Source organism: Argopecten irradians, chromosome 2, assembly GCF_041381155.1.
Source record: "Argopecten irradians isolate NY chromosome 2, Ai_NY, whole genome shotgun sequence".
Lineage (NCBI taxonomy): Eukaryota > Metazoa > Mollusca > Bivalvia > Pectinida > Pectinidae > Argopecten > Argopecten irradians.
This window is the reverse complement of record NC_091135.1, coordinates 14,352,202-14,424,290: the sequence shown is the minus strand read 5'-3', so window position 1 is coordinate 14,424,290 and position 72,089 is coordinate 14,352,202. Positions and strand designations below refer to the sequence as shown.

The window sequence follows — 72,089 nt, the reverse complement described above, 5'->3', positions numbered from 1 at the left end:
ACTTGCGAATGGCTGCTCTCGGAGGTTAAAGGTACACTACGGTTTCCGACCCGTCTACCAAGGATACCACTACTTTCTCTCTAGGCCCGCTACGATCTGACAAAGTCTGCTACGTTTTGCACATTTTAATCAAGCTCTTTTGACGGGCCGACAAGGCTTGTTATGGATGAAAGTCTGATGACGGGCATCTTTGGACCAGGTGTATGCCCAAAGTATTAAAGTTGAAATGAAATAATCAGAAATGAAAACAATATCTATTGCCGAAATGTACATTTAATTACAAAATGTGCTAAAAAGAAAAATCTGAACTTGACTTGGTATAAATATATCATTATTACATATTTAATGTATTATATAGCAGCTAAATAACAGGAGGCAGAAGATATACAACTGCTCAACAGTTACTATTCGAGGTACTATTCTTCCATCTTGCCCAGACTTAAGCTACCATTGTTTGGGACAATTTACCACTGTTTGTCGTTGCAGAAAAAACAACCCCTGACATATTTTCAGATAACTTTTTTATTTGAATTATTTTCTGTTGGGCCTAAACAACTACTTTTTCTGATCCTTAACATTAAAACACAAAATTATCGAGAAAGTGGATGCAGGGGCTGTTCCGTTCGATATGGGTAGTTCACAAAGTTGTTCATTGTTGAATGCTCAACAACATCAAGATGGGGAATTGCAATTAAATCGTCACTGAGAATGTCAAAAGTTTAATCAATGTTTCCACTCATTTTTATTACCCCGCTTTCTCCGGGGTATATCAATTTGGGTATGTCCGTCTGTCTTAAGTAACACTTCGTTTCCGTGCAATAACTGTAACAAATGTAAACCGATTTTCTTCAAACTTGGTAACAAGGTTGAATGCCTCAAGTGTCTGGCCAGGTTCGATCAACTCTTTTCAGCGGATGTTATTCATCAGAGTTATGGCCTTTTAATTTACTACAAATATATTTATTTCTGCAGTTTCTGTGTAATAACTAACAAATCTTAAAACTAATATTGTTAAAATTTGGTAACAAAGTTAAATGCCTTAAGGGCTTAGCAAAGTTCGATCACCACTTTTGACAGATCTTAATTAGCAGAGTTATAGTGCTTTGATTTAATAAAAAAAAATCATATTCTGCCACTTCCGTACAATAACAGTAATAAATATTAACCGATTTTCTTCAAACTTGGTAACAAAGTTAAATGTCTTACTTCTGAATAAGACTTCAGTTTATTTTTTCATGTTTCAAAAAAGTTAAAACTAACCTCAATAATGTTTACTACAATATGTCCTGAAAGAGGGGGATGGAAATTCCACGAATTTGCTTATGTAATATTTCTCACTTTTCCGGCTTTTTTGTAATAATAGCTTTGTAAAATTTGATTGTTATAATGTGTTTGATAATGACTATTTCTATAATTCAGTAATGCAAATACTCCATCCATCTGGTATCAAATATGTACCACACCAAACAATGATACTCCATCATATATTGCTTGCAACGTAAGACCGTCGGGCTTTCAGCCGCTACAAGCCTTGGTGTGCCTTGAAAGAACGCATAGAAACTGTTCCCATCCACCTTGCCTTGCCGTGAAAATAGTGACAAACCTGGACAAAACGTGATTGAACGTGGGAAAAAAACGCAACGGACCGTCTGCAAGTTCTGTTACGGCAAAAACTTAAACTGTGAGTTGCGGGGGAACGTGCTTGCTGCCCGTTCGACAATAGGCCATGGGCTAGGAGGGTCCCACATGCACCCCCCCCCCAAACCTCCGAACCAATATTTTTCTGAACCCTTATGACCAACTGATCACAAATCCAAATGTTAACATTGCATAAGTTGGGATGAACTTCCGGTTATGACGTCATCAAGATGGCCGCCATCTCGAATTTCACTAAAAATTGAAAAATAGTCATAACATTAACATTTTTCAACCGAAGTAGACAAATGAGGTATCAAAATGACCACAATAGAACAACAAATACATATCAGGACCAAAAAAACCCAATATATGTAGTGATTTCTACGCAGGAAATTAAAAAATCGGATTTAAAGCTCAAAAATGGTGATTTTTCAGCAAATTTTTCATATTTTGTTTGACGCAGCAAAAATGTTTCCCAACAGCAATCTATTATTTCTAATAGGTTTTTTGACCACTTATCAATCAGTGTAAGCAACGAAAACAACCAAAACCAATGTTAACATCGTGTAAGTTCCGGTTATGACGTCATCAAGATGGCCACCATCTCGAATTTCACTGAAAAATTGAAAAATAGTCAAAACATTGACATTTTTCAACTGAAGTAGACAAATGAGGCATCAAAATGACCACAATAGAACAACAAATACATATCAGGACCAAATAATCCAATATATGTAGTGATTTGAACGCAGGAAATGAAAAAAAATAATATTTTCAGCTCAAAAATAGTAATTTTCAGCATTTTTTCATATTTGGCTTGACGCAGCAAAATTGTTTCCCAACAACAAATTATTATTCACAATCAGTTATTTGACCTCTTATCAATCGGTTAAAACAACAACAACAAAAATATATAGAAATGCAAAAGAAAATTTTTATACCATCATTTGGTTTAGAAAACATCACCGGATGCGGCATATGATTGTTATTTTTTCCAAACCGCTAACACTACATTTTCCTGGTGTCTTGGAATTTCCTGAATATAACATTGGCTATTGACGATTTATATCTTAACAAATTTGAATTTAAAGTTGGCTGAATATCTAAGTGGGACTTCAAAATAATCCATTTTCATATTCGAAATTTTGTAGACTAGTAGCCTCTCAAACTGAATTATTATAGCAAAACGCTAACTAATAGCTATAGGGTATCAAATTAAAGTTCCGTAAATACCATGACACTTTTCTAAACATATTGTGTCTTTTAGAATGAGCACATCCATTGTTTATTTCCTGTGTATAACGCAAGGAAATATAAGATGGTTACTACAGTGTCACATATTTCTTAATGGTAATCATTTTCGTTGTGCGTGCTTTCTCGCCAGAGTGTCGTCTTCGACCTCGGTGACCTGATGTGACATTACATTACCGGGTTACCATCGTGGTTCTAACTTATCAACTATCCATGGTCAGAGTTAAGATCAGAAACATCGGCTTCAGGGATGTGGGAGCTCTTCCTTTTTCCAACGTAGTTTCACCTAGATTCACATATCGTATATGATGTTCCAGACTTCCCTGGCATGATGGAAAAGACACCAGATCAACATTCTGTGGAGGGTTGAGTTGGTTCTCCTTAATTCGTATGAAGCACAATTCCTCATTCTTGTGAACCTCAGTGACCATAAGTGGCACAGGTGGATTCTTTGAGGTCATAAATGAGGTCTGCAGTGAAGTTTCACTCTTTGCCAAGTCTGGAAAGCACTTTAGAGAACTCTCTACTGGAGAGTCTTCAATGGTCTCTTTGCGCATACACCAGATGTGACACAACCAGCACCTTCAAGGGAGTGGGAGAAGTCAGACCAATGAAAAACATTTAACATTTATGCCCTCATTAATGACCTCGATGATATCACCTGTGTCATTTATGGTTGCACGAGGGTCCACAAGATTCTTCATACGAATTATGGAGTTATGTGCTAAGGAGAACCAATCCACCATTGGAAGAATGTGCATCTGGTGTAATTTCCATTATGCCGGAGAAGTCTGAAACAGCATATACGTACGATATGTTAGAATCTGAAAGAGATCCCACATCCCTGAACCTGTTGTTCCTGATATGAACTCTGGCCGTGGATGGGTCATAAAAGGCTAGAAAAACACTGGTAATGCAGTGTCACATGAGCTCATCGACATCGAAGACGTCGATCTGGCTTTCGACGAATTGGATACTGATATCTCGAGTACTCTGATTCGGACTGCATGTACCAGCTACCAGATATGCCGTGTCTCTTCAATGGATAGGTCAGTGAGGCGAGAAAGCACGCACAATGATAATGGTTATCATTGAGAACCAGTGAAAGACATATTAGTGACATTGTAGTAACCATCTGACATTTTGCTTATGCTATGCATAGGAAATAAACATTGAATGTGCTCATTTTCGAAGACACAAACGCTTTGGGAACCGTTAATGATATTAACGGAAACACAGGCTTAGCTTAGGTTACATTTGTCAGTAGGTGTTGTGTTATTTTTGAGACGCTGCTAATCTACAAAATTGAGGGTATAACAATAATTCTTTTTTTGCATTTCTATATATTGTTGTTTTTGTTTTTACTGATTGATAGGAGTTTAAATAACTGAATACGAGTAATAATTTGTTGTTGGGAAACATTTCTGCTGCGTCAAGCCAAGTATGAAAAAATTTGCTGAAAAATCACCATTTTTGAGCTTAAAAGCTTATTTTTTTTTTTTTTTTCCGTACAAATCACTACACATATTGGATTATTTGGTCCTGATATGTATTTGTAGTTCTATTGTGGTCATTTTGATACCACATTTGTCTACTTTAGTTGAAAAATATCAGTGTTATGACTATTCTTCATTTTAAGTGAAATTCGAGATGGTGGCCATCTTGATGACGTCATAACCGGAACCTATACAATGTTAACATTGGTTTTTGTTGTTGTTGTTGTTTAAACTGATTGATAAGTGGTCAAAAAACTTTTTTGAAATAATAGATTGTTGTTGGGAAACATTTTTGCTGCGTCAAACAAAATATGAAAAATTTGCTGAAAAATCACCATTTTTGAGCTTTAAATCCGATTTTTTCATTTCCTGCGTAGAAATCACTACATATATTGGATTTTTTGGTCCTGATATGTATTTTTTTTCTATTGCGGTCATTTTGATACCTCATTTGTCTACTTCGGTTGAAAAATGTTAATGTTATGACTATTTTTCAATTTTTAGTGAAATTCGAGATGGCGGCCATCTTGATGACGTCATAACCGGAAGTTCATCCCAACTTATGCAATGTTAACATTTGGATTTGTGATCAGTGGGTCATAAGGGTTCAGAAAAATATTGGTTCGGAGGTTTGGGGGGGGGTGCATGTGGGACCCTCCTAGCCCATGGCCTACAACGGACCGTCTGCAAGTTCTGTTACGGCTCTGTACGCACTGTTACGGTTTATTGCGCAAATCCCGTCTTATTACGTCATGTTACGTTTACCATCTGTCCCATGACTGCCGTGGCAAATTTTTATAACAGTTTAAAAATCTGGCACGGCAAACACGGTAATCACGGCCGCTCACGTTTGTCCATCAAGTTTCTCCTGCGTTGTTTCACGCAGTGTCGCAGCCACCCCACCACGTTTTGTCAACGGTGGCTTGAAAAGGCGACTAAATTTAGGATTTCATCTTTTCTTTTCTTCCTAACTGACTTTATCTTTCCTAATGTCTCCCTTGGCACCGCCTCTCTTTTGGCTTTGGGTTGAGCGTTCCCCTGTGAGGAAGGCTCTGGGTTCTGTTCCCTGGCCGAGACACAGCAAAGTCTATAAAAGTGGTAGTTTCTGCTCCTGCTTAGCGCTCAGCATACAGGGAGTGGAACGACTGGTTTGCCCGTTGTCACTATAATGCGGCCGGTTGGCATGTGTTGCTTGGTGTCTTTGGCTTCAACATACACAGAGCACACCACATGCATGGGAGGCCGTCCTTACATGACCATAGCTGTTAATAGGACATTAATTAATCAAACAAACAAAGAATATACATGTACCTCAGTTTCCCAAAACACTCGCCGCACACTACATATACACTACACACAACATACATGGCCTTGGTGTTAACAGGAGGTTAATCAATGAAACAAACGAACTCGTTACAGTTATTCAAACCTATAAAGCAATCTAAAACAAACACACTCGAATAAATGTCTCACAGACAGATACTGTAGCAGTGGGGCGATGTCAAACAGTGTGGAAAGGGAGACAACGGGAATAAACTACGATTCATTGTCAGATATTTTCTATTTGAAAACAAAAATCTAAAAAAAATGGGTTTGTTCATTATTTGGGTACATGTCAGCAATGTAGATTTAAAGAGCATGCCTTGTCTAGCCCTGTGGTTCGTGTTTCATCAGATCAGTATACCCAAAATAGATCACCTCTGTAAATATCGTTTGTATACGTACATACAGGTATCAACACATTAGAATTGATTTAAAAGAGAAAAAAAACATTTCATTTATTGATTTTAATCGCATACCAGTCCTTAAACCCCCATTAAACAAAACTATTTTATTACAAGAGGCCCATGGGCGTTAATGTTCACCTGACCTCAGCCGCCATCTTGGAAACACATTTTGAACTTCTCCTTAAGTTCTACCAGTGCGATTTGGCTGAAACTTGCATGAAATGATCCTGACATGGTCCCGACAAAGTGTTCTGATTTTTCGGGTCGATCCGAAATCCAAGATGGCCGCCATCTTGAAAACACATTTTGAACTTCTTCTCAAGTTGTACCGGTGAGATTGGCTGAGACTTGCATGAAATGATCCTGACATGGTCCCGACAAAGTGTTCTTATTTTTCGGGTCGATCCGAATTCCAAGATGGCTGCCACAGCCGCCATCTTGAAAACACATTTTGAACTTCTACTCAAGTTCTACCAGTGCGATTTGGCTGAAACTTGCATGAAATGATCCTGACATGGTCCCGAGTAAGTGTTGTTATTTTTCGGGTCGATCCGAAATCCAAGATAGGCCGCCACAGCCGTCATCTTGAAAACACATTTTAAACGTCTTCTCAAGTTCTACCGGTGCTATTTGGCTGAATTTTGCATGAAAGGAGCCTGACATGGTCCCAACGAAGTGTTGTTACATCTCTGGTTGATCCCCAATCGAAGATGGCAACCATGACACTAAATCTAAGTAATTTCCTATATGATTATTGCCAAGGTACTCAGATGACCGTTAAGGCCCATGGGCCTCTTGTTCTTCCTAACGTCTCTCTTGACATCACCTGATTTGTTTGATTATTTTAACGTCCTATTAACAGCCAGGGTCATGTAAGGACCGCATCCCATGTATGCAGTGTGTAGCGTGTGGGAATTGAGAGGTGCGTATTTGGGGAGACTGTGGTGTCTTCTTGTATAGTGGAACCGTTGCCCTGTTTATAGTGCTATATCACTGAGTCATGCCACCGAACACACCATGCAACACACCCCAACCATTCACATTATACTGACAACGGGCGAACCAGTCGTCTCACTCCGTGGATGATGAGCGCTAAGCAGGAGCAGAAACTACCATTTTTATAGGCTTTGGTGTGTCTCGGCCAGGGGACAGAACCAGAGCCTTCATCACAGGGGCGAACGCTCAACTCAAGGCCAAAAGTGAGGCGGTGCCAAGGGAGGCATTAGGAAAGATAAAGTCAGTTAGGAAGAAGAGAAAAGATAAGATCTTAAATTTAAATTGAGTCACCTTTTACGATCATGCAAAAGGGGCAGCAGGTACAATTCTAACGCCCTACCTGCAGGGCTAACACTTCGAAAACACAGTAATTTGAAAAAACAATGACATAAATGTACATGTATGTACAAGTAGACTAGATCTGTTTTGGTTTGTCATTAATTTACTTTATTTGCCTGTCGGCTTTAAAAACTATGAATATTTCTGAAATGCAGTTGTAATCATCATCTACCTTAAAATGAATGATGATGCCCTAAATCTATGACACTTTGTAAATGCGATTCACTTTTTTGAAAATTCTACACTATGTAGCTAATAAAATCAGATAGGATTTTTATATTTTGTATCAAAAGAGAGTAGTAAATAAGATACGGATATCGTTTTCTCTTTTTTCTCAATTTTATGATTGGAAAGGGCCGTGGAGCGACTAAAACACGCATCTTGCACGTCACACACGCTACATGCCGCATAAATGGGAGGCCGCCGTCCTTACATGACCATAGCTGTTAATAGGACGTTAATTAATCAAACAAACAAACAAACAAACCCAAGAAAATTGTGATCTTGATTTAGCTTTTTTCGATTAATTTTACCTCGTCATCAAGGCTAAACTTGGGTTTCAAACCCCAAACAGAATCAATTTCAACTTTTCCTGAGACTCTATCGTTGAATGACGGATTTCGGGACTTCATATTTTTGAGCTGCTTTTCTGATAGACGAAAAGCCGGCTTTTACTTTCTGTACAGCGCTTGGCATTGCCAAAGTTTGATACTGCCTTTTTGTTTACTCCACAGCATATGCGATATAATTATTCATACATTGCATACTTTATTCCTTTATGTGCTATTTTTGTCAGTTTTGCAACTACTAGGATACATTCCAAGAATTCATTGCAGATGAATCAGGGCTGATTTTACAGGAGACGAATTTCTCCTATAGAAAAGATATTGGACCAGTTCGAATTCATTGATGCAGTGTCTTGATCTGCTGCCTCGAAGTCCAATTCGATTATTCGAATAGTAACTATTCCGTTACTTGTTACATGTACATGCAAAAAGTCAATTTCAACCTCTTTTATGATTGTTCATTTTACTGTTACAGAAAACCAGTATTTGATAGATTTAAAGAATGAATATACAGGATATGTTTATATAAGTCGTGATAGGATAATACCTAGTGCGATAGTTTTGGCGTTATTCTGAGAAATAACACATGTCAAGGTAACATTCTTGTGAAATAGTTTCATCTATTCATGGTGTACATGTGGATGTCATGAACCTCGCATACAGGAGAGGCCCCCCTAAAATGACGCACTAACTGTCGATAGGACGTTAAACAAAGCAAGAAACTGGGGTTTCGTTTTGGCGATAATCTTAACCACTATTGATTTTGACGTCTTACGTCAAAAATACATTTGAGTATATGTGCGTGCGCGAGTGTTTGTTTTTATTGCAGACGTATGAAACAAAAGTCGCTGTGATACAGCACTATAAAAAGGGCAACAGTTCCACTATACAATAAGACAATGCATGAATATACCGCAGTCTCCCAAGACATACAACTCACACAACATACAAGCAACACATAGAATACATGGAAGACCGTCCTTACACGACCATAGCTGTTGATAGAACGTTAATTGATCAAACAAACAAACGCACGCTGATTCTATAAGATTTTATTCTGGAATGAACTTGTGTTACAAACTTACAAAAATCACAAAACTTTGCATTTACAAATTTATAATTATGTAAACGTCCTCTTCATTGGAGCGAAAACCAATATAACATTTTTGTAGAGGACCCGTTCTCCTGTTAAACATTTTCGGGGTAGATATAGGTTTTAAGTAAAAATGTTCTTGGCCTTAATTCTCCTTGAACAGCAGGAATATAAAATTTACGTCCTCCCGTCGAAAATAATCTCTATTAAATTTCTTCTCCGCATCTGTGTATGCATCAACTGCATTTCCATTTTTAGGGTTACTAGGTTCATGATTGATGTAGAAGACTTCTCTAATATTTAATTCCCTCCCTCCCCATTGGTGCATACCGACTACATTACCGATTCAAGGATTATAAAAACACCCAAAAGTAAATCGAAACGTCTCCCTTGACACCACCTCATTTTTGGCCTTTGAGCGAGCGCTCGCCCCTGTGAAGAAGTCACAGGAGTATGTACCCTGGTCGCTTCACACCATAGTCTATAAAAGTGGTAGTATCTGCTCCCGCTTAACGCTCAGCTAAAGGGAGTGGGACGACTGGTTCGTCCGTTGTCAGTATAATGTGACAGGATATGTTTTGTTCTTTTCGGTGGCATGTTACAGTGATGTAGCACAATAATAAGGGTAGGAGTTCCACTACACAATAAGGCACAACACAAATATACCGCAGTCTTCCAAAATCCACACTGCATATATAGGAGGCCGTCCTTACATGACCCTGGCTATTTATAGCACAAACGTTCCTTCAAATGATGTGTAAATAATACAAACTAACTTATATTGTTTTAATTGTTTACAACAATATCAGATCAACTCAGTGCCCTGGTTAGTTATTTCATGCATCACTTTTTTATATTCTTTTACATGAAAAGAATGGCCCTGCAGGTAGGGCGTTAGAATTGTACCTGCTGCCCCTATTGCATGATCGTAAAAGGCGACTAAATTTAGGATCTTTATCTTTTCTATTCTTCCTAACTGACTTTATCTTTCCTAATGCCTCCCTTGGCACCGCCTCATTTTTGGCCTTGAGTTGAGCGTTCGCCCCTGTGAGGAAGGCTCTGGGTTCTGTCCCCTGGCCCAGACACACCAAAGTCTATAAAAGTGGTAGTTTCTGCTCCTGCTTAGCGCTCAGCAAAAAGGGAGTGGGACGACTGGTTCGCCCGTTGTCAGTATAATGTGACCGGGTGGGGTGTGTTGCTTGGTGTCTTTGGCGGCATGCTCCAGTGATATAGCACTATAAAAAGGGCAAAAGTTCCACTATACAAGAAGACACTACATGAATATGCCGCAGTCTCCCGAAACACGCACCTCGCACAACATACACACAACACACCGCACACACGGGAGGCCGTCCTTACATGACCATAGCTGTTAATAGGACGTTAATTAATCAAACAAACAAACAAACATGAAAAGAATGATATGACAATGTTATTTGAAGGTTTCAACGAGAAAGAAAGAAGTATATCGGAATCCTCCGAAACATTTAAATATGAATTGGTGTGGTGTATCTAAATTTTAACCATGTATTGTAAGCAACAATTACCAGTTTGCACTGTTTGGCGTGATAGCATAAATCAATGCGCCTAATGCTTCAGACGACAATCCTTGGAAATCAAGAGTTCATTAGATGAAGTTACATCTAAAGCTTAAAGATGCTCCACCGCTGAAGAATGGTATTTTTCGCTATCGAAAACACGAACACACGAATCAATAGTTTTCTTCAGTTACCTAATTTAAACAATTACCACCAGTTTCATCTTATTTTCCTGCTTAGCGCTCAGCATACAGGGAGTGGGGACGACTTGTTCGCCCGTTGTCAGTATAATGTGACCGGGTGGGGTGTGTTGCTTGGTGTCTTCGGCAGCATGCTTCAGTGATATAGCACTATTAAAAGGGCAACAGTTCCACTATGCAGTCCTCCCAAAACACGCACCTCGCACAACATAAACGCAACACACCGCATACATGGGAGGCCGTCCTTACATGACAATAGCTGTTGATGGGACGTTAATAAATCAAACAAACATCAAATCTTCTTATTATACATTAAGATAAAAATAAAAGTAAAAGTAACTTATTGCCTACAGAAGAAAACCCATGTTCAGGTACAATGTCCTATATGGAATTATTGATTGCGCATACCATAATTATAAAAGTTTTTTTGTGTATATTAAAACATATATACACAATTAACCATAAGTTATTGATCAAATGATTAGTAACGTTTATGCTTTATGTTTATTTCGGCGGTGGAAATATCTTTGAACAATACAACACATCAGCAAATCCACATCAACGGAACTAGGCACTTATACTAACTAGTACTCACATAAGTAAGGTAAACTTGTATCGCAGTAAAAATCGTTTAACATAAAGTCATCGTACAAACCCACACAACGCTCTGACGCACTGTTAGGCTCATTCGGAACCCATAACGATCTCGTAAGAGGTATGCTAACACCATTAGCCATAGTGTAGGTATTGGTAATTGTGTAGTCGAATCCATCAACCCAAATAGACGCAAATGCACCTGAAACAGAAAAAAATATATGCTTGTTCTTAGATTGATTATTTTAACGTCCACGGAATCTCACATTATATCAGTAACATGAGTATGCGTATTGAATTTTTTTCTGTGCTGCAGAATATAGAAGTCTCCCAAACACATACACGGGATGCAGTCTTTACATGACGCTGGCTGTAACTATGACGTTAAACTAACAAACGAAACCAATCAAAGTTTAACATTAAAGAGACAATTTACTCGGCCAATTCTTCTACATTTCCAAGAAGCAAAATATCGCATAAATGTATTGTTCTAGTTCTACATTTCTTATGAAACATATAACATGAAATATTGACAAATGCCACGTCATTGTTTAGTATTTTAGTTAAAAATCAATTAATTACAAATCGTTGATCAATACGATTAAGCAGGTACAATATGTAACGCTGTACCCATACCCGAGCCAAAGTCACGCACGTTTAACAAATTAACTACATAACCACTGAGGAGATGATAAAATAATTTTTTAGACAAGGCAATTGTCCTTATACATGTAAGGTAAACACACTACTGTCAGAGCGATTTCAGTACTTCTAGACAAAAGTTGCTTTACTCTACGAGCAAGGGACAGGGTTCGGCATACATGATGTTCGATCACAATGTGTAATGGCGGACAGCGAGCGAGTTTGAACATTTCACCACATTGGCTTTTCTGGTATATCACAGTAAAAGCAACCGAACTAATTTATTAGATGTTTGTTAAGAATATGTGCAAATTTTAATGTTCTCTTCAACTGAATTGGCCCTTATAGTTTTCTCCGTATAGAAAGAAACCAGGTATGCACACATACATGTACACTAATGCTATACTAATGTTATCGTCATCATGTCTCACTATAAAAAGGGCCAGTTCCACTATAGAAGAAGACAACACGAACATACCGCAGTTTCCCAGTACACTCACCTCGCACAACATACACGCAACACACCGCATACATGGGAGGCCGTCCTTACATGGACCATAGCTGTTAATAGGACGTTAATAAATCAAACAAACAAACAAATCATCATGTCTCAAGTTATGGCTAGTGCCATGTATTTACTGTCAAGACAAAAAACCCAGAGACCAACTGAAACAAATGAATATAATGAATATTTTCATTGAATTGTTGTATCATATCTACATCTAATTAACAGTCGGGGTCATTTAAGGACGCCTTCCGTGTATGTGTTGTCTCGATGATATATATGCACGTATATCACAGTTAAACTTTGCATGCTTATTTCACCGTAACGATATCTCACGCAAACATGTGATATTTGAACATAGACATGCAACTTGATGATTTAGCTCCTTAAAAGCATATATCGGCCTATGAGAGAGCCGAAACCTAGGGATCATATATTCCTGGTTTTGAATAAAGGCCTTCAATCACCGCCCTGTTCAGTGACTTTGGTAAGAGTTTACACTATGACATAAAGGGCGAAAGTTATAGACCATACAACTTTTAATAACACGCATTTGGCAACATAGATTATGACCAGAATATGGCAACGTTACTAATAAATGCATATATTTGAAAATTTTGTATCAATATTGGACATAATAAATAATGAATAAAGCCGATATGTCCATATCTGTTGCATTTTCTTATTTAAAATGTTCAAGTGCATCGTTAAAGATCTGTTAGTAAAACAACCAATACTTTTTGTGTGTTCTCTTTTTAAAACACCTTTTTAAAATACTTTTTTGAGCATAAAATACTTGTTAGAATACATTTTTTCTCCAGTACATATATTATAAATTAAAACAAAGCCTTAAAAGAGAGCAGCTAATGTGATACTACACATATCCGGTACATTACATTAGGAAATATTGGACAATACGTATGTATAATACATTGTTTGCAGACCCGTAGTGTGTTACGGTATTTTTTTTGTTAAACCTCTATTCCTCATCTAGGAGATTATTGATTCGCGCCCAGATACATTGTTTGTGAAGGTACGCTTACATATCGGAAGTTTCTAGTCCTTCATCATTTCATGTCGATTAGTGTGTTTATCACAACGTATTCTTTTTGGCATTGTAGGGAGGCCGATACCATTGTCGGGGAGGGGTGTGCGGTCTGTATACATGGGGCGGTGGCGTTTGTGTGACATGAGTGAGTCGAGGATGCAGACATTTCTTCGATATTTTTAGAAATTGATACTGATTAATACGTTCATAAAAATCACCAGAACTCAACTGTATGTAGTAAAAAATCTTTGTATTATTACTCAATGATATGTCGAGCATTTAATTACGCCCCTAATTGTTTTCTAAAAGGTATTGTTCATAGACGGCACTGATTAAGATATACACTTAATTCATTAATATTAAAATATGATACTTATAGATAATACTTGTATATATGTTATCTGTAATTTGATGTATGGATAAGCAGTAATAAAAATGCAAAGTTTGCAGAGGTATCACTATTTTAATTACTTTGATCAAATTAAGGAACATAGTTCTAAACCAGACTGACAGATGTTTGTAATGGATTTGATGATCAGATTGATTTCTTTACGCATGATGCAATTAGCGCAAGCGTGATATGGGTCTGATGAAATCCATTGTTAATCGTTGGATGTTTGTGAGTAACAAAATTGCATTCGGGTGTAATACAGATTTTTGCTGAAAGGTTTACCTGTGACCACATCAAAGGAACTCTGTGATTGGTGTTACAAAACGCCATTTATCCTTCGGAAAATATATCAAAGTTTTTCAGGGATGATCAACACGATCAATGTTTAATTGTCCTCTTCAGCTTTTAACAGTTAACACAAGTGATGACGTCAGTTTGGTTATTTCCTTCGTATCTTCTCTTGTCAATTACATCTATGCATAGTTATGGTCACTTGAAAGCCGAGATCAAGGTACATTTGTTATGATTACTTTAAATTGAAGTAAATGATCTAGAACTATGGCGTCCTTCAATCACAAATCGATATCACATGTATAAAAGGTGTTTAGACAAGACTTTAATTGGTAATGCCTTAATTCAGGTTAATTCTTCGAGTAAACGTGAATCTATGAAAGAAAATCCACACATAAAATTTCAGATTTTTTGCGAGGAGTCTCTATCGGAAATCAGTTTAAAGATATTTTTTTCATGTAGTCAAATCTCTGATGCATTGTTTGGCAAGGTAGCAAAGAATGATGTAAAATCAAATTTGACGTATTTTCTTCAGTATTCTCTTGATGTTTTCTAAGTACGACATAAACGAAAACACCTTTACACAGTTTAGTAGTCTTCAAACGGATTGTATTATTTAACATTGTAACCTAAGTGATTAAATTATGTTTACATATCTTGCAATACCGTAAACATTTCAAATGTGTACGGCTAGGAAATTTACTTTCGATTTTTAGAAAAGTATTCAAGATCATATGTCCATCTGGTAAAGCGGAACTATATTTTTTTCAGACGTGCGAAGTCGCTTCAAATTTTTAATGGATATACGAGTAGATAAATGATATTATAGATATATAATTAGCCATGCCTGAATTTTAAATGGTTATGTAATACCTTGAACAGGATGTTGTTTACCTGTACACAACGCCATTCATCGAACCACGTTTTGTAATTACCTGGCCGCGGGCAATTTGCTATTACGGTGGACTATATCGGGTATTTGCTATTGTCCTTATTTGTCAATCAGGTTAGGACATCCGTTAATTCAGTCATTTTGAATCTATTTGTAAATTATATGGAAACCCCGTACATCTATCTAGGTTTTTTATTGTCACCTCCATTTTTAAAAATGAAGATGTACAAGCTAAATGGAAAAATACAAATTAATACCTTATATATTACATAAATCATATATAATGTCGTGACAGGTAAAACAAAAATGGAAGGTTGATAACTTATTCAGAAACAAAAAAATGGTTCTAAGAATTATTTCAACTAAAGGTTTAACCTTTAGTTAATTTATTCCAGTCTAGTACTGTTATTTACCGGAGAGCCGTGGCATATTTCAATCTTCCATAATTTCTAAGGTATTAGTAAAAATTTCTAAGCATGTATTTTCACCGTTTCGAATTTCTAAATGTACATGTATAGTCAAACAAGAAGGGTTACAACAGTTATCACAAAATATACTTATTTAAGCTATATCACTTAGTAAAGTTTTTTAAAAAGGTACAAGATATTACCTTAATAATCTATTTATAATGCCTGTATACAAGTAATTTCAATTTTCATTTGAACAGTTTATGTGGTTACTTTTTGGATTAATACGATATAATTTGTTCATATACATACTATTAAATCTGTAGGGTATGATATACAAAATGTCGACAATGAAATATACTATTAAGTTTTAGTATAATGAATGTAATCTACACTTAAACTGCAATTTAGGAACATTATCAGCAAATACCATTGATGTATTTCTGCTTCTTAGTAAACGTTTATGGATAAAGTTTCAAAGGCAACAGAATTCCAGTAGATATAAATTTTATTTTCGGTATAAGTTCGGTAATAATTACTCCAATATTCACATAACTTAATCTTCAACCGTGATACATTTTAGGCTTTTTACTCAAAAACTGTGCCGTGTTTAATCGTTATAGCAAAGTTTAAATAAAAACACGACAAATTCTAGATATATTCATGCTAAATTTTGGGATTTTACTCGTAAAAAGATAGTGTTACATTATACTGAGATTTATTACACTGAAATTAGACATCATATGCTATTTATCTCAGTAGACTGATTTTGATAAACGATACATCAGTTTTGATATGCTAATCATATTGGACTGATTATCTAGAATTTTCCCAAGATGTTCTCAATGGGCTGCAGAACCTGGAATGGAAATATTAATACTGATCCAAATCGTGATTTTTATTCATTCCTATAATTCATGTACATAGTTGTGTTTCTTAAACCGTTTTCTGGAATTCAAAATAAATAAAAGGAAGTAATTATTGTGTTTGTAATGCACTAAAACAGATTTGACAATTAAAATGTTTCTGTAAACAACATGAATTTTGACACGTGTAGTTCCACAAAATTTAAATGTTATAATTATCTGCAGTTTTTGCGTGATTTCAATGTAGATCTAATGTCGATACGTATAAACCCCCACCCCCATATACAATATATGAATCAAAATTTATGATAGAATATTACATGTCTACTAAATTACAGTAAAAACTATTAAGTCTCTGGTTTAAATACTTATAGATGACTTAATTGCACATTCTAAAGATTACTATACATAACGTAAACACCCGCCAGGTAAGCTAATCCCGTACTTCGCTAAGAATTTCAACCAAATTGCAACTCATAAAGAGAAATTTTTACGTCTAAAGCAACTTTCAATGTTAATGTTCCCTTTCAATACGTTCTTTGTCTATAAAGTGTATACAATTATTGTCGGCCATTTTCTCGCTTCGTGCTCCTACTAGTGCCGCCCTAATATAAGCGCCCCGTAAGGAGCCTTAAGTCAGGGCGCATCACGAATTCCGTGAAAACCTTCTCCACCGTGTATAGGTCTAGTGTGAATTCCTGTCTAAACAGGATAATCACACTAGCAGACATGGCGAGACCTATAAGTGCTGTGTGTCCTGTAAACTCAGAGAGGGAGGAGAGAAAGAAAGAAATGAGAGGGAGAATTAAATATGTAGAAAATGTTGTTAATCGTTAAGATGAATACAAGTATGTGTTACATTTTTTACTACAGTCTTTAGAAAGAATGCTTAAATCATTGAAAAAAAAAGTAAGAAATCTACACGAAAGTTTTACCCTCATTAAATATACATAATTATCCACCAGCCTCCGCATCCAGGTGAAATTGTACAGGGTTACGTTGTTCATCGCGGTTCTCACAATTACGCTTTCGTCCCGCATTGCTTAACATTTTATAAGAAAACGAAAGCACATGACAATGCTATTTAATAATTTAAAAAAAAAAAATCAGAGAAACGTAGCAACAATCCCCAATCGCTGAAAAGACGTTTTTGAAAATCACAGGTATAGTAGTGTGTCGAGCGCCGTATGCAAGCATTGATAGTGATGAGCTGCGCTGCCTCGCAAAGGGTCGATTACGTCACGCACCAAATAAGTCTCGTTACCACAATACATGTCCTGACACCGAAATGCGGATATCTAGGTGTCCGGCAACTAATGACTCCGAGTGTCTTGAAAGGAGAACACACCTCATTTTATCGTGACACAAATTCTTTGATAGTATAGTATAGTTTTCCTTTAGCTAGATGACTCTATGTCGCGTTGGTACCATTTTTCAATAATCTTTGTTGAATATATATTTTCACTTTTCATAACGTAGACAAAACGTACAATACAGTGTATTTAATTAAATAAATGCATGTCAGTTTGCATCATGCGTATTGTAACTGTATTCAAGGGACGTGCATTTGATATTTATTTGTGTCTTCCCTGTACGATACGACATATCATATAGAATTATAGTAGATTTTGTAATGTTCATTTTGAATATATAGCACTTGTTCCAAAATATGCCTCAAATAATGTTGTGATATATATAAATCAGCCATTCAAGAAATGTACACAATTTCGTTAATCAAAACAGATTCCATAATATGCATAACTTCGACAAATAATTTTGTTAATCAGCCATACAAGAAATGTACACAATTTCGTTAATCAAAACAGATTACGTACGTTATCAGAAACATATCTATATATTATATTTATAACGTAATAATCAATAAACTTGAAATACACAATATGTTAAAAAAACATCAAATCTTTGTACAGTGTAGTTAAACTATGACCGATTCCAAGGATTTAAACGTCCTTGCCGATTCCAACACAACCCTAATATGTCAGGAATTTTCAATAAGTTTATACAGTGAATGCAAACTTTGGAGAAAAAGAACTGTAAATATAGTAACTGAAAACTATATATATTCCATGCTCAGTTGCACAGCACATGCGATACGGTAGCGATACAGTGACAGCGATACCGCCAGTCGACTATATATTGGGAGCCGTGCTCTCGTTATGGGTGAGTGGTCAACACACTAGCGAAGCTCGCCGCCGGCTCACTGCGCTGTCGCCGTAGGGGGTCAATGAGAACAATAGGCAGTGTTATTTCCACGAAAAAAATAACGCTTTCAAAAAAAATAACGTGTCCAACGATACTCGTAACGTGGTCACGTAAACAATCACATTTTCTGTTGATGCTAACAAAGTTTCACATAAAAATCACGTAACATTCTGGCAATAACATGGGGAAACAAAATCATTAACAATCATTGCTGACACTAAACACGTGAAATGAAATGAATAACAATGCAAAATAAATAATAACATCAGCCACTGAATCTAACATCATTTAAAAAAGACAAACGCATGCAAAGATAGAGATAACACAGCAGCAAAAATATAACGTGTGCTAGAAAATAATAACATGCTTTTAGTTAAAGATAACTAAAAATTTTGATAATAACAGTAAAACAGATATAACCAACATAAAATATTTAAAAAATCACAAATATGGTTAAAATAACAGTTTAAGAACGAAAATTAACAGAACAGGGCTACCCAGTGTACCGTTTTTGGCCATTATTACGTCGTGATTCACATGTGAAACCATGTAAGTTTTACTGGGCTACAGTAATTGTGTAATTGTTTATACATCGAACAAATCACTGTAAAAGTGTAAAAAATGAACCAAAATTGCAATGAAACATTTTAACGATGAAAATGATTACATATCAGATGCATATTTCATTCGTAAAATTGTTTAATTTAGGGAAAATCCGCCAGTATAAAATACGTGTTTGTTTACTAGCGAACACAATAGCGGTTTAGTAAAGTTATACATCGAAAATATCACTGTAAAAGTGTTTAAACAGGATTATAATATGTCAATGAAAATATAATAAAGATAAAAAAATAATAACCGTACCAGATACAGGTTCAATCTTATAATTTAAAATTGTTTAATTCATGGAAAATCGGCCGACTGAAGTTCATGTTTGTCGCTTACAGTCAATTTGTACAACAATGGCGGACTGATTACCGCTCCTGACGAAACTGCATTATCGTTACCAAGAATTAATTAAAACGTCAAAAACCATGGACAAATATCAAACTATAATTCATTATATTAAAGTATTATTTGAGTGAAAGAAATGTCCGCAGACAGGGAAAAAACAATTTCTGAATGACTGCTAAATATAACTTGCACACGTGTTACAACACGGTCAACATGTGTATTTCTCAAATCCTGTCGCTGTGACAACATTTCAATGAAATAATCGGCAGTCAAGTTTTATAAGTGAATTACATGTAATTAGAACTTTATAGCGATGTTAAAGTGCACCAACACATAGTGATGTATAAAACATAATTTAATCGATCTCTGCAGCGGCAAAACACGATCACATGGGTGCGCGGTGCAAGCTCAGTTGTCAGAATTTAGTTCACGGAACTGTATGCATGTTCCGGTTTAGGTGAACCAGGAATTAGGTGGGGGGGGGGAGTACAATTGGTGGAAGGGGTGGGGGGTGTTCATCGCAGGTAAGCCAATTTAACTAATTGTACTGATTAATTGTAATATTAGGGCTAATAAGTTTATTAAAAGTATGCATTTTATGTTATAATGATGAAAAATACCATGTTGTGAATATTTTTTTCTGTTAATGAAACATATTAATGGTGTTTTAGGGTCATTCAAGATTTCCGGAAATATATGTTGGTTGCACAGATTCCAGTCACGGACAAAGACATGCATCTTTTGTGCTCATTACAGGTTTGATCTTTGTTTAATTTGTTTATTTTAAACAGAAAAGGCTCTGGAACCATGTTCCTGGTAAATTTGAATATGTAAAAGGTTTGGTATATCTGGTTTTCTTCCAAAATCTTGACATTTTCTATATTATGGGGTACTTGGATATGTAATGGATTATCTCCCCTTGGCTGGGGACTTTTCCTTTTTTTTTCATTATATTCAGAAAGTTTAATGATGTAACCAATAATTAACTTAAACAACATTAATACTATTTCAATATTTAATACATAATTTGCAATTAATCAACACAGTGTGTAAGTTCAATATTTCATGTTTTCAGAATTACTCCGCGGGTGACTGTCCGAAGGTGAAGCCCTGTCCTGGACAAACCACTTGACCGATTAAGTTCATATTACAGATTTGACATACAGCCGAAATACACTTTACATCATAGGTGAGTATTGGAATTTTAATTTCTGCTATGGGGATAAACCAACTAAATAAAAAAAGACCTTCGAAATGGCCCCTGTGTATACAAGATTGAGCCCAGGATAGAATTTTAATCCGGCCGCCGATTGGCTGGCTAATTATGAAATTTCAAAAGTAAAAATGTTTTCTGACAGGTAATTATTCCTAGATAACCATGATATGAATTTGGAAATTCACATTGAGATTTAGGTTCAAAATATCAACTTTGATAATGAATAGGTAAAAACATTAGAATTTCAGTATTTTTTAGTGCAGAATGCGCCTGATTATCATAAAGTCTTACCTTGTTGGAGTTTGAGCAGAAGGGACCAACTTGCTTTTTCTGAATTTGTGTAGTGATGATATGAGAGTTCCTCCGTCATGACTTGACGCAATTATAGAACTACCATAAGCTAGATACTAATATGTGCTTTGTTTAACGCTCTCTACAGTACTAAAACTTTAACAATAAGTTTAAACAATGTTGGTTATGTAAAACTATTATTTAGTGTGATCTAGTGCTTGCAGAGAAGAACGACGAAAAAGACGATAACCGAGAGAAGTAATAAGAGTCAGTCAGACTGAGAGCGTGTAAATGATTCATAGACTAGACATTAAGGGAAGAGGACGCCATATCGCGTTTTTAGATAGAAAGTACTTGTCACTGTGACCATGCATGCAGTTTTGTGTAGAAGGGAAGTGTTGGCCAGTAAGTTAATGGTACATCGTCTATAACGTAGCATGAAGGTAATAGTGCATACGGCTATAAAAACGTGTGGCTTGGTGCGTTTCCACATCCATGATGGGTACGATGTGTACATGAGGTTGGCGCGGGTGCAATGTCTCCTCAGTTGTCAGAATTGTGTGTATCACGGAACTGTATGCATTGTTCGTGTTTAGGTGAACCAGGTAATTAGGTTGGGGTGTTAGTATACAATTGGAGGAAGGGGTGGGGCGGGCGCGTTCATTCGGCAGGTAAGCACAAGAATCGTTAACTAATTGTACTGATTAATTTTAATATTAGGGGCTTATAAAGTTTATTAGAAAACGTATGCATTTTATGTTATAATGTGATGGAAACAAAATACAATGTTGTGAATATTTTTTTTCTGTTAATGAAACATATTAATGGTGTTTTTAGGGTCCATTCATGATTTCCGGAAATATATGTTGGTTGCACAGATTCCAGTCACGGACCAAAGACATGCATCTTTTGTGCTCATTACAGGTTTGATCTTTGTTTAAATTTGTTTATTTTAAACAGAAAAGGCTCTGGAAACCATGTTCCTGGTAAATTTGAATATGTAAAAGTTTTGGTATGATCTGAGGGTTTTCCTTCCAAAATCTTGACATTTTTCTATATTATGGGGTACTTGGATATGTAAAATGGATTATCCCATCCCCCTAGTGGCTGGGGTGCTTTTCCTATTTTTTTTGCTTCATTATATTCAGAAAGTACTTTAATTGATGAAACCAATAATTAACTTAAACAACATTAAGACAATATTCTATTGATCAATATTTTAATACATAATTGTTTGTTGCAATTTAAAATCAACACCAGATGTGTAAGTGTCAATATTTCAATGTTTTCAGAATTACTCCGCGGGTGACTGTCCGAACGGTGTGGAAGCCCTGTGGTCCTGGACAAACCACTTGACCGATTATAGTTCATATTACAGATTTGACATACCCAGCCGAAATACCACTTTACCTCATAGCAGGTGAGTATTGGAATTTTATATTTCTGCTATGGGGAATAAACCACACTAAATAAAAAAAAAGACCTTTCGAAATGGGCCCCTGTGTATACAAGATTGAGCCCAGGATAGAATTTTAATCCGGCCGTCCGCCCGATTGGCCTGGCTAATTAAGGAATTTCAAAAGTAAAAAATGTTTTTCTGACAGGTAATTAATCTACTCCTAGATAACCATGAATATGAAATTTGAGAGAATTCATTGAGATTTAGGGTTCAAAATATCAACTTTGATAATGAATAGAGTGTAAAAAAGAACATATTAGTATTTTCAGTATTTTTTAGTGCAAAATTGCGCCTGATTTCTCAATAAAGCTACCTCTGGTTTGGGGGATTGAGGCAGAAGGACCCAAACTTTTTTTTTTCTATTTAGTGTTATAATGAGAACCTAAACTTTAATTATAGAACACCATAGCTAACTAATATTCCTGTTGTTTTAATAATACAGTACAAAACTTTAACAAAGTTTAACACATGTGGTCTATGTTAAAATTATTTAGTTGGTGTTGCTCTCTATAGCGAAACGCCTTAGCAACCGGAAAGTATAAGAGTCAGTCACTGGAGCCGAGTAAGTTCATAGATACAAAGGTAAGTCAGCCAAGTTTTAGAATAATACTTGTCACTGTGACCATGCTATGCAGTTTTTTAGATATTAGAATTGGCCAGGTAAGTTAAATGGTTAGAATCATAAACGTAGGAAGTGCAGGTAATTAGTAAAACGTGTGGGCGGCTATAGTTTTCTTGAGTGTTTTGGCATGTTGCGCCCTTTCACATCAGATGGGTAGTACGATGCACATGGGTGCGCGGTGGGTGCAAGAGTCTCCCTCAGTTGTCAGGAATTTAGTTTCACGGAACTGTATGCATGTTTCGGTTTAGGTGAAACCAGTGAATTTAGGGAATTTAGGTTGGAGGAAGGGGGGGGGGGGGTGGGGTGGGATAGGGGGGGCGGAGTGAGGGTGGCTAAGAGGTGGGTTGTGTTCATCGACAGGGATAGATGCCTATATTTAACTAATATGTACTGATAGTTAATTGTAATAATTACGGGTCTAAATAAGCTTTATGTTAAAGAGATGCAGTTAGATATGTGTTCGCAGTGTATATTGTATGGAAAAAAGAGAAGATTACATATCGATTTAGTGAATATAATATTTTATATCTAGGGAAGGTTAATTGTGATAGCATAAATTGATGGTGTTTTGGGTTCTTGCGATAGAGAATTCCCGGCAAATGGAATATATAAGTTGGTTGTGTTGCAAACCGAGATTCCTGTTGCTACGGGACAAAGACCATGGTCATCTTTTAAGGGTGCGTCGAATGAAAGAGTTTGTTCCTTGTGTAAAATTGGTTGTTATTTTTTTAACAGAAGAAAAGGGCTCCTGGAACCATGTCTCTGGTTAATATTAGAAATATGTTAAAAAGGTAATTTGGGTTATATCTGGTCTTTCTGATCCTAAATCTTGAAATAAGTTCTCTAGTATTTTGGCCACAGGCTACTTGGATCTCATGTTATTGGATTTTTTACCCTTGGCTGGGGTACTTTTCCTTTTTATACGCTTATTTACAGAGAGTTTAGGGAAGTATTCACATATAGATTAACTTAAATAACTATTATATCACTATTTTCAATATTTTATACGATTAATTTGCCAATTAAGAATCTAAACTACATTGAGAGAAGTATGCTTTCAGAGATGTTCGAGGTTGTAGTTCTGCAATGTTATACTATACAGAGTGTAGAAACAAAAGGATAAGGTATTTGATCGAGTCCGAGAGGTCAGATAGCTCCCTTTGTCCTGGACACAACCACTTGACCGATTACAAGTTCATAATAAAAGATATGGACAGTATATAGCCCAGACATATATTCCACTTTACAGTCAATTGGTATAGAGGAGTTTGAGTGAATTTTGATAATGTTCTGCATACTGCGGAGCTAATAAACACGACATCGTATCAAACACTAAAAAAAAGACCTTAACGCAAATGGCCCATCCTGTGTTATTAAACATATAATGTGACACAGGATTTAAGTAATTTAAATCCATGGCCGACAGCCATTATGTCTGGATACTATTTATGTGATTGTTATTCAAATGTTAAAGATAGATTGTTCAGGTCATGGAGAAATTGTATCATAGATTACCCTAGATATGGATAGTTTGGAAGTTTCACTTTGAGTTCTTAGTGCTGCTACAAATATATAAACTTTGATAAATGGAGATAAGGAGTTTTAAAATAAAAAACATTACGAACTTTGACAGGTATTCTTACTTGTAGTCTGTCAAGAATGCGACCACTGATTTCAATTAAAGTCCTTACCCTGGTTGGATTTGGGTTTGTGAAGAAGGACCCAATGGGACTTTTCTCCATCGTATTTAGTGTTATATGATTCGAGACTCCTAAACTTCTAATTATTTAGAACACATAGTCTAAACTAATTATTACCTATTGATTTTAATAAGTATATCAGTACAAAACTTTAAACAAAGTTTAGCAGCACTGTACGGTCTATGGTAAAGTTATTTAGTTGGTTGCTCTCTATAGCGAACGAAACCGGAATTTTTGTAGTAGTAGTCAGTCACTGGGAAGCCGAGTATGTTCATGTGTATACCAAAGGTAAGTGCGCCAAGGTGCTAGTTTAATTAATTGGTCCTCAGGTGTCCCATGAAATACAGTTTAATTTAGAATTGGCCCTGGTAAGTTAATGGGTACATTGTCTCTAACGTTGATGCAGGTACTATTAGACAGGGTATTATAATACGTGGGGATCATATAGAAGCGTCTTTCTCTAGTCATGATGGGTCACAGTATCACATGGTGTGTGACCGTGGACGGAATAAGGGTCTCCTAGGTGGCAGTAATTTAGTTCACGTAAATGTAATGCATTTTCACGGTTTAGGTGATCCAGGAAATTAGGTGGGGTGGGAGGCGAGGAAACAATTAGTGGAGGGGTAGGGGTGTTGGGCGGTGTTTACATAGCAGGTAAGCCAATTTAACTAATTGTACTGATTTTAATTGTAATATTAGGGCTTATATAGGTTTATTATAAAGTATGCATTTTTATGTTTTAATGATGAAAAAATACCATTGATTGTGAATATTTTGTTCTGTTAATGAAACATATATTAATGGTGTTTTAGGGTCATTCAAGATTTTCCGGAAAGTATGTGTTGGTTGCACAGATTCCTCAGGTCAACGGACAAAGTCATAGAACATGCATCTTTGTGCTCATTTACAGGTTTGTGATCTTTGTTTAATTTGTTTATTGTTATAAACAGAAAAGGCTCTGGAATCCCATGTTCCTGGTAAATTTGACTATCCGTAAAAGGTTTGGGTAAATCTGGTTTTCTTTCCAAAATCTTGACATTTTTCTATATTATGGCAGGTACTTGGTTATGTAATGGATTATCCGTCCCCTTGGCTGGGGACTTTTACCTATGTTTTCATTATATTCAGAAAAGTTTATTGATGTAACCAATAAAATTAACTTAAACAACATGAACGACTATTTCAATATTTACATACCAGATATTTGCAATTATTCATTAAAGAGTGTGTAAGTTCAATATTTATTATGTTTTCAGATTATACTCCGCGGTGTGACTCGGGCCGAAGGTGATGCCATGTCCTGGACAAACCACTTGAACCGATTAAGTTCTTATGGTACAGATTTGACATACAGCCAGTTTTTCACTTTTCAGCATATGTTGGGCAGTATTGGGACTTTTTAATTTCTGGTATGTGGGGATAATCACAACCGAAATAAATTTATGTAGCTTCGAAAATTGAAAATGTGGTTTATAAGATTGAGACCAGGATAGAATTTTAATACCGGCCGCGAGATGGGCTCTGGCTAATTAAATGATATTTCAAAAGTATAAATAACCAAGAAATGTTTGGAAATTGTATTCTGAAAGGTAATGTCATTGACCGAGATAACCATTAGATAGTGAATTTGGAAATGTCACATTGAGATTTAGGTTCAAAATAATATCAACTTTGTCTAAGTGTTATAGGTAATTAAAAGAACATTAGAATTTCAGTTTGTGTTTCGTGCAGTACCAATGGCTTAAACAAATGAACCACTGATTACAATAAATAGCTCTCTACCCTGGTTGGAGATTCACTGAGCCGAGCAGAAGGTACCCTTAAACTTTTTTTACAGTTCTATTTAGTGTTAAGTATGAGTACCTAAACTTTAGCTAATTATAGAACGCACACATTGAGCTAACTAATATCATTCTCATAAAGAAAAGTTTTAATAATACAGTACAAAACCCAATTTAACAAAGTTGTAACACTGTGGTCTATGTAAAATTATTTAGTTGGGTTGCTACTCTATAGCGAACGCAACCGGAACGTGTGGTCTATGTAAGAGTCAGTCACTGTAACGCAACCGAAAATAATGAGTAGCCGAGTAATTCATAGATAACAATGGTAATAGTCGCCTAAGTTTTTAGAATAATACTTGTCACTGTGACCATGCATACAGTTTATTTTGAATTGGCTCAGTAGTAAGTTAATGGGTACATATAACGTAGATGCAGGTTTAATTAGCACGGCTATAAAACGTGTGGGCATGTGCGTTTTTCACATCAGATGGGTACGATCACATGGGGTGCGTGGTGCAAGGTCTCCTCAGTTGTCAGAATTTAGTTCACGGAACTGATATGCATGTTCCGGTTTAGGTGAACCAGGAATTAGGTGTGGGGGGGGGTTAGTACAATTGTGTGGAAGGGGGGGAGGGGGGGGGGGGGGTTGGGTGTTCATCGCAGGTAAGCCAATTTAACTAATTGTACTGATTAATTGTAATATTAGGGCTAATAAGTTTATTTAAAAGTATGCCATTTATATTATGTTATCATAATGATGTAAAAAAAATACCATGTTGTGAATATTTTTTTTCTGTTAATGAAACTCATATTAATGGTGTTTTAGGGTCATTCAAGATTTCCGGAAATATATGTTGGTTTGCACAGATTCCAGTCACCGGACAAAGACATGCATCTTTTGTGCTCATTACAGGTTGATCTTTGTTTAATTTTGTTTATTTTAAACAGAAAAGGCTCTGGAAAGAACCATGTTCCTGGTAAATTTGAATATTGTAAAAGGTTTGGTATATCTGGTTTTCTTCCAAAATCTTGACATTTTCTATATTATGGGGGTACTTGGATTATGTAATGGATTATCTCCCCTTGGCTGGGGACTTTTCCTATTTTTTTCATTATATTCAGAAAAAGTTTAATGATGTAACCAATAATTAACTTAAACAACATTAACATCTATTTCAATATTTAATACATAATTTGCAATTAATCAACACAGTGTGTAAGTTCAATATTTCATGTTTTCAGAAATTACTCCGCGGGTGACTGTCCGAAGGTGAAGCCCTGTCCTGGACAAACCACTTGACCGATTAAGTTCATATTACAGATTTGACATACAGCCGAAATACACTTTACATCATAGGTGAGTATTGGAATTTTAATTTCTGCTATGGGGATAAACCAACTAAATAAAAAAAAAAGACCTTCGAAATGGCCCCTGTGTATACAAGATTGAGCCCAGGATAGAATTTTAATCCGGCCGCCGATTGGCTGGCTAATTATGAATTTCAAAAGTAAAAATGTTTTCTGACAGGTAATTATTCCTAGATAACCATGATATGAATTTGGAAATTCACATTGAGATTTAGGTTCAAAATATCAACTTTGATAATGAATAGGTAAAAACATTAGAATTTCAGTATTTTTAGTGCAAAATGCGCCTGATTTCAATAAAGCTACCCTGGTTGGAGTTTGAGCAGAAGGACCCAAACTTTTTTTTCTATTTAGTGTTATATGAGAACCTAAACTTTAATTATAGAACACCATAGCTAACTAATATTCCTTTGTTTTAATAATACAGTACAAAACTTTAACAAAGTTTAACACTGTGGTCTATGTAAAATTATTTAGTTGGTTGCTCTCTATAGCGAACGCAACCGGAAGTATAAGAGTCAGTCACTGGAGCCGAGTAAGTTCATAGATACAAAGGTAAGTCGCCAAGTTTTAGAATAATACTTGTCACTGTGACCATGCATACAGTTTATTTAGAATTGGCCAGTAAGTTTAATGGGTACATATAACGTAGATGCAGGTAATTAGCACGGCTATAAACGTGTGGCATGTGCGTTTCACATCAGATGGGTACGATCACATGGGTGCGTGGTGCAAGGTCTCCTCAGTTGTCAGAATTTAGTTCACGGAACTGTATGCATGTTCCGGTTTAGGTGAACCAGGAATTAGGTGGGGGGGGGGTACAATTGGTGGAAGGGGGGGGGGGGGTGTTCATCGCAGGTAAGCCAATTTAACTAATTGTACTGATTAATTGTAATATTAGGGCTAATAAGTTTATTAAAAGTATGCATTTTATGTTATAATGATGAAAAATACCATGTTGTGAATATTTTTTTTCTGTTAATGAAACATATTAATGGTGTTTTAGGGTCATTCAAGATTTCCGGAAATATATGTTGGTTGCACAGATTCCAGTCACGGACAAAGACATGCATCTTTTGTGCTCATTACAGGTTTGATCTTTGTTTAATTTGTTTATTTTAAACAGAAAAGGCTCTGGAACCATGTTCCTGGTAAATTTGAATATGTAAAAGTTTTGGTATATCTGGTTTTCTTCCAAAATCTTGACATTTTCTATATTATGGGGTACTTGGATATGTAATGGATTATCTCCCCTTGGCTGGGGACTTTTCCTATTTTTTTCATTATATTCAGAAAGTTTAATGATGTAACCAATAATTAACTTAAACAACATTAACACTATTTCAATATTTAATACATAATTTGCAATTAATCAACACAGTGTGTAAGTTCAATATTTCATGTTTTCAGAATTACTCCCGCGGGTGACTGTCCGAAGGTGAAGCCCTGTCCTGGACAAACCACTTGACCGATTAAGTTCATATTACAGATTTGACATACAGCCGAAATACACTTTACATCATAGGTGAGTATTGGAATTTTAATTTCTGCTATGGGGATAAACCAACTAAATAAAAAAAAGACCTTCGAAATGGCCCCTGTGTATACAAGATTGAGCCCAGGATAGAATTTTAATCCGGCCGCCGATTGGCTGGCTAATTATGAATTTCAAAAGTAAAAATGTTTTCTGACAGGTAATTATTCCTAGATAACCATGATATGAATTTGGAAATTCACATTGAGATTTAGGTTCAAAATATCAACTTTGATAATGAATAGGTAAAAACATTAGAATTTCAGTATTTTTTAGTGCAAAATGCGCCTGATTTCAATAAAGCTACCCTGGTTGGAGTTTGAGCAGAAGGACCCAAACTTTTTTTCTATTTAGTGTTATATGAGAACCTAAACTTTAATTATAGAACACCATAGCTAACTAATATTCCTTTGTTTTAATAATACAGTACAAAACTTTAACAAAGTTTAACACTGTGGTCTATGTAAAATTATTTTAGTTGGTTGCTCTCTATAGCGAACGCAACCGGAAGTATAAGAGTCAGTCACTGGAGCCGAGTAAGTTCATAGATACAAAGGTAAGTCGCCAAGTTTTAGAATAATACTTGTCACTGTGACCATGCATACAGTTTATTTAGAATTGGCCAGTAAGTTAATGGTACATATAACGTAGATGCAGGTAATTAGCACGGCTATAAACGTGTGGCATGTGTCGGCATTTTTCACATCAGATGGGTACGATCACATGGGTGCGTGGTGCAAGGTCTCCTCAGTTGTCAGAATTTAGTTCACGTAAAACTGTATGCATGTTCCGGTTTAGGTGAACCAGGAATTAGGTGGGGGGGGGGGGGGGTACAATTGGTGGAAGGGGTGGGGGGGGGGGTGTTCATCGCAGGTAAGCCAATTTAACTAATTGTACTGATTAATTGTAATATTAGGGCTAATAAGTTTATTAAAAGTATGCATTTTATGTTATAATGATGAAAAATACCATGGTGTGAATATTTTTTTTCTGTTAATGAAACATATTAATGGTGTTTTAGGGTCATTCAAGATTTCCGGAAATATATGTTGGTTGCACAGATTCCAGTCACGGACAAAGACATGCATCTTTTGTGCTCATTACAGGTTTGATCTTTGTTTAATTTGTTTATTTTAAACAGAAAAGGCTCTGGAACCATGTTCCTGGTAAATTTGAATATGTAAAAAGGTTTGGTATATCATGGTTTTCTTCCAAAATCTTGACATTTTCTATATTATGGGGTACTTGGATATGTAATGGATTATCTCCCCCTTGGCTGGGGACTTTTCCTATTTTTTCATTATATTCAGAAAGTTTAATGATGTAACCAATAATTAACTTAAACAACATTAATACTATTTCAATATTTAATACATAATTTGCAATTAATCAACACAGTGTGTAAGTTCAATATTTCATGTTTTCAGAATTACTCCGCGGGTGACTGTCCGAAGGTGAAGCCCTGTCCTGGACAAACCACTTGACCGATTAAGTTCATATTACAGATTTGACATACAGCCGAAATACACTTTACATCATAGGTGAGTATAGGAATTTTAAATTTCTGCTATGGGGATAAACCACCAACTAAATAAAAAAAAGACCTTCGAAATGGCCCCTGTGTATACAAGATTGAGCCCAGGATAGAATTTTAATCCGGCCGCCGATTGGCTGGCTAATTATGAATTTCAAAAGTAAAAATGTTTTCTGACAGGTAATTATTCCTAGATAACCATGATATGAATTTGGAAATTCACATTGAGATTTAGGTTCAAAAAATATCAACTTTGATAATGAATAGGTAAAAACATTAGAATTTCAGTATTTTTTAGTGCAAAATGCGCCTGCTGATTTCAATAAAGCTACCCTGGTTGGAGTTTGAGCAGAAGGACCCAAACTTTTTTTTCTATTTAGTGTTATATGAGAACCTAAACTTTAATTATAGAACACCATAGCTAACTAATATTCCTTTGTTTTAATAATACAGTACAAAAACTTTAACAAAGTTTAACACTGTGGTCTATGTAAAATTATTTAGTTGGTTGCTCTCTATAGCGAACGCAACCGGAAGTATAAGAGTCAGTCACTGGAGCCGAGTAAGTTCATAGATACAAAGGTAAGTCGCCAAGTTTTAGAATAATACTTGTCACTGTGACCATGCATACAGTTTATTTAGAATTGGCCAGTAAGTTAATGGTACATATAACGTAGATGCAGGTAATTAGCACGGCTATAAACGTGTGTGGCATGTGCGTTTCACATCAGATGGGTACGATCACATGGGTGCGTGGTGCAAGGTCTCCTCAGTTGTCAGAATTTAGTTCACGGAACTGTATGCATGTTCCGGTTTTAGGTGAACCAGGAATTAGGTGGGGGGGGGGGTACAATTGGTGGAAGGGGTGTGGGGGGGTGTTCATCGCAGGTAAGCCAATTTAACTAATTGTACTGATTTAATTGTAATATTAGGGCTAATAAGTTTATTAAAAGTATGCATTTTATGTTATAATGATGAAAAATACCATGTTGTGAATATATTTTTTTCTGTTAATGAAACATATTAATGGTGTTTTTAGGGTCATTCAAGATTTCCGGAAATATATGTTGGTTGCACAGATTCCAGTCACGGACAAAGACATGCATCTTTTGTGCTCATTACAGGTTTTGATCTTTGTTTAATTTGTTTATTTTAAACAGAAAAGGCTCTGGAACCATGTTTCCTGGTAAATTTGAATATGTAAAAGGTTTGGTATATCTGGTTTTCTTCCAAAATCTTGACATTTTCTATATTATGGGGTACTTGGATATGTAATGGATTATCTCCCCTTGGCTGGGGACTTTTCCTATTTTTTTCATTATATTCATAAAAGTTTAATGATGTAACCAATAATTAACTTAAACAACATTAACACTATTTCAATATTTAATACATAATTTGCAATTAATCAACACAGTGTGGTAAGTTCAATATTTCATGTATTCAGAATTACTCCAGCGGGTGTGACTGTCCGAAGGGTGAAGCTCTGTCCTGGTACACACCACTTGAACGATTTAAGTTCATATTAACAGATTTGACATACAGCCGAACTACACTTTAACATCATAGTGTGAGTATTCGGGAATTTTATATTTCTGCTATGTGGGATAAACCAACTAAATAAAAAAAAAAGACCTTCGAAATGGCCCCAGTGTATACAAGATTGAGCCCAGGATAGAAAATTTTAATCCGGCCGCCGATTGGCTGGCTAATTATATGAATTTCAAAAGTAAAAACTGTTTTCTGACAGGTAATTATTCCTAGATAAACCATGATATGAATTTGGAAATTCACATTGAGAAAAAAAACCATAGGGTTCAAAAATATCAAACTTTGATAATGAATAGGTAAAAACATTAGAATTTTCAGTATTTAATTATAGTGCAAAATGCGCCTGTTTTCAATAAAAAACTTTAAAACTACACCTGGTTGGAGTTTGAGCAGAAAGGGTACCCAAACTTTTTTTTCTATTTAGTGTTATATGAGAACCTAAACTTTAATTATAGAACACCATAGCTAACTAATATTCCTTTGTTTTTTAATAATACAGTACAAAACTTTTAACAAAGTTTTCAACACTGTTGGTCTATGTAAAAAATTATTTAGTTGGTTGCTCTCTATAGCGAACGCAAGTTTGAGTGCAGGGAAGTCCGGAAGTATAGAGAGTCAGTCACTGGAGCCAGAGATAAGTTCATAGAATACAAAGGTTGCTCTCTAAGTACCGAAGCCAAAGTTTCACTAGAATAATACTTGTCACTGTGACCATGCATGCAGTTTATTTAGAATTGGCCAGTAAGTTAATGGTACATATAAACGTAGAGATGCAGGTAATTAGCAACGGCTATAAACGAATGTTCACGGCATGTGCTTTTCACATCAGATGGGTACGATCACTATCATCATGGGTGCGTGTGGGGTGCAAGTCTCCTCCATCAGTTGTTCAGAATTTAGTTCACGTGGAACTGTATGCATGTTCCGGTTTAGGTGTGAACCAAGGAATTAGGTGGGGGGTGGGGGGAGGGTACAATTGGTGGACTAGGGGGTGGGTGGGGGTGTGTTCATATCGCAGGTAAGCCAATTTAACTAATTGATGTGTAACTGATTAATTTGTAATATTAGGGCTAATAAAAAGTTTATTTAAAATTATGCATTTTATGTTATAATGATGAAAAATATACCATGTTGTGAATAATATTTTCTCTGTTAATGAAACATATTTAATGGTGTTTTACGGGTCATTCAAGATTTCCGGAAATATATGTTTAGGTTGCATCAGATTCCAGTTCACGGACAAAGACATGCATCTTTTGTGCTCTATTACAGGTTTGATCTTTGTTTTAAATTTGTTTATTTTTAAACAGAAAAAGGCTCTGGAACCATGTTCCTGGTAAATTTGAATATGTATGTAAAAGGTTTGGTATATCTGGTTTTCTTCCAAAATCTTGACATTTCTATATTATTATAGGGGTACTTGGAAGATATGTAAATGGATATATCTCCCCGCTTGGCTGGGGACTTTTCCTATTTTTTCTCATTATATTCAGAAAGTTTAATGATGTAACCAATAATTAACTTAAACAACATTAACTACTATTTCAATATTTAATACATAATTTGGATCAACACAATAATAAAAAAAAGACCCCGAAGGTTCGATAAAACACTTGGCCCTGTGATGTATTACAGCCGAATTGAGCCAGGATAGCTAACTTAAACCAACTTAAAAAAAAGACCCTTCACCGGTATACGAATTGAGCTAGCAATGGCCGAGCCTTGATTGGCTGGCCTAATTATGAAGTTTCAAAAGTAAAAATGTTTTCTGACAGGTAATTATTCCTAGATAACCATATATCGCAATTTGGAAATTCAACGATTGAGATTTAGGTTCAAAATATCAATTTTTGATAATGAAGTAGGTAAAATACATTAGAATTTTTCCAAGGATATTTTAGTGCCTAAATAAGCGCCTGATTTCAATAAAGCTACCCTGGTTGGAGTTTGAGGACAGAAAAGGACCCTCAAACTTTTTTTTCTATTTAGTGTTATATGAGAACCTAGGTCTTTAATTATACGAACACAATACCTAACTTGAATATTTCTTTGTTTTAATAATACAGTACAAAACTTTAACAAAGTTTAACACGGTGGTCTATGTAAAAATATTTAATGGTTGCTCTCTATAGCGGAACGCAACCGGAAGTTATAAGAGTCAGTCACTGGAGCCGAGTGAGTTTCATGGATACAAAAGGTATGTCAGCCAAGTTTTAGAATTAATATGTGTCTACTGTGACTACTCTCATGCATGCAGTTTATTTTAGAATTGGGCCCTGGTATGTTAATGGTACACATATAACATAGATTCGAGGTAAATTAGCCCAACGGTCTGTAAACGTGTGACATGTGCGCTGTTTAACATCAGATGGCGGTACGATGGACATGGCTGTTGCTGCGGTGCATGGTTCTCCTCAGAACTTAGTCAGAATATTTAGTTCACAGATCATCAATGTATGCAATGTTCCAGTTTAGGTGAACCTTGGAATTAGCCGGTCAAATCAAGAAATTGGGGGGTGTACGTCTATATCTATGCTCATTTTGGAGTGCCGAAGAAGCCTAAAGGTATTAAAAACATATGGTGACAGCTCTATACATTTCGTAGATTGGTAACATTAAGGGGAGAGAACATTTACATTGTAAGTACATATTGTCTAGTGTTGGTGGTGTGGTATTTAGACCTGTCCAGGTAGCATTTGGTGGGAGGGGGGACGGGGGTGTGGTGGTGGTGGGTGTGGTGGGAGTCTTCGTTTTTTTCTTTTCCTTTCTTTTATTTCTGTTTTTTTTTTTCTTGTTTTTCTTTCTTTTCTTTTTTTTTATTTCTTTTTATTTTCTTTTTTTATTTTTTCCTTCGTTTATTCTCGTGTCTTTTTTCTTTTCTTTTTTTCTTTTTTTTCTCTTTTTTTTTTCTTTGTTTTTTTTTTTCGTTTTTGTTTTTTCTCCAGTCTTTTTTTTTCATTTTTTTTTTTTCTATTTTTTTCTTTCTCTTTTTTTTCTTTCTTTTATTCTTTCAGGTAAGCCTTAATTTAAACTAATTGTATGATAATTGTAATATTAGGGCTAATTAGTTTAGTTAAAAGTATGCATTTTATGTTATATATGATGTAAAATTCACATTTTGATGACAGATTTTTTTCCTTTAATGAAATCATAGTTTATGGGTGTTTCAGGGTCGATTCAAGATTTCCGGAAAATATGGCGTGGGTTGCACATGGATTCTAGTCATGGTACAAAGACATGCATCTTTTTGTGCTCATTTACAGGTTTCGATCTTTGTTTAATTTTGTTTATTTTGTAAAACTGAATGCTCTCTGAGAACCATGGTTCTGGTAACATTTGATTATAGTATAACAGGTATTGGTCTATCTGGTTTTCTTCCAAAATCTTGACATTTTATCGTTATTATAGGAGGGTACCTGATTATGTACTGGATTATCTCCCCTTGGCTGGGGATTTTTCCTATTTTTTCATTATCGATTCAGAAAGTTAGATGATGTAACTCTAATTAATTAACTTATACAACTTTAATTCTATTCTCATTGATTTTAATACATTATTTGCAATTATTCAACCACGCAGGTGTGTATGTTCAAAGATTATCATGTTTTCAGACATTACTCCAGCGGGGTGACTGTACGATAGGTGAAAGCCTGTCCTGGACCCAAAACCACTTGACCGATTAAATTCATATTACAAGATTTGAAACACCGCCGGCTAAATACACTTTTCATTCATAAGGTGAGTATCCTAGAATATAAAGAAAAAATTTTTAAGTTATGCACTTTACGGGGATCAACCACAACTAAAATTAATCAAGAGGACCTCGCCCGTTCATGGCCTGTTATGTATTTACAATGAATGAGCCCAGGTACTAGCAAATTTTAACCGGGGCCGCAAGCTCCACCGCTGATTGGCTGGCTATATTCATGAATTTCAAAAGTAGAATATAGATTTTATGACTGCGTAATTATATCATAGATATCCATTATATAAAATTTGGAATAAATTCATATTGAGATTTTAGGTTCCAAATTATCTCAATTTTGATAAATGAATAGGTAAAAAACTATTTGAATTTCCGGATATTTTAGTGAACTATTGACGCCTGTTTTCTAATTAAGCTACCGTGGTTGGTTGGAGTTTGTGGCGTAAGGATCCCAAACTATTTTAGGTCATCTGGCCCGAAGTGGCAGGATGACCTTTTGTCATTAATGCATACGGCCAGTCGTCGTGCGCGTCGTCGTGCGCGCCGTGCGGCTCCGTGTGCGTAAACTTTTTTTCAAAACGAATTCTTCTCAAGTCACCAGAAGGCCCAGGGGGGTTACCTCATCTCGTTTGGCGTTGTAGTGTTGATGGGCTTGGAGGGGCTACCAAGATTTGGTTTCAAATGAATGACCTTGACCTTCATTCTATAGGTCACTAGGGGGTTCAAAAAGGATGTAAAATTTATTATAATTAACTTCTTCTCATGAACCGAGAAGCCCAGGGTACTGTTGATATTTTGCCCTGTAGGATGCTTGGGCTTGACAGGGATACCGAATTTGTCTCGATATAATTGGTCATTGACCTTCAGATTCAAAGGTCACGAGGGAGCAAGATAGGCTAAGAATCCTTTAAAACAACTTCTTGAATGTGAATAATAATGAGAGGCCTTTGAGGAGCTGATTTTTGCCCATTGTAGGGTAGATGGGGATGAAGGCGCTCATTCATTGTTTTGTTCAAAATTAATTGACCTTGACCTTCAATTCAAGGTCTCGAGGGTCAAAATAGGCTAAAATCTTTTAAAAAAGAACTTCTTTCGCAAGAACACACGAAGGCACAGGGTTACTGATATTTGGACTGTGACATGCTTGGATGGATGGGCTACCCAAGTTTGTTCTAATAAATGACCTTGTTGACCTTCATTCAAGGTCTTCATGGGGGTTCAAAGAGGATAATATCCGTTTGAAATTACTTCTTGTGAATAAAAAAATTAATATGAGGCCTAGAGAAACCTGATCATTAGGCCTGCTGGACATTGCTGGGTTGGAAGGGCTACTTTGTTTGTTCTAAATAAAGGCATCCTTGTGCTCCTTCATTCATGGTCTCGAGGGTCAAACTAGGCTTTAAAATCTTTTATACAATTATTTTCTCAAGATCCAGAAATGCCCAGGGTAATGATATTGGGCCGGTGTACATGCTTTGGATGATGGGCTTATTACCAAGTTTGTTCAAATGAATGACCTTGAACTTCAATCAAGGGTCAACAGGGGTTCAAAAAGGCAATAATATACTTTAAAACAACTTCTTCGTCAAGAACGCGCCAGAAGGCCAGGGTGTACTGATAATTTTGACCTGTAGGATGCTGGGATATGAAGGGCTATCCAAGATTGTTCCAAATAATTTGACCTTGGACCTGTATATTCATGGATCACGAGGTGGTTCCAAAAAGGATAAAAATCTTTAAACAACTTCTTCTCAAGAGAACAGAAGGCCCAAGTGGTACTGGTATTTGACCCCTGTAGGTTGCTGGGATGTTGGGCTTCATGTTTGTTCAAATTAAATGACCTTGGACCTTTTTTTCATTCAAGGTACACCGATTGGGTCAATTAGGCTTAAAATCTTTTTAATCGGACTTCTTCTCAAGTACACAGAGGGCCACCCAGCGGTACTGTTTTTTGGACAGTGACCCATGCTCGGTAGGAAGTGCTGTCACAAGTCTTGTTCGATCATAAAGGACCTTGGACTCTTTGCATTCAAGGTCACAGGCGGTCCAATTAGGCTAAAATCCTCTTTAAACAACTGCTTGTGAATATTAAAGGCCTAGAGTCCCTGATATTTAGGCCTGTGGCATGAGGCTGGGATGCTCCTCGCGGCTACCCAAGTTCTGTCGTCTCTAAATAAATGACCTTGGACCCTCATTAGAAAGGTCAACGAGGGTGCAAAATAGGCTAAAATGCATGCCCTTAAAACTCATACCCTTCTTCTCAAGAACCAGACATGGCCCAGGATACTGATATTTGACTATGTAGGATGCTGGGGTTGAGAAGGGTGTACCAAGTTTGTTTTCATATAAATGACACACGTGACCTTCAATTCAAGGGTCACGAGGGTCAAATTTGGCTTAAGTATCTTTAAATACGACTTAGTTTCTCAAGAAACCAGAAGGCCCAGGGTAATGATATTGGGCATGTAGGCATGGCTTGGATGATGTGACTGAGACGCTAGTTGTCTGTTCAGAATGATAATTTACCTTGTAGACCTTCAATCAAGGGGTCACAGTGGTCAAATAGGTCTATGAAGATCTTTTTAAACAATTATGTTGTATTGTAATAATATTCAGATGACCCGTAAAGGCCTAATGGGCTCTTGTTTTTCTATCTAGGTGATTATTATGAAGAAAACCTAGACTTTGTAAATTATTAGAACACAATACCTTAACTAGAATGTATTTCTCTTGTTTTAATTAATATCAGTATCAAACACTTTAAACAAAGTTTAACACTGTGGTCTATGTAATAAAGTCATTTAGTTGGTTGTGCTCTCTGTAGAGTTGTGATGAAGTTATTGATGAATATATAAACCTGACTGTAGAGTAGCTCCTGGCTAACGTTATTGATGGGACATCATATATAAACTGTATTTTAGTCACACTGTCACTGGTGGACGGTTGGATTTTAGGTATGGACAATGGATGTTGTGTCAATTTACTCATGGAGGAATTAACCTACTCGGGACCATGGGACACTAAATTAAAATTTTGTACAGACCAAGTTCCCTTAATGTTACCCAGTGCCCCACTGTAACTGGTAACTGAGACAGGACATTTCCGTATCGTTACCCTCTGCCCCATACTGTAAACTAGTGTAAGTGTGACAGACTTTTCCTGGTGATGTTGCCACACTGCCCCACTGTATCTGTGTTACATGAGACAGGACTCTCTCCTCGATATTTAATTTCTTCATCTTCTGTCCACTCTCTCGTAAATTTTGTTATGTAAAATCCACAGTTACTGGGTGTATATATGGGGACGACTATGGGATTCAGATCAAATGGTGCGTCACTTGTATATATTATTCTAAGTACCGTTCTGTTACCCTTTTCAGTAGCCTTATAGATTCTCTGGTAGAATATGACATATATAGTGATAGACATATAAGTAGGGAACAGTGACAAATATTAATTTAGGACCGTCCTCATGGCTATAATCTAGGATCTTGGTACTGATATATCTTTGTGTACATACAAACAGGGTATGGTGTCGACCATGGATTTAGGACTAGTGTGTCCTATTTTATCATTCAGTATCTAGGACCAGTAGATTTTGGGGTAACAAGTATGTGTAAAGTTGAGTATCAGATTTTTGGCTATCATTGTCCTGTGGTCCTTGTGGAGGTCCATAAATAAACCTGGCCATTTATTGTATGGGTGTTATGTCAGACTGCGTCTTCTTTCTATAAACTAACTTGGTCCTTGAGTAATTTTTCTATTCGTACATTGGTCCTTGAATATATCGGTAATCTTTCTATATAAACTAGTACATTGGTCCTTGAACGTATATACGGTAATCTTTCTATAAATCTAGTACATTGGTCTGAATTATATCGGTAGTTCATTGGTACTGATATATGGGTAATCTTTCTATAATTCTAGTCACATATATATATCGTTTATCTTTCTATAAAATAGCTACATTGGTCCTTGAATATATCGGTAATTCTTTCTATGAAAACTATTACATTGGTCTTGAATATATCGGTTACTTCCTTACTATACAACTAGTACATTGAGTCCTTTGAATACTAACGTATATACTTAGTAATTGGTCCTTGAATGTATCAGAAAAGAAGAAACCATAACATTGTATAGAAGAAACTACTTATCATTGGTTCAATATACAAATGTAGGCCATGCCACAATGTCACAAGATAACTATTAAAAAGCAGACTAAGTCTGGAATTTTTGATATATACTTAGATAATGAGGTGACTTAAGTTTTGACTTAAATTATGCTCCACCGCCGACAGAGCATAAATGATATTCATCATTTGAACAATAATTGGTGTTAAATCATCTATATATAGGTCTAATTAACACAAAAAATAATATAAAATAACTGTATTTTACCTTTGGTGCATGGGCAATCAGTACTTCATTCCATATAGGATATAGTGCCACGCAATTTTTTCGGGATGCAATTAATTATTTTTTATATTTTTAACTTAAATAAAATTAAAAGCTCAAACATTTCAATGGTGGTAATGGTTTAAAGTTAGTAACTTAACTGAATAAAAATACTAAAAATGTCTGCTCCTGTTTTTGATAGTGAAAAAATAACCCATTTGTCAGCTGTGGAGCATCTTTAAGCGTCCAGTTTTTCTCTCTCAAAAACTTGGAAGGCGTGTCAGTTTGTAGTACTAGTATTTAGAGCCTATCATAGATGTAGGCCTGGTAGGGTCTCCAACGGTGATCATGTATAACTGTCCACTTGTGATCTCAGTTAATAAGGTGCGGTTTTTAATGAGAGTTAATATGCATGTCTTAAATAACCCTAAGTGTGGAATTGTTGCAGAACAAAGTGTACACAAAATGATACAAAAATACCTATTCTGTTGTTGTTCTCGGGTAAACATGAGAAATACGTCCTTAACTGTGATATTCTGCTTCCTGTGTGCTACTGTTGGTTGATGTTTATTTACTATATATAAGTATTAGTGAGAGTGCTATCCCATTGGTTCTGTCCTTCTGTTATTTACTTTGTGTTTATAAAACAAGAAATCATGGACAAGTTCTTACAGTTCTGTAAAGTTTATAAAACAAGAAATCATGGACAAGTTCTTACAGTTCTGTAAAGTTTATAAAACAAGAAATCATGGACAAGTTCTTACAGTTCTGTAAAGTTTATAAAACAAGAAATCATGGACAAGTTCTTACAGTTCTGTAAAGTTTATAAAACAAGAAATCATGGACAAGTTCTTACAGTTCTGTAAAGTTTATAAAACAAGAAATCATGGACAAGTTCTTACAGTTCTGTAAAGTTTATAAAACAAGAAACATCATAGTTCTTACAGTTCTGTAAAGTTTATAAAACAAGAAATCATGGACAAGTTCTTACAGTTCTGTAAAGTTTATAAAACAAGAAATCATGGACAAGTTCTTACAGTTCTGTAAAGTTTATAAAACAAGAAATCATAGTTCTTACAGTTCTGTAAAGTTTATAAAACAAGAAATCATGGACAAGTTCTTACAGTTCTGTAAAGTTTATAAAACAAGAAATCATGGACAAGTTCTTACAGTTCTGTAAAGTTTATAAAACAAGAACTCATGGACAAGTTCTTACAGTTCTGTAAAGTTTATAAAACAAGAACTCATGGACAAGTTCTTTCAGTTCTGTAAAGTTTATAAAACAAGAAATCATGGACAAGTTCTTACAGTTCTGTAAAGTTTTATAAAACAAGAAAATCATGGACAAGTTCTTACAGTTCTGTAAAGTTTATAAAACAAGAAATCATGGACAAGTTCTTACAGTTCTGTAAAGTTTATAAAACAAGAAATCATGGACAAGTTCTTACAGTTCTGTAAATGTTTATAAAACAAGAACTCATGGACAAGTTCTTACAGTTCTGTAAAGTTTATAAAACAAGAAATCATGGACAAGTTCTTACAGTTCTGTAAAGTTTATAAAACAAGAAATCATGGACAAGTTCTTACAGTTCTGTAAAGTTTATAAAACAAGAAATCATGGACAAGTTCTTACAGTTCTGTAAAGTTTATAAAAAACAAGAAAATCATGGACAAGTTCTTACAGTTCTGTAAAGTTGTGTTTAAAGATAAAGATGGTTATCATTAAAACGTTTAATAGCCGTCTGTCAAAGTGAATGAAACTTCTTGTTTGTCTGAATGAATTAAATGCTTGTTGAGGTATCTGTAAATTTGTTATTTAACAATCATTAGTGTGCAATGTGTATATTTTATTGGTCATCATAACACAACAGCTTTTGATAAAGAAAATGAATTGTTAAATTTAGGTTCACACATAAATTAAGATCTGTAACATGAGAAAAACTCACCAGTTGTGTAATTTTTAATTATTTCGCGTCAAATGATATTGATAAAAAATATCTTAAAAGAATGCTTTTAGGATTATTTTTTTAATTTTTGGATTATGCCAAGAAAATGTTTAGTCAGGTTTGTGTTTCTTATTCGGTTTTGTATATCAATACACCTCCCATATTATAAATAGAGGGGGGATTAAGATAAGAATTGGCTACACCCATCATTCAGTATATCAAAAAGAAAATTCAATGTAAAGACTAATTTATTCATTATTCCATGTTGAAATCCAGATATTGTATAGCTAAGCATGTTGTAAGGATAATATAGGATAACCATGGTTTACCTTTTTGAAAAGTTTAATCTGAAGATTACAGATTTACAATGTACATAAATAAAAATATTATAAACAAATGGTAACAGAGAGAGATTTGTTGTAGAAGTTTTATGATTGGTATGTATGGTGTGCGTCATTCTACTTTTATATATAAATTTGTAAGTATTGTTATGTACGGATTGGACTGTATTATGGACAAAAACCATTTAACACTAGTCTGTATTCTATGGAACTTCTATTGTGCATGAAAAATAAACTTGCTTTGAAGAATACACTTTTGTAATTTTATCATTGTTTTGTTGCAAAACAAAATTCAATCGAGTTGGAGATATTTTATTGAAAAAAAAACCCACTTAGAGAATCTAGAAGTGTCTAGAAGATTCGAGCGCCATTTATGGTATCGTATGGTATAATAGACATTAAACTTATTACTGAATGTGTATAGGCTCTCGTCTGTTTACCATAGTGTCCTGACGTCCTTGGGTAGCGAGTATAAAACCCTCAAGGGGCAGTTGCCAAGTACTAATTCGAGTTCGATGGTGTTTTTTTCACTGAGAATTCTGGCTTTCCACCACCGCTTAAACCTTCAATTTCCCTGGCTGATGTGCATGGACGTTTGCTAATGTTATCGACAGGCAACTTACAAAAACATGCTCAAGGTCTAGAAAACAACACAGATGTTTTAAAAGCCCATAAAGAATGGATTCCTCATGTCAGGAATTTTCACAGATTTCATTTCACATTTCACTCTATTTGAACAGTGAGACAGCAATAGCATATCTTCATGTTCTTACTCTATATTGTACCACCAATCACGGTTAGTTGTCGATTACAGCACGTGCCCTGTATTCATTGACAAATCCAAAATATTTCCACTGTAATGTTTGATATACTGAAAAATAAACGGAAAATGTTAAAACTAACTTTGAATAATCTAGAACCATTTGTGATTGGTATACTGTGTTATTAAAGCATATTCTAAGAGCAAAAGTTAAAACCATTCGATAATTTTACATGTAAAAAGTTCTTATATTAGCGGTGGTTATAAGTATTTTAGTAATGAAGACCACATAGCCTGCTTTAGTTTGAGATCGAAGCTTGACCTAGACCTAGTTTTGTATAAGACCGGAATGACCTATTGTGGTACACGGTACATGCCTTACATCTCAAGTCTGTGACACAAGATTCTGACACATGACGCCTGTGTTGGATTGAAAAAAACTTTTCTTTTTCTTCAAAAATTCTTTAAGTTAATTATTTTGATAATTCACATATTGATATTATGAAAATATTAGAACTTTGCACTATGGATTAAGTAAATAAAAACTATTTTGATAGATGAAAATAAATATATATACACACCACTCACAACTTTGGTCATGAGTAACTAGGGTAGACATCGTACAAGCAGATGGAATACTCGCCCCGTTATCAGCATGAGCTGTTCAGTCATCTTTTACGAGGTATCGAACACTAAAATTGATAAAAAAATTAATAACAACAATAGCACTAAACTGTTCCATGTAAACTGAAACCACATCAGTCATGTGGCTAGATGATCTGTTTTACTTACTTACCCATTCGATGCTCGAAACTCCAATGGTTTTTGTTTTCGCTGTTGCACATCGATTCCATTTAACTGTCACTCTGTATACAAGTTAGATAACTAATTATTTCGAAATATTAAATAATCGGACATATATTAAATAAGTCTTTTATCTATTAATTTGAATACGCATGATTTATATTAAGTTATTTCCTGATATGAACATTTTATCCGACAAGTATAACGATTATTGTAAGATCATCTCGATATTCAGAAAGTCACAAGAAAGAATAAACATTAAATAAGAAAAATAGTTTCATATCAACTGGTAAAAATAATTTTGATCCTTACTTACCTCAGTAGGTTCCTACTGAAATCAACTTACTTATAGTTTAGACAATCAAAACCGGCAATAAAACTTAACCTTGATTTCTATGTGTTTGAATGACAAACATTTTGCAGCATTTTGTTGATAGATATCATCGATAGCGTTGCATGATCTAAGGTTGACTATTATGTCAGGAACACAAATATATTTTTTATAATTTAATGCAGTAAAGTACCATAGTTTTTATGAATACCGGTGTATCTATATAAAGTGAAACAAATTAAATATTGATTACAGATATTCATAACATTTCATAAATCAAAACAAACAAAAAAAGAAACAAACCATTCTAAGGTCGAGAGACAATAAGATAAACCTTATATTTATAGTTCATAAATTGATTAATATGGTATAAACACAAATTAATATTTATTTGGTATCTTGCTTTTATTCATTACAGTATAACATGTACATCAATCGTTACTTGATAAAAGGTATGTATAAAACAAATGTAAATATGATGCATACATTCATAATATTTCATAAAACAAACGAAAGGAAAATATAAACACCTCATTATCTTTAATAGGATAATCTATAAGCTTGGCGGTAATGTTAGAGCGGGACATGAACAGAGAGCACTCCCTGTACATGGTCATGTAATGTAAAATAACGAAATACTCAACATAGTCACATGACAAGTGGTTAGTAATGTAAACCATATAGTGATGATAAGGTAAACAACATAATCACAATAATGAACAACGTATCATTACATAATCGGAATTACCAGAATTCTTTTATAATCTGTTTAATCACACACTATAACTGAGAGAGATATTGGTGTTAATATCAATGTTATTATTTTTAAATGTTCTCTTATTAAATATTTTATAATGCAGTATGCAAATTTATCTGAACTGCATTTACTGTATTATTGAATGACATCGTGTATGTAAATACTGAAGTAATCAATGAAATAGAGTTAACAGTTTATTTACAGAATGTAGAAATATGTCGGAATTTCCATTTTGTACTAACCTTCTTTTTCACAAAGATATGGCAAAAAGGTTGTACAGGACAGATCGTTCCAGCCGCTATCATGGATATGAACACAATCCTGATTACCACCAGAATCACTGGGTTGACCTGGAATCCAGTCGGTGTATGTTACTATCGAGTTGTCTGACACCCAAAACCAGACAGATCGGGTTTTAGTGTACGCTCCGATCCATGGACCTCCTTGTCAAATAGTAAATCAACAACAATGATATATAATAATAAAACCCATGATTTTATCGAAAGTATATTAGATATTAGGTATTTTTACCAAAAGAATGTTGCACGAAAGATGAGTATCAAATATGACGACTTATAGATTATAAATGCTGCTGCTTTTTTTTTTGCTGTGTCACTTCTGATTGGCCGTTACAATATCTTTTAGACGTTTCGGTATTGGGCACTGATGTAAGGTAAACACGTAATATTTATTAATCTGGATACCTAATAGGCTATGGTTAATTTTCAGCCAGGAATTTTCTGCAGCTGTTTCTATCTTTACAAGGGTGCTGCCATGGTTGAGGCATTCATTCTGTAAAAAGAAAAACAATGATTTGAGCATTTTGATAGTAAAATAATGTTGCTTCACAAAGAGACAGTAAAATAAGTCTGGAAAAAAAAATTCAAGCAGATAAGAGTACATGGCACATTTGTATTTCTTGTATAGCCTTTGTTGATACTCGAAGATGATTTTTAATGTTTAAACCTCTGTTGGAAATACAGACAGACAGACATGTTTTCGTTAAGGCTGTTACTCTCCTACACGCTGAAGAGTGACTTAGGTTGATCAACATGGCGAACGTTTTTCGATGACGCGTGTGAAACCTATTTTCGAGAACATATTTTGTTTTCCTTTCTTTTTCAGATATCTCTTGGAAGTTTACAAATAGGGATTTATAACTTTGCCCCATACTTAGACATAACGTAATTTGTCCTGAAAGCACAAAAAAGGTTTTAAAAATTATCTGTAAAATGCAAAATTATTCGACTGAATAATATCAATAATTCAAATTAATGATTTCGATAATTCCTGAAATTAGTAATATCAATAAATCGAGACATTAATTTATCTACTGACATCATTAAGGTATCTACTGACATCATTAATTGATCTAATGACATCATTAATTTATTTAATGACATCATTAATCTCTCTAATGACACCATTAATTTATCTACTGACATCATTAATTTATCTAATGACATCATTAATCTATCTAATGACACCATTAATTTATCTAATGACACCATTAATTTATCTACTGACATCATTAATTTATCTACTGACATCATTAATTTATCTAATGACATCGTTATTTTTTATTAGTGACATCGTTAATTTCTTTTGTGACATCGTTTTTTATTTAGTGATATAACATATTCACGTTGTTATTATCATTAATTGATATCGATAAATATTCCGATTTATCGATACATGCAGCACCAAATTGATATAACTACTTGATATAACGTAGTTATATTATTAATTCATGTGTTGCGTCACATAAACAATAATTACTCCACATTTTGTGTGTGACGTCACCCGCTTTGGTTGATCCAGGTATGAAGCCTGCTTGTCTCATTAAATCCAAAACTCTATTTGGTATTTAATTTGGGAGAAACCATCATAACATAGATGTTAAGCTTTGATATGTATACTACTCTCTGTGTTTATATGCTTTGTCACTCTTTTTTCTTTCTTCTTTTGTGTGTGTGTGTGGGTGTGGGGGGTGGGTTAATTTTGATTATGTTTCATTTGAATGATATAGACTACATATTATAGTCTTTCTTATAACCTACCTGGGCGTCAGACCACGTGTCTGTAAACAACCTATAACAATACATACGTCTTACTAATTACCTACCCGGGCGTCAGACCACGTCCTGTTGTCTGTAAACAACGTTTAACAATATACACGTCTTACTAATTTACCTACCTGGGCGTCAGACCACGTCCTGTTGTCTGTAAACAACCAATAACAATATATACGTCTTACTAATTACCTACCTGGGCGTCAGACCACGTCCTGGTGTCTATAAACAATATATAACAATATATACGTCTTACTAATTACCTACCTGGGCGTCAGGACCACGTGTCAGTAAAAAACCTATAACAATATATATGTCTTACTAATTACCTACCTGGGCGTCAGACACACGTGTCAGTAAACAACCTATAACAATATATTATGTCTTACTAATTACCTACCTATAACAATATATAGTCTTACTAATTACCTACCTGGGCGTCAGACCACGTCCATTATGTCTGTAAACAACCTATAACAATGGCTGTTATACTCCGTCCAGTCGTCCTGGCAACTTTCTGTCACAAAAAAGACGAAATGGTTCTAATGCAAACTGCACACTCAATATTAAATCATATTTAAAATAAGATTTGAACACTGTAATTCTGTTCCTGATGATTCCCTCTACTAAAACCAGACTGATGAATGTCAATTGTGTCTGGTAATGTTACAAGGACTGCAATCAAAATGTTAACACAGGGAAGTAATTATCAAAGAAGTCAATGCGAAATCTTCTCGCGAACGTATAACAACTATGTTTTAAGTTAGTAAACTAATGATATTTAAATGAACCGTCTATTTAAAACTAGAAACATGGAAACACGAGCGAAATTATACATATTGCTTGGCCCTATAAATCTATTAGTACAAACTAAAATGGCAAGTGTTGGATTTGCAATTCATAGTTTGCCGGTTTGATACCCAGCCAAAGCAGTGACTCTATGCTATGTTCTGTAGAACCTTAATGAACTACTTAATGTTAAGACCATTTCTCCTGTTTATTGTATCGCATTTTATCTAGGATCTTAGATTTTTTTGTTAAACATGAAAACATCGATTGATTGTCAAAGGTATATAGACAATATATATCTCATTATCCTATTCCAGTAATTAAGTTACATAAAGTTCCTTTTTCACCTATTCTCTAATCATACACAGGTGCGCGAATTTCACTATATAATTAGTTCAAATGAAGATTATCCAATTATTTCTTTGGACCGTTGGACAGAGTTCTAGATAATTTCACTTGGCCAAATAGCATGGGCAAACGACTTAAAGTCAAAGTCATTACATATCAAAAAGAATCGATCGATTTGTCTCCAACAACACATAATTATATGTTTATACTATATTGAGTATTATGATGAAATCCCCCCGAGATCTGTTTAAATCATTAAAACCGGTACAGTAATATTTGTTAGAATATATGTGTCTTGTCTTGACTCATAAAAAGGACAACCTAATTGTACGCTATTAACAGCAGGTATCATATTTCATCATTAGGTAATTTAATTCAGCATTTACATTTCATTTTGTAAGGTTTTGTAAACTCCATTTTTTCATTTTGATAGCAGGTCCTTCTGTTCATACCAACATGTTAAACAGGATAGAAGAATATTTTAAATCTAGCGACAGTTAGATGCAAACTATATTTGTTATTCAAATTAGAATTTGGATCTTTTCTATTTTCAATGTTTTTTAACTTGTGTGGATATTAGGGTGCAATATTGATGTCGTATTATATAGATAAAGTACAAATAAATGCCATGAAAAATCTAAATGACAAATGTTTTTACCATAACAAGAGGCCCATGGGCTTCATATTATACGGTCATCTGACTCATGGCACAAGACAACTAAGTCACAGTACTACAAGTATTGGTTAACGATTAATATAAACAATACAAGGAACTCCTTAGTTGAATATGTAAGTTTCTGAAAAAGGTAAATGTGTCATTTGTTGAACAAACTTGGTAGCCCTTCATCCAAATATGGTCGAAAACCCATTCAAGGATTAATATAAGGAGGAGTCAGATTTTAAAGCCAAATTTCAGCAAAGTTCCCAGTTTTGGAACCTCGGACATAATAATCCCCATGGGTCCTTACCTCTTGGTCCTTTATAAAATATGATTGTCCTTACTAAAAGTTCCCCCTTCTGAATCAATTAAAACCAACTATAGACCAATTTTCATTGAGGAATCGTAGACTGGAACCTTAAAACAGGAAGTGGGCCAACGGCCATCTTGGAATACACAAAATCTTTACGAAGATGTTTGCATGTTGTTTCGCAATCAATTAAAACCCCTATAGACCAATTTTCATTGAGATCGGAGACTTGAAACCTTAAAACAGGAAGTGGGGCAACCGTGGCCGTCTTGGAATACCAAAATCTTTACGAAAATGTTTGCATGTTTGTTCGGCATCAATTAAAACCCCTATAGACCAAATTTTCATTGAGATCGGAGACTGAAACCTTAAAACAGGAAGTGGGCCGAGCGGCCATCTTGGAATACCAAAATTCTTTACTGAAAAATGTTTGCATGTTGTTCGGCATCAGAATTGAACAAACCCCTATAGACCAATTTCGATCATTGAGATCGGAGTACTGAAACCTTTAAAACAGGAAAAAGTGGACCAGCTAAAAATTAAGAAAATTTGCCCTTTTGGGGGGGCCCCCACCCCTCAGTTCCTAGGGTATCAGACCATACTCATTTATATAAAATATAACTGGTGTTACCCCAATGATGTTTCACACCAAATATGGATAAAAATTCATCCAAGGAAGGAGGGAGGATTAGGATTTTTAAAAGCTTAAATTAAGAAAATTTGCCCCTTTTGGGGCCCCCCCCCTTTCAGCCCCTAGGGATATTGGACCATGCTCATTTATATAAAATATGATTGTCCGTCCCCAATGATGTTTCACACCAAATATGGTTAAAAATCCATCACGGGATGAAGGAGGAGTAGGCTTTTGTATAAATAGTCTTACGCACGGACGCACGGCGGACGGCGCACGGCGGAGGGCGCACGACGATCAGAACGAACAACGACGGATTGACAATAGGTCATCTGACCTTCGAGACAGATGAACCTAAAAATGCACCACCTCAGTACTATTGGAAAACCATTGCTCAGAAAATCTGACGAAACCTTATTAACATCATTTGAGGATTAGTGCCATTTTAGACTTGTTGAACTTCACAACGTAATGTAATTTTCGTTCTATACTATATATAAAGTACCTTGAGTGAACGAAAATGAAACTTGTGTTAAGAAAAAAACCTACGAACTATCCAACCGAAAGCAACTGTCAAGATATTGTTCTACCCACCGCTAAAGATACACTAGTAGTAGAATTGGTAAGGACCAGACGGTATAGAAATAAACATTGTATAGGCCAAGTTGGCTTCTGTAGATAATAACGAAAAGAGAAATACAGTATAATTTTCATGAAATATATTGACAAAAGCGAAAAGAAAAAATACAGCTGCTGTCTGAGCAATTGTTCTATTGCAATGATTATGGGGAACATTAGTAATAGACGATATGAAGTACTCCGATCAATCTTATTTTATCTACTTTCCTTTTGAATATTATGTTCAAATAATGTTTTATCTGGTTAAAAAGTTTGCATTGGTTGTCTATTTTTGTGCAACAGCTTTGAAAGATGCCAGCAATTAAAAGTAGTTTAAATAAGGTTCACAAACTGTGAAGATTGACCTTTATGTCATATTTTTTATTATTTAATTGTATTTCATTTCAATGTGTCATGAATTTGTTTCACAGATTTGTTACACTATCACCCACTGCCGGACCTAAAGCACTGACTTAATACTCTACTCCAGGTATATCTATTACGATGACCCCGTTCCGTTACAACATTGCAATATAACAGTCGATATTTGAAAACATACATTGTAATTTATCATTAAGAATTCTATTTTGGGGCGACAGGTAAATTAGAAATTTAGCATTTAACTGGACCGTGTTCCCCCCCATTTTCAAAACCATTTGAAATCGATCCAGACATACTAAAATAATTTATTTTATTTTTTTTTTTTCATATTATCACTATGTCAATGTTTTCTTACCTTAATAAATATATAGGTTTCTTAGTCTTTGTGAAAGCCTTCCAAATTCTTTTTGTAGCGGATCACCACCACAGACTGTATGGAATCTTCTCTGCTCCCTACTGTATTTATATACGGACTGTCGTATAAGTGACGACCGGTTTGTAGTTTCTAGTACGACTTACTGCCGGGTATGCCCCCATGTACCCCAGTCTGTACACATACGTGCCTGTTATTATGACACTCCGGAAGTAAATACTTTGGTACAGATCACTCGAGTAGCCTTGATCCTTTACCTTTGTAAGATATAAAAAGACTTAGTACAGAACAAAGGAGTCATGCATTGACAACTTATTTAAAAACATCTGCCAACAAATGAATAAAATAGAATCCTTTATATAGCTGGAATACATTCGCTCGTTGCGTGTGTTTTGCGTGCTAAGGTCAGAGTTGTGTTATTTATGATTTGCGTCCGTGTGCTGGTAGATTTAAGGTCCAGTGAGTGAAAAAAAACCAACAAAATATATTTTAGGACTGAGCAATAAAACATATACAAGAGGGTAAAATGATGTTTCCCACCATCTCCAAAGATGTACAATCAACAAAAACAATTTTTTTTTTAAATGATTTGTGTTTGATGAACAGTGAAACATGTATCAATTTAAACACCGCAATAAAAGGTGTATTATGTGGTAGTTTGCCACCTCATTGTCTGGTATGTTTAAAAAAGAAGCATATCATAAACCCAAACAACTATGGCCTATGAAGATATCATATCACCATACAATAAACGGGGAGGCTGAAGAAGTTGGTTCCAAGTTCCGAGTTCCGAGTTCCGTTTAAGCTAAACGGAACTCGGAACCATTTGAACATATTACAAATGTTTTCTGTTGTGTTTTTTCATGGATAATTTGTGATAGAGCTAGTTTAAATACGTTTTCAAATAACATCTATTTCCGTTTAAGTAAATCGGAACTTTTTAGATAAAAGTTATCAATGTGCTTTGGACATATTAGAAATGTTGCCTGTTGTCTTTTTTAATGGATTAATATTGGTAAATCCTCTTTAATTTAGTTTTTGATCAACTCCCATTTCCGAGTTCCGTTTAAGTAAAACGGAACTCGGAACCAGTTCCGAGTTCCGTTTAAGGAAATTTTCTATCATTTTGGATAAAATCATTCTATATGCCTAACACATATGAGAAATGTTGCCAGTTGTCTTTTTTCATGGGTTACTAGTGATGGATCTACTTTAATTCTGTTTTTGATCAACTCCTATCTCCCAGTTCCGTTTAAGTAAAACGGAACTCGGAACCAGTTCCGAGTTCCGTTTAAGGAAATTTTCCATCTATTTAGATGAAATCATTCTATATGCCTAAGACATATGAGAAATGTTGCCTGTTGTCTTTTTTCATGGGTTACTAGTGATGAATCCACTTTAATTTAGTTTTCGATCAACACCTATTTCCCAGTTCCGTTTAAGTAAAACGGAACTCGGAACCAGTTGCTTAATCATTCTATATGCCTAAGACATATGAATAATGTTGCCAGTTGTCATTTCTTATGGGTTACTAGTGGCAAATCCACTTTATTTTAGTTTTTCGATCGACTTCCATTTCCCAGTTCCGTTTAAGTAAAACGGAACTCGGAACCATTTAAGGAAATTTTCTATCATTTTAGATAAAATCATTCAATATGCCTAAGACATATGAACAATGTTGCCTGTTGTCTTTTTTCGTCGGTTACTAGTGAGGAATCCACTTTAATTTAGGTTTCGATCAACTCTTATTTCCCAGTTCCGTTTAAGTAAAACGGAACTCGGAACCAGTTCCGAGTTCCGTTTAATGAAATTTTCTATCATTTTGGATAAAATCATTCTATATGCCTAAGATATATGAGAAATGTTGCCAGTTGTCTTTTTTCATGGGTTTCTAGTGATGGATCTACTTTAATTCAGTTTTTGATCAACTCCTATCTCCCAGTTCCGTTTAAGTAAAACGGAACTCGGAACCAGTTCCGAGTTCCGTTTAAGGAAATTTTCCATCTATTTAGATGAAATCATTCTATATGCCTAAGACATATGAGAAATGTTGCCTGTTGTCTTTTTTCATGGGTTACTAGTGATGAATCCACTTTAATTTAGTTTTCGATCAACACCTATTTCCCAGTTCCGTTTAAGTAAAACGGAACTCGGAACCAGTTCCGAGTTCCGTTTAAGAAAATTTTCTATCATTTTGGATAAAATCATTCTATATGCCTAAGACATATGAGAAATGTTGCCAGTTGTCTTATATCATGGGTTACTAGTGATGAATCCACTTTAATTCAGTTTTCGATCAACTCCTATCTCCCAGTTCCGTTTAAGTTTAAAGAAATTCTCCATCTATTTAGATGAAATCATTCTATATGCCTAAGACATATGAGAAATGCTGCCAGTTGTCTTTTTTCATGGGTTACTAGTGGCAAATCCACTTAATTTAAGTTTTCGATCGACTTCCATTTCCCAGTTCCGTTTAAGTAAAACGGAACTCGGAACTGGAACCAGTTCCGAGTTCCGTTTAAGGAAATTTTCTATCATTTTAGATAAAATCATTCAATATGCCTAAGACATATGAATAATGTTGCCAGTTGTCATTTCTTATGGGTTACTAGTGGCAAATCCACTTTATTTTAGTTTTCGATCGACTTCCATTTCCCAGTTCCGTTTAAGTAAAACGGAACTCGGAACCAGTTCCGAGTTCCGTTTAAGGAAATTTTCCATCTATTTAGATAAAATCATTCTATATGCCTAAGACATATGAGAAATGTTGCCAGTTGTCTTTTTTCATGGGTTACTAGTGATGAATCCACTTTAATTCAGTTTTCGATCAACTCCTATTTCCCAGTTCCGTTTAAGTAAAACGGAACTAGGAACCAGTTCCGAGTTCCGTTTAAGGAAATTCTCTATCATTTTAGATGAAAACAGTCAATGTGCTTTGGACATATTAGAAATGTTGTCTGTTGGCTTTTTTCATGGATTACTATTGGTGGATCCATATTGATTTAGTTTTCGATCGACTTCCAGTTCCGTGTTCCGCTTAAGTAAAACGGAACTAAGAACCAGACCCGAGTCCGTTTAACACGAATACTTTGCAACGAGCCGAGTTCCGTTTAATAGGTTTCCTACCTCTAATTGCATGTTTAATTACATATATTATATTGGAATCGAACTCTGGATTTTGCTGCAATGATACAACTCAGAATTGATCACTTTAGCACATAATATATTTTTGAAACATATCTAACACCCATACCCCAGTTCCGTTTAAGCCAATCTAATTTAAATTCGATGTTCATTATCTACTCCGTATACTCCGTATGAACATCTAACCACATCCCTATAGGGGTCACGTCAGGGTTCAAATTTCCCGCATAAATTAGAAAAAAAACTAACCAATCATCTTTCGGGAAATCTGTCCCGTCGGGACCAATCAGATTAGTCGTTCTTTCACGCTTAGACCTCTACATCAAAATGGCGATGAAAACATTATCTGATGCGATTGCAAAAGTTGTTCCATTATTCGGAGAAAATATTAAGCTCAAAGACGAACAAATACAAGTATTACGATGCCTCGTCGACAAAAGGGATTGTGTGGCAGTTTTGCCAACTGGTTTTGGAAAGTCGCTTCCATTTCAAATGTAATATATACCCGTGGAGCGCATGTTGTGTAACGAAACTTCAAAAGTGATGTGGTGTGTCCGTTGATACACAGGGCCTCGTTACTATTGATGATATATATAAGATAGGTCACGTCTATTTACATACATTGTAATGTATGTAAATAGACGTGACCTATCTTATATATATCATCAATAGTAACGAGGCCATGTGGTTGATATCTCTGATGCAGGACCAAGTGGGGAAACTGTCCAATGTCAATGGCATAATAGCAGCTTACGTAGGTATGTATGTAGAAAATGTAGTTAATAAAAATGTAATTATATGATCAATACACCAACGCTATCGGAATCTCGTACTTTCGCAGAAAATAATCTGAATCTGATCATGCATGAGCCTTGGATGATGTACGGAGACAATTTAAGCTACATGAACCCGATGCAGCACCCGTTCGATCGGTTGTCAAAACGTGAGCAACGTGCATATAATCTTTCAAAGATTTGGATTGGTATGCTTGATATGTAATTAAACAGGTTGGGGACACTCACGTATAAACAGGATACTGGATAGTCGCGCCTTTGAGTAACAGTCCTGTATTTGATGGATAATTTTTGGTACTCAAATGCAGGATTCTGTGAAATGAAAATGGATAAAATTGTTTTACAAATTTGTATCAAAAAAGGGCATCAGATAATGGAGTGTCCTGTTAAACTTCAAGAAGATCAGCTAGATAAAATCTATATACCATCTATTTCAATTTTTCAGGTTCTAGTCCAGAGGAAGACACCAAAATTAGGAATGGTGAAATAGATTTGATATATGGATCACCGGAGGCTTTTGTTGGTGACTCAGTGTGGAGAGCCAACATTCAGAAGCTGAATGTTTCAGCAATAGTTGTTGACGAGTTCCACACCATTGCGACTTGGTAAGTTGTACATGTATATTAAAAAAAAACCAATATGAAAATCACCCTTTCATTATGTAGACAAATGATACATATTTGTACGTCAGGTATGCATGTGTGTGCTCTATATGTATTCGTGAGTCGTTATGCATGAGGTCACACCTGTCATTACATGTGCATATTTTGCAAAGTGTAGTACACATGTACTGAAACTTATGACTTAATCTTTTCAGGGGAGATGATGACGATGGGACACAGAAACGGGCTTTCCGGAAGTGGTTCGCCAGTGTTGGGGAATTAAGATCCTTATTTCCAGCCGCAACTGTATTGGCATTGAGTGCAACATGTACTGTTAAGATAAAAAAACGTGTTATGAAAGTACTGGAGATGAAAGATGATACAATTGAAATAATAATGTCTCCAAACAAACCAAACATTAAAATATCAGTGTTTAAGGTTCCAAGCAATATTGAAATGGCTATGTACTGGTTAGCAGAAGGACTATCTTCCAAAAGAGAACATTTTCCGCGAACTATTGTATATTGTGTTTCAATTAAAGACGTGTCTAAAATATATTCCTACTTGACAACTGAAATCCCAGAGTGTGCCAGTTTAGTTGAAATGTTCCACTCGGAGACACCGGAAGTTAAGAAAGATAAAATTATTACAGAACTTAAGGTAGAAAGTGGCTCTCCTCTCCGGCTAGTGGTATCAAGTAGTGCTCTGGGAATGGGGATCGATGTGAAAGACTGCCAAAGTGTGGTTCTATTTGGACCTCCTACCAATCTTGTTGATTTAATTCAACAGATTGGTAGGATTGGTAGAGACAATAGCCCATCAGTGGCTCTTATATTGTACCATTCGTATCATCTAGGACAGCTAGGATTTGAAGTAAAATCTCTTGTTAAATCCACTGACTGTCGCAGAGTACAATTACTAGGCAATTTCCTTAATCCCAAGGAGTTAACAGACATTAAGAATAAAGAGTCGGGACTTCACATATGTTGTGACTTTTGTACACTGAAGTGTAGCTGTGGGGAATGTGAGTCATTGTTGTTAGAAAAACTGTTTAGTTGTACTCAAAGTGAACTTGAAAACGACAGTGATGGGGATACCGAGCCATATGATTTGTCAGACTATGAGTTTGAAGAAGAATTGCTCATGGCAGACACCGCAAATGACTGAAAATAAAATTAAAAAGGAAGTGTACAAACTGTTCAGTTTTTGTTAAGTTTTATTACATGGTCATACTTCCATGTGGGTGTATATGTGATATATCATATTCATATCTAACATTGATAGCAAATCTTAAAGACACACAATTTAAAAGCTTCTTATACACCATATCTGTAAAATGTCCATAGCAGCCTGTTCTTTTACTTATCAAAATAGTATTTATATCACTATATTAATTTCAAGTTTATTGGTCTAATTTTTGAAGAAAAAAAAAATTCTTTAATTATTTGATTATCACTTCTTGTTGCTATTCTTGGAATAAAATAAGACAAAAACCTGTGAAATTTGTGTCTTAACATTTTCTCGTACATACATTTGGTCACAGAAGGAAGTGTATGCTGTAAGATGGCTATGTATGCTGTAAGATGGCTATGTGCACAAGCTGACATTACAAACAATAGACTTAGTGATGTGCATTATATTTCGAAAACTAAATTTTATGACAGTTGCAAACTGTTTACTATGAAAGCTCTAATAAAAATGTACATGTGACATCATGAAACTGTCCAAGTCACTGTCCAAGTCATCACTGCTAAAGAAATTCATTTTTGAATCATCATCATGATGACAGTTCAATTTTTGGTATAATTTGTCAATGGTCAGTGTTACTAGAAAGTACATATATAATTACTTTCTTTGCTAAATCATGAAACTTTTGAAAGGTAATGAAGCCAAGATCATATATATTGCAGGTTTTTTGATCATTTACTATTAATGCCTGGCATAATATTAGCAGTTAGCTCTTTTCAATATTTCAAAAGACATGAAAAAAGTCTTTAACAATACTTTTAAAAAAGAATTATGCTGCAGGTCTATATATCTATAACAGTTGCCTCCTATATGACGGAAAAGGAAACCTTTAAAAAAATCAGCAATTTTATCCTGTAAAACAGTGGAGAGTCTGAGGTATTTATCATAGACTGGGATTTATTTCGCATAACATCATTTCAAACAAAATCTTTATCACAAGTTCATATTCACTTGAGTGATCACTGTATTATAAATATCAGTGCATGTCATAAGCACAGTCGTGTATAGCTTCATAAAACTATGGATCCTTCAGATATGTGGATCTCTCAGACGATGATAGGGAACTACTGGTTGATGTCGATGAATCATTGTTGATAGTCCCCGAAATGCACTGTTGAAAGGGTTCCTTTCTGCAACCAGATCCTTGCACTGTAGGTGCCTGTTAGGTTTCTCTGTCAATACATCTTGCTCAGCAAAGTCCTTTAGAATTTTTTGAACATCAGTTTTGTAAGGTGGTAAATGATGAAAACCTTTTCTTTTCTTTATTTGGGTAATGTCTTCAAAATAGTGTGAGAAATTTATCAGGTGGGGGTATTCCTTAGAATGCTGAAGTATGCTGTTTTTTGTTTGGTGTCCTGAACATGCAATTTTGCTGTCTCTGTTCAACATTTCTAAATATTCATCTAAGGAAATGTTGTTGTTTTTTCCACCTTGGACATTCACAAACCGATTCACGGTCAGTCGTTTTCTTTGGTGTTCGGGAAGTGTCTCTGTTGTTAGAGAAGTAAGGTGTATGGAGCCGATGGAATACTTTACTTTGTTTGTACGGTTGTAGATTGGAAGTTCATACTTTGCAGAACGTACAACCCTTTCACCATCACCCATGTCCACACCGGTGTCAAGATTCTTGTGAAGAATGACAAGCTTAAACAGCATAAGAATGTACTCGTGCAGCTCATCTTTGTCTTTCCTTTTTGGTTTTGCCTTGTGCTTTTCACTACTAACACCATGTTCTTTAAGTTCATGAGCCTTTAACGATCCAACATAAGCATATGTTTTGTCACAGAAGTGGCACTTGACGCGTCCATCTTCCTTTTGGTTTGCAATCCAGTAATTCTCTGGATGATCAGGATTGCCAACTATCTCTCGTAGTTCCTGACATATGTCATCTCCCTTGTCGAAAAACCATTCTTTCAATACTGAAGCACTTATATTGTCAATCCACATCACTTTTTCAGCATCTGTCATGTTTTCAAAATTGTGTGGTACAGCAACTTCGTCATCAACAGTTGTATTGTTGAATTTGTTGAGAAAGAAGAGCAAACACAAAGCATCCAGCATTGCGTAATACAAAAGTTTGTATGCTCTATACGAATTGCACATGTTTCCCTTTACGTTACGCATGTTCAGAACATTTCTGAAGTAGTAAGCCGTACCAATATCTCCACTGCTCTTAGTACTGTATGTCATCTTGTGGATTGCCTATTTAAAAAATAATGGTTTTATGAGTATTTCTTATCTAAACAATATTAGAATCAACAATAACTGCAGAAAATATGCTGTATTTTTTTTATTGTTTGTGAAATGTTGCCTACTAAATTACCAAGCAATATTGACATGTATGCTATATATAGTGCTAATTCATTAAGCATACATACTGCGCCGTCACAAGTAGCCAACGTTTTTATATGCTTACACCCCGTCCACCCCAACTGCGAGCTGTAATAATATTAAAACCACTTATAGAAAATCCTAAATCTCAGGACAGTTTAGGACTCGTCTGTATAATCCCACGTGTGTTTTGACTTTTTGCACACGGTCCTGCAGCCGGGACATGTTAGGGCGGATCCCTAACGTAATGAGTCAAGCTAATCTATAAGGAGTTTCAATATGCACGTTTTAACAAGAAATATGAGATTTTCCCAAGTGAATTTTTATGCAATTGAAGAATATTTTTTGTTTTTAAAGTAATACAGACGCATTGTGATGATATAAGATCATTAGCATCCAGATACCTACCAGTACCTGTGATTTGGCGACAGTACAGAGTCTATAAATAACTACACTCAGTTCATACATCGAAAGGCGGTAGACTCGGGTGTCAATGCAGTGTACATACATGAATATGGCCCCCATCATTTATTCCGTCGTCATTAAAGAGATGCGATGTAATTTATAAGTTCATATTTTCCAATTTTAATTGTTATACCTCCATGACGTTCATCAGACGGTGGAAGTCTTCGATTTTTGATATAAATCCCCCTCCAATCTTTCTGACGGTGTGGTCCGCATTTGCCATTGCCTGTTGAGCGGATTGTATTCTTCTTTCATCCGTCAATCGGTCACCTTTAGAAAAAAGACTTTGATTAAGGAAAAATCAAATTTACACATAAAGTTTTTGGGTTCAGATTTCTGAGTTATTTAATAAATGGACATCAAACTTGTATAAGATTGTAAAACAAATTCATATGTATCAAAATTAAATACCAATCCAGACAGTTTGTAATTCACACTACCCATACCACTTTGTAATCCATGCTGAATAGGAAATAAAGACTGCTAAAACTTAGAAAACCGGTTCAAATTTCTTTCTGACTTTCTCCATCCCTGTGTGGTACATATTTCTCTGTGACATTTCCTTCAGTAAGCCTGATGAGTTCCTTGAGTCTTATTTTCGTTGGTATCAAATAGGCCAAGCTGAAACTGCAATTGCATTTTTTTTTTTAAATCATCAAGCTGTTGTATAGATATTAAATTCAAAACGTTCGACAGAGCATCTCTGTTCCAAACAATATTTCTGGAATTACAGTGTGGATTTCTCAAGTTCAGCAACCCATTCATGAGTCTGGCATAAGGTGGGCTATAGTAAAGAAACAATTGTTATGAATCAATAAATCAATTTAGCATTTTAAACTAGTTGGATTCAATCATACTCTAAACTTGCATGCGCAGCTAATACATGTAGTAATTTTCTTAACATTTCCATTAGGTGGGAAAGTATTATAATAATATTGTTACATAACCAGTGAAAGAATTCACTGGTGGCACAACAATATCATTACATGAAACATACAATTTTGTTATTGAATAGAATTTCAACCATTATTTTAGATCTTAATTTATTTACAAAAAGTTTTATCACCCTATCCACTAAGCCCCACTAAACAACAATGTTATGATATTATACCTGCTTAGTTTTTTACACCAGCATATTCTGAATATGGTGCTCAAGGTGCTTTGGATACACTTTGTCTAACAGCTGCTGCATCTCTTCGGGTGGTTCAGTATGACCGATGTAGAAACAATGAAGCAGAGTTCCTTCATGAGCTGTTGTTGTTCCTCCGACTGATGGAATAAATCTACCAACATCAAGTCTCTGAGCATGATGATCAACATTCTCTGGGTCAAAAGTTACCCTGTCAACAATTGCATATACATTGAAAAGATGTCAATGACAATGTTTTTTCTGTCAGAAGTTCTGAAAGAAGGTAGAATGTTTTTGTCCCAGTTATATCCCCGATAGAGCTGATAAGTGGTCGATCCTCCATTAGCCCATGATTCTCCGGATATCAACTATTTCTGCATCTCCAGGGTTGTGTTTCCAGTTTTTCAATTTTCTTTGCACAGTCATGGGATGAACACTGAGGCCCAATCTGTGAAAGCTTCTCAATGTTTCTGCAACAAAAAAATACAATGTACAATAATACCTTTTAATTTCTCTATAATCACCATAAATATCACCAAACAAGAAAAATGTGGTGTAGCCATACTTCAAATTGATAGAATCTTTGGGTGAACAAATTATTTCAATCAATATTAACTAAACTTAAAAATATTCAAAATACTTTTTAAAGGATTACTTCTTTTAGTATAGTTAAATAGAAGATTTTGTTTATCTTTCGAAGAAAGTTTTGTGAAAAATGGTTGGAAAAGTAATTTAATACCCTTTGTGTACATCCACCATGAGTTAATGATGAAACCACACATAAAACTGTATCAAGGACATTTCTTGACTTCTACCATGAAGACCAATGGCTGTTGTCAACAGGAAATGTGGTGAAAGGGCTTGGTGGAAATATTTGGTGACGTATCACAAACTATAGCAGTCACAGCTAAAAGGAGCGCCGGGCCATCGTCTCTGTAGTTCTTCATGAATGCATTTCCCAATGGAAAAGTAAAAAAGTCCTCAAAGTCCTTTTTTTTGGAGCGCTGACCCTGATCCTCTTTTGGATAGTTGTGTACACTCCTCCCTTATTTAGTATTGCATGCAACCTTCATCACTGCCATTGGATTGTTCTCACATACACTTTGGAACAACATTTTTCATCCACATTTGACCCACGAACTAAAGCTTTGCATATTTTCTGATGAGCTTCACGACAGTGACCATGGTTTTCTTGGTACCACTAGGATAATAAATAGTCACCTAGGAAAGAAAAGCATAAGTTTTCATCAAGGGGTGAGGGTAGATAATGAACTGAACATCAAATGTAAATTACATTGATTTCCACAATTGAAATCTTATAATTATAATTATAATATACAATAACTAAGAGGGACAGATGATTTTTCCTGAAGTGAAATATTGGATGTGACATTATATGCAAACTGCTCCTGCAACTGTAACTAGGTATATATAAAATATGAATATTGTAGCCAATATAAATTATGTGTTAACATTACTGTAAAATTAATATCACACAATTGCATTCAATTTAAGTTGTATAACTTACCATGTGATGTGCACTTTACATTAATTAGTATCATTTCAAAATGAGAAACAGCATTCCTGAAAATAAACTAAAGCTATAGCAAGCAATTTAAAACAATTTAATTAACAATCCCTCACTTTCCTAAGATACTGTATCATCATGTTCAATTTGATTATGTTAACAGGATATTTAAAATTGGTTTAAGGAACAGTCAGGGTTTTTCGAGTCATAAGATACAGTAGTTTTAGGAAATTCTGCTGCGGATATTACATTGATACAAGTTATCGCATATCTCAATCAGTGAAAGTGAGAGATACTAAACTATAACAACAATAACACAACCTCTTACCAGTCTGGAAACATATGTCCTTGTACATTATATACAATGTGTCTAAGCACATATAGGTTTATGTACATGAAGCAAAAGTGACCTAAATATTTATACATGTGCATGTACTTTTGTGTACGCTATATACATGATATCATTTTTCATTCCATGTATCGCTTATAGTTATACTGAAAAAATTAACAGATATTAGGCTAATAACAAATACAACAAATCCAAATTCTATCACATTTAATGGTTCGTAGAACAGGAAATATGATAATTATCCACAAATTGATTTTCTATTTCCTTTCATTATATTTTTATTGCTGTAAATCATAACAGCTGCATGGATAGTCTAATATGTGCTATAGTCTATATGTGCTACAAAACATCTACAGTATTGCAAGTTAACATGTTGTCCTAATTTAAAAAACTGTACCGTATTCAGGGACACAATGGCGTAAGCGCACAGTGGAACCACTAACTTACTGTAACCATATAAATGTTTATTTTATATTCTATTATGTCATACTTAAAAATTGTCAAATGTGTATGTATGTTTGGTATAAATGATGTATGTATAATTGGTTAAATTTGACCATGAGGATTTTTTTAATTTAACTGTGTACATGTACAATTTGTAAGAAGTTTGTTTCAACTGTTTGACATGACAAATCCAAATTACATAGGGCTATGTCAAAGGTCTATCCTCCTATAATTCTGAAGTTGTAATTGAATCAACTTTATCAATGAGAATATATTATTAATTTCTATTCACACAAATTAGATTAATGCAAGACCAAAATGGAATTGATTTCCACTTTGACCATCGGGACATAAATTGAATTTGTCAATTGAAAGAATATAACTGAAATTTAAATAAAAACCATTGAACACATGCTGATTTATACCATAAATTCTGTTTTGTGTTCAGTACCACAGGGATCAGAATCTGGAAGTTTGTTTTCTTTTGCACATTCAAATTCTAATGTTTTTTTTGCTTTGGGCTTCCCTGGCTATTTAAGGATTGATTGTCAATTTTGTTGCTTGCATTGACTGATGAAGAAAGTTAATCTCGTGCAAATGAAGTGAATCTGCGAAGCAGTTCATGTAACATTTGCACGAGATTAACTTTCTTCATCAGTCAATGCAAGCAACAAAATTGATAATCAATCCTTATATTTACATTAACCAATTTAAAATTTCCGCTGTTGAAAAAATCAAATTATATGTGTTAGGTATAAGATTATTATACAATTTTGCAACATTGTACCAGTTATCGTACATGTATGTACAGCTACGGAACAGCCGCCAGTCAGTTCTTCTCGTCACCAAGGCAACACAAAATGTAGTTCCGGAAATAACTTCATTCTTTGTGCGTTGTTACGATAAAAAACGGCGATTTTGAAATATTGTTTTTATATTCAAGAATTAATGGCTTAAATTTTATCATAAAACATTATTATGTAGCTTCAAATACAAAAATTGCTGCGCAATACTAGCAGTGCAGTCAATGTGTAATCCGGTCGCTCGATTGAGCAGGGTCCGGTTTCGAAGAAAATGACGATTGTGGTGAAAATGCTGAATAGTTGGTATCTAAACATAATCAAACCTTTTAAAACTCAATTATAATTGTTATGGAATTAACAGAATGCTGTATTCCCGTCTGATAATTATTTGTAGCTGACATTTAAATATGTATTAACTATATCTGTTGTGAAATCCAACCCCTGTGTCTATGGTATGTGATGCAGTCCAATAACCATGCTTCCGGGGGCTGAATAAAAACGTGTTTAAAATGTGGGACTTAGTCGCAGATCACTGGAAGACTTCTGTGTTATTCTTGAAATGTGATAACTTCTCTGTCTACTGGAGTTTGGGGGATTAAAATTCGGTATAAAGTAAGTAGAGAAACATCGATTTGAAATGTTGGCGGTTTCCAACGACCCTCCAAATGCCGTGGATTTTGACACTCACAGAATCGTTTCGTTAGGCTTAATGTCACTGAAATTAGCCTGTTTGCTGTTTGAGCGTATTTTCATGGAATCTATCGTTTCTAAGCTTTCGTGTATGACACCGTTTCACATATATTGTACACATTAAAACTATTTGCGTTCGATTATGCCTACTAGGCTATGCGATGAGTGGTGAACCTCACTGCGTTCGGTCCTAACGTGACGCTAACCCAAATTACACTTTTTGAAGATAACATTGTTAAAATTTTCTTACGTGTGCTTGAATTAAGATATTTCTCTAAACATTAAACAAATAGATGCTTTTAGTTTTAATTTCATGCTTTGTTTACTTGTCAGCAGTGCATATATTTAGGCCTAATAAATAGAGAGCTTTGAAGCATCCCCAGTTCAGGCTATGCTCAGCATTTTTTTTTACCTGGGCTTGAGCCTAATTCAGTGTTTCATCAAAATACGTGTAAAATATCTCTAGGCGGCTATAATATTATATTACTGACAATTTCTAATATCACTTTATCAAGCATTCCTGTCTGTGTTTCTAAATGTACAACGATAGGCCACATCGCAGAAAGTTCAAAACTGAAGCGGCGTAAAACTACAATGTAGGTCAAAATGTAAACAATGTCAAAATGTATTCTCACGCCGGTCAGAGGTTCAGCGCGTGACCAAGCATCTTCATTGGGAAATGAAGTGATCGGAGTTTACTAGTTACATTGAGGCGGAGCGAAGTGAAAATGTAAATATTGTGATATATCACTTAAACATGCCGCCGATGACACCAATCAACATCCGTTGTCATTATACTGACAACGGATGAACCAGCCAATTAAGTAACGAGACCTGTTCATCAATATATCTGCCCTATTGATTAACCACAGCTTTGGAGTTTCCAAGTTATGTTGGTATTATGATCTCATTATAATCTGGGTCACATCGTGTGGTTAATTTTCGCTATATACACTTGATAGACACAGATTATCAAACAATGCCATGAGGGTATCAAAATGATATGATTAATAAATGAAAATAATTCTTTACTAATATTTATTGCTTGGGGGTATCAAAATGACATGTTTAATGAATAGAAATAATTCTTTACTAATGTTTATAAGAGTATTTACATTCAATTACTCTCGCAATTAAACAATAAAAGCAAATTTAATGACCAATTTTGAAGATTTATATTTCGAAAGCTATTACACACATATAAAGCATTATATAAATAAGCTGTTATTTTAGTTGAAGACCTAAAGGCGAATAATTGGTATGGTGAAACCGACAGAAAAAACCGCAGTCAAAACAATGAGAACCTAGAGTCTACATCACTGGTGGCGAATTTCAACAAAAGGTCAAAACTGTAATGTTGTCAAGGTAAAAGTAAGGATTGTTTGTTTGATTAATTTTACGTGCTATTAACAGCCAGGGTCATGTAAGGACGACCTCCCATGTAATTGGTGTATAAATTACGGGTGTGTGATAGGGAGACTGCGGTATATTCGTCTTCTTGTATAGTTGAACGATTGCCCCTTTATGCTAGGTTAACACTATGTTCCCGGCGACCACGGCAGCCCCGTTTGCCCGAAACGTACTGCGCCGTGGAATTTTGGCTATTTTTGTCTTTGATTTAAATTGAGCTACGACTTGGAATGGCTGCTCTCGGAGGTTAAAGGTACACTACGGTTTCCGTATCGTCTCCCAAGGATACCACTACTTTCTCTCTAGGCCCGCTACGATCTGATAAAGTCTGCTACGTTTTGCACATTTTAATCAAGCTCTTTTGACGGGCCGACAAGGCTTGTTAGGGATGAAAGTCTGATGACGGGCATCTTTGGACCAGGTGTATGCCTAGAGTATTAAAGTTGAAATGAAATAATCAGAAATGAAAACAATATCTATTGCCGAAATGTACATTACAACTGCTCAACAGTTACTATTCGAGGTACTATTCTTCCATCTTGCCCAGACTTAAGCTACCATTGTTTGGGACAATTTACCACTGTTTGTCGTTGCAGAAAAAACAACCCCTGACATATTTTCAGATATCTTTTTTATTTGAATTATTTTCTGTTGGGCCTAAACAACTACTTTTTCTGATCCTTAACATTAAAACACAAAATTATCGAGAAAGTGGATGCAGGGGCTGTTCCGTTCGATATGGGTAGTTCACAAAGTTGTTCATTGTTGAATGCTCAACAACATCAAGATGGGGAATTGCAATTAAATCGTCACTGAGAATGTCAAAAGTTTAATCAATGTTTCCACTCATTTTTATTACCCCGCTTTCTCCGGGGTATATCAATTTGGGTATGTCCGTCTGTCTTAAGTAACACTTCGTTTCCGTGCAATAACTGTAGCAAATGTAAACCGATTTTCTTCAAACTTGGTGACAAGGTTAAATGCCTTTAGGACTCGGCCAAGTTTGATCGCGACTGTCGATGGACCTTATTAAGCGGAGTAATGGCCCTTTGAATTACTAAAAACGTCATTTTCTGCCATTTCCGTGCAATAAGTGTAACAAATGTAAACCGATTTTCTTCAAACTTGGTAACAAGGTTGAATGCCTTAAGTGTCTGGCCAGGTTCGATCAAATCTTTTCAGCGGATGTTATTCATCAGAGTTAGGGCCCTTTAATTTACTACAAATATAATTTTATCTGCAGTTTCTGTGTAATAACTAACAAATCTTAAAACTAATATTGTTAAAATTTGGTAACAAAGTTAAATGCCTTAAAGGCTTAGCAAAGTTCGATCAGCACTTTTGGCAGATCTAAATTAGCAGAGTGGTGCTTTGATTTAATAAAAAAATCATTTTCTGCCACTTCCGTACAATAACAGTAATAAATATTAACCGATTTTCTTCAAACTTGGTAACAAAGTTAAATGTCTTACTTCTGAATAAGACTTCAGTTTATTTTTTCATGTTTCAAAAAAGTTAAAACTAACCTCAATAATGTTTACTACAATATGTCCTGAAAGAGGGGGATGGAAATTCCACGAATTTGCTTATGTAATATTTCTCACTTTTCCGGCTTTTTTGTAATAATAGCTTTGTAAAATTTGATTGTTATAATGTGTTTGATAATGACTATTTCTATAATTCAGTAATGCAAATACTCCATCCATCTGGTATCAAATATGTACCACACCAAACAATGATACTCCATCATATATTGCTTGCAACGTAAGACCGTCGGGCTTTCAGCCGCTACAAGCCTTGGTGTGCCTTGAAAGAACGCATAGAAACTGTTCCCATCCACCTTACCTTGCCTAGAAAATAGTGACAAACCTGGACAAAACGCAACGGAACGTTACAAAACTTGAACCGTGAGTTGCGGGGGAACGTGCTTGCTGCCCGTTCGACAACGGACCGTCTGCAAGTTCTGTTACGGCTCTGTACGCACTGTTACGGTTTATTGCGCAAATCCCGTCTTATTACGTCATGTTACGTTTACCATCTGTTCCGTGACTGCTGTGGCAAATTTTTATAACAGTTTAAAAATCTGGCACGGCAAACACTGTAACCACGGCCGCTCACGTTTGTCCATCAAGTTCTCCTGCGTTGTTTCACGCAGTGTCGCAGCCACCCAACCACGTTTTGTCAACGGTGGCTCGAAAAGGCGACTAAATTTAGGATTTCATCTTTTCTTTTCTTCCTAACTGACTTTATCTTTCCTAATGTCTCCCTTGGCACCGCCTCACGTTTGGCTTTGGGTTGAGCGTTCGCCCCTGTGAGGAAGGCTCTGGAATCTGTTCCCTGGTTGAGACACAGCAAAGTCTATAAAAGTGGTAGTTTCTGCTCCTGCTTAGCGCTCAGCATACAGGGAGTGGAACGACTGGTTTGCCCGTTGTCACTATAATGCGGCCGGTTGGGATGTGTTGCTTGGTGTCTTTGCCTTCAACATACACAGAGCACACCACATGCATGGGAGGCCGTCCTTACATGACCATAGCTGTTAATAGGACATTAATTAATCAAACAAACAAAGAATATACCTCAGTTTCCCAAAACACTCGCCGCACACTACATATACACTACACACAACATACATGGCCTTGGTGTTAACAGGAGGTTAATCAATGAAACAAACGAACTCGTTAGTTATTCAAACCTATAAAGCAATCTAGAACGAACACACTCGAATTAATGTCTCACAGACAGATACTGTAGCAGTGGAGCGATGTCAAACAATGTGGAAAGGGAGACAACGGGAATAAACAACGATTCATTGTCAGATATTTTCTATTTGAAAACAAAAATCTAAAAAAAAATGGGTTTGTTCATTATTTAGGTACATGTCAGCAATGTAGATTTAAAGAGCATGCCTTGTCTAGCCCTGTGGTTCGTGTTTCATCAGATCAGTATACCCAAAATAGATCACCTCTGAAAATATTGTTTGTATAGGTACATACAGGTATCAACACATTAGAATTGATTTAAAAGAGAAAAAAAACATTTCATTTATTGATTTTAATCGCATACCAGTCCTTAAACCCCCATTAAACAAAAATATTGATTTTATTACAAGAGGCCCGTGGGCGTTAATGTTCACCTGATCTCAGATACCTGCTGTCCTCATTGCACTTATCGTAAAAGGCGACTAAATTCATGAAATTACCTTTTTTCTTCTTCCTTAACTACTTTTTCTTCCTAATATCTCCTTGACATCACCTGATTTGTTTGATTATTTTAACGTCCTATTAACAGCCAGGTCATGTAAGGACCGCCTCCCATGTATTCAGTGTGTAGCGTGTGCGAATTGAGAGGTGCATGTTTGGGGAGACTGTGGTGTCTTATTGTATAGTGGAACCGTGTTGACCTGTTTATAGTGCTATATCACTGACGCATGCCACTGAAGACACCATGCAACACACCCCACCCGGTCACATTATACTGACAACGGGCGAACCAGTGAGTCGTCTCACTGGTTCGCCCGTTGTCAGTATAATGTGACCGGGTGGGGTGTGTTGCTTGGTGTCTTCGGCGGCATTCTCCAGTGATATAGCACTATAAAAAGGGCAATAGTTCCACTATACAAGAAGACACAACACGAATATACCGCAGTCTCCCAAAACACGCACCTCGGACAACATACACGCAACACTACGCATACATGGGAGGCCGTCCTTACATGACCATAAATGTTAATAGGACGTTAATAAATCAAACAAACACTCCGTGGATGCTGAGCGCTAAGCAGGAGCAGATGATCGTAAAAGGCGACTAAATTTAGGATGTTATCTTTTCTCTCTTCTTCCTAACTGACTTTATTTTTCCTAATGCCTCCCTTGGCACCGCCTCACTTTTGGCCTTGAGTTGAGCGTTCGCCCCTGTGAGGAAGGCTCTGGGTTCTGTCCCCTAGCCGAGACACACCAAAGTCTATAAAAGTGGTAGTTTCTGCTCCTGCTTGGCGCACAGCATACAAGGAGTGGGACGACTGGTTCGCCTGTTGTCAGTATAAATGTGACCGGGTGGGGTGTGTTGCTTGGTGTCTTCGGCGGCATGCTTCAGTGATATAGCACTATACTGCCCTGTAGGTAGGGCGTTAGAATTGTACCTGCTGCCCCTATTGCATGATCGTAAAAGGCGACTAAATTTAGGATCTTATCTTTTCTATTCTTCCTAACTGACTTTATCCTTCCTAATGCCTCCCTTGGCACCGCCTCACTTTTGGCTTTGAATTGAGCGTTCGCCCCTGTGAGGAAGGCTCTGGGTTCTGTCCCCTGGCCGAGACATACCAAAGTCTATAAAAGTGGTAGTTTCTGCTGCTCCTGCTTAGCGCTCAGCAAAAAGGGAGTAGGACGACTGGTTCGCCCGTTGTCAGTAATAATGTGACCGGGTGGGGTGTGTTGCTTAGTGTCTTCGGCGGCATGCTTCAGTGATATAGCACTATAAAAAGGGCAAAAGTTCCACTATACAAGAAGACACAACATGAATATACCGCAGTCTCCCAAAACACGCACCTCGCACAACATACACGCAACACACCGCATACATGGGAGGCCAGTCCTTACATGACCATAGCTGTTTAATAGGACGTTAATTAATATCAAACTATAACAAACATAACCCACCTAGATAAGTTGGGATCTGATTTAGCTTTTTTTTTCGATTAACATTAACCTGGTCGGCATCAAGGGCTGTCTTTAAACTTGGGGTTTCAAACGCCGCTAAACAGAATCAATTTCAAACATTTCCTATGAATTATCGTTTAAATGACGGCTATTTGGGACTGTCATATTTTTGAGCTGCTTTTTCTGAAAGAACGAAATAGCCGGCTATTACCTTTCTGTGCGTACAGCGCTTGGCATTGCCAAAGTTTGATAGCCTGCCATATTGATAACTCCACCGCTATATGAGGGCGTATAGATTAATTATTACATACATTGCATAGCTTTATTATATGTATGGCATATAGTGCATAATTGCTTTTGTCAGTTTTGCAACTACTAGGGATACATTCCAAGAATTCATTGCCAGATGAATCATGTGCTGATTTTACAGGAGACAAAGTGAACTTCTCCGAGTACAGAGAAGATACTGGACCAGTTAGAATGCATTGATGCAGTGTCTTGTTTACTGCTGCCTCTGAAGTCGCAACCTCGATTATTCGAATAGTACACTAATTTACCG

General features: G+C 35.6%; 1 protein-coding gene and 3 long non-coding RNA genes across 7 annotated transcripts; 2 read left to right on the top strand and 2 right to left on the bottom strand.

Annotated features, from left to right (window-relative positions):
• The first annotated feature begins 20,223 nt into the window (after positions 1–20,223).
• LOC138316896 (uncharacterized) lies at positions 20,224–27,589 on the top strand. Its single transcript, XR_011207676.1, has 3 exons — positions 20,224–20,413; positions 20,733–20,846; positions 27,556–27,589. It is a non-coding gene; the product is annotated as an uncharacterized lncRNA (long non-coding RNA).
• Positions 27,590–29,520: 1,931 nt separating this feature from the next.
• LOC138314554 (bifunctional 3'-5' exonuclease/ATP-dependent helicase WRN-like) lies at positions 29,521–57,674 on the top strand. 3 transcript variants are annotated; one of them, XR_011207393.1, is made up of 4 exons: positions 29,521–29,622; positions 30,653–30,737; positions 31,059–31,172; positions 56,322–56,459. XR_011207393.1 is itself a non-coding variant. In XM_069254939.1 (3 exons), exons 1-3 carry the CDS (start codon positions 55,765–55,767, stop codon positions 57,643–57,645), a joined length of 1,188 nt encoding a protein of 395 aa, XP_069111040.1. In that variant the 5' UTR covers positions 55,703–55,764; the 3' UTR covers positions 57,646–57,674. The 3 variants fall into 3 exon arrangements, 1 of the variants encoding a protein (XP_069111040.1); XR_011207392.1 differs by lacking the exon at positions 56,322–56,459 and adding an exon at positions 32,205–32,289; XM_069254939.1 differs by lacking the exons at positions 29,521–29,622; positions 30,653–30,737; positions 31,059–31,172 and adding exons at positions 55,703–55,840; positions 56,694–57,674 and having other exon boundaries at positions 56,322–56,481.
• Positions 43,090–44,917, bottom strand: LOC138314552 (uncharacterized). The gene is made up of 3 exons (XR_011207389.1): positions 44,663–44,917; positions 44,448–44,558; positions 43,090–43,977 (listed from the first exon to the last, which is right to left on the bottom strand). It is a non-coding gene; the product is annotated as an uncharacterized lncRNA (long non-coding RNA).
• Positions 46,007–47,902, bottom strand: LOC138314553 (uncharacterized). Of its 2 annotated transcripts, none has more exons than XR_011207391.1 (3): positions 47,884–47,902; positions 46,463–46,550; positions 46,007–46,201 (listed from the first exon to the last, which is right to left on the bottom strand). It is a non-coding gene; the product is annotated as an uncharacterized lncRNA (long non-coding RNA). The 2 variants fall into 2 exon arrangements; XR_011207390.1 differs by lacking the exon at positions 47,884–47,902 and adding an exon at positions 47,819–47,859.
• Positions 57,675–72,089: the final 14,415 nt, after the last annotated feature.

Excerpts from the sequence above, each read along its gene's own strand:
- LOC138314554 (XM_069254939.1), top strand. The coding sequence starts at position 55,765 with ATGTGGTTGATATCTCTGATGCAGGACCAAGTGGGGAAACTGTCCAAT. Across the intron at positions 55,841-56,321 it reads CATAATAGCAGCTTACGTAG|GTTCTAGTCCAGAGGAAGAC; the intron begins GTATGTATGTAG and ends TCAATTTTTCAG. Across the intron at positions 56,482-56,693 it reads TTCCACACCATTGCGACTTG|GGGAGATGATGACGATGGGA; the intron begins GTAAGTTGTACA and ends TAATCTTTTCAG.